Source organism: Diadema antillarum, unplaced genomic scaffold (assembly GCF_040938485.1).
Source record: "Diadema antillarum isolate AM-2024a unplaced genomic scaffold, OU_Dant_1.0 seq00001554_RagTag, whole genome shotgun sequence".
NCBI classification, from domain to species: Eukaryota; Metazoa; Echinodermata; class Echinoidea; order Diadematoida; family Diadematidae; genus Diadema; species Diadema antillarum.
This window is the reverse complement of record NW_027272283.1, coordinates 257,200-310,742: the sequence shown is the minus strand read 5'-3', so window position 1 is coordinate 310,742 and position 53,543 is coordinate 257,200. Positions and strand designations below refer to the sequence as shown.

The following is a 53,543-nucleotide window of genomic DNA, read 5'->3' as shown; positions in this document are numbered from 1 at the left end:
GACTTGGCAAGATACCTTATCTCACCACGACAACATGTAACTTTTTAGATGTGACTTGGCAAGATATGTTATGTTGCCATGACGACATTTAAATTTTTAGAAATCGACTTGACATGATAATTTTTGTCTCCATGTCAACTTATAAAGTTGATAAGTCGACATGATAGAGCTATTATGTTGACTTGACAAGATAAATTATCTCGCCAAGTCTCCAAGTCGAATGGCACTTTAAAGCTTCCGTACAAAACAGGCCCAAAATGATGCATTTTGACATATTTTGAAGAAAAAAAATGGAGAGCTTTGCCTAAAATTCTGAAGTCATTGTAAGTTGTTTAAGGTTAAGTTAACTAGGCCTAATATGCCACATCAGATTTTGTAGAAATGTGAACATCTATTTTTTGTTTGTTTCTTTGTTTCTTTGTTTGTTTGTGCAGGATGCTGATAGCGGGCAATTTTGAAAAGCGAACCCTTATTAAAACAACTTCTAAATCATGCATGAGTGGCCATACATTTTAAAGAAGTAGCCACTTTCAAAAAAATCACGAATGTCATTTTTGTTTCTAGTGTGTGTGTGTGTATGGGGGGGGGGGGGTCTGTGAAGCACTCTGTTCCTGGTGTGTTTTTAAGTGCTGTTGCAGTTTTATCATCCATCGTTGGAGCCCCTCACATTAGCTTCTTCTGACTCTTTCATACTTTTTTTTTTCTATTACGTGTGGAAAATATCTATGTTCAACTCTCCTAAAACTGCATAATCCATTAATTTTTGGAAAAATTGTTACCAATATGTAACAGCACATGCGTGAATATAAGAGACACTCGTTGTGTCATGATTGAGTGAGCGCACTGTAAAGATGGAGCAAGAAAATGCAAAAAAAAAACAATAACAAAAACAAAACAAAAACTGTTAAAATGGCTGGGGGGGGGGGGGGAGAGAACTCGATGATAAAACACAAACACACGCAAACATCCACCAGCAGCAAAATGCAATAAGTGTAGCATAGGAATAGTACTGCCAAATCATTTTGCTCAAAACTTTTCCGTTAAAAAAGTTATAGGCCGATTCGATTAACTAAGTGGGTGTACTTTTTTAAGTGCGTATAAACGTTTATGATATTCCTGATTTATTCTGTGTTATATTTTGTTGGAAAATGAGATTTAAGATAAATGAATTGAATTAAACACACACACACACACACACACACACACACACATATATATATATATATATATATAGATAGATAATATATGTGTGTGTGTGCATAGGCGCCGGAAGTGGGGGGGCAGGGGGGGCGGCCGCCCCCCCAATCCAAAAAGTGGGGGGGCAAAACGCATTTTTGCCCTCCCAAAAAGCCCCCCCCCCAAAAAAAAAAATGATAATAATAATAAAAATAAATGAATAAACAAAGAAAATGAAATAAATATGTATATATATGAATAAAAGGGGAAAAATATGGCTACAAACGGCAGCTTTTGGACTGTAAAATGTCAAAATTTTCAAGCTCGCTCGCTTCGCTCGCTCGCATCCAGCAGTTGAGCCCGGTGAGCCTCCCCCTTAATTTCTAAAGCGAAAAACATAGCTACGACGGCAGTTGTTGGACTCTAGAATGTCAAAATTTTCAAGCTAGCTCGCTTCGCTCGCTCGCATTGAATCGTTATACCATTCTCCTAATGTTGCTGACAGTAATTGCCAGTAGTTGCGCCCGATGCCCCCACCCCTTAATTTCCAAAGCGAAAGATGAATATAGCTACAAACGGGAGTTTTGGGACTGTGAAATGTCAAAATTTTCAAGCTCGCTCGCTTCGCTCGCTCGTATGGCAAGCCATATTACTTTTAAAAAAGATTTTCTGATATCACGAATTCCCTTTCGTGATATCAAAAATTCGAATTTCTGATATCACAAATTCAATTTTTGATATCACAAATACCCATTGGTTTATCACGTAAAACCAATTTTTGATATCACGAAATCGAATTAGTGATATCACAAATTCAATTCGTGATATCACGAATTCAATTAGAGATATCACGAATTCACATTCTTGATATCAAGAAATACATTTTGTGATATCACTAATTCCAATTTGTGATATCATTAATTTACATGGAATTTCAGCACATATCTTTCGCAAAGAAATAATCTGATTTCGAGCATTAGTTTTGCGCTGAAATTCAACCGTAAATTCTAGCGTTAGTTGAGGGCAGAAATACACAGGGAATTCGAGCTTTAGTTCAGTGCAGAAAACCAACTTGAATTTGAGCGTTAGTTGAGCGCAGAAATACAAAGTGAATTCGAGCATTAGTTTTGCGCTGAAATTCAACTGTGAATTCGAGCGTTAGTTGAGCGCAGAAATACACAGGGAATTCGAGCATTAGTTTTGCGCTGAAATTCAGCTGTGAATTCGAGCGTTAGTTGAGCGCAGAAACACACAGGGAATTCGAGCATTAGTTTTGCGCTGAAATTCAGCTGTGAATTCGAGCGTTAGTTGAGCGCAGAAACACACAGCGAATTCGAGCATTAGTGTTGCGCTGAAATTCAACTGTGAATTCGAGCGTTAGTTGAGCGCAGAAATACACAGCGAATTCGAGCATTAGTTTTGCGCTGAAATCCAACTGTGAATTCGAGCGTTAGTTGAGCGCAGAAATACACAAGGAATTCGAGCATTAGTTTTGCGCTGACATTCAACTGTGAATTCGGGCGTTAGTTGAGCGCAGAAATACACTGTGAATTCGAGCATTAGTTTAGCGCAGATATTCCTGTGGAATTTCAGGTGTTATCTTTAAATAGTATATAACGATAGTTACAAAAAACCCTAAATGAAGAGTTTTGGCAACTCGTCTTCATTTAAAGTGATTAGGAATTGGTTTTAAAAGAATCGATGAAAATAAATCGTTTAGCAACATATCTAAAATGCCATTATTGATATGTTGTCAATTACTTCAAAGTCATTATTATATTCTTATTTTTCTCCATTTCTCGCCACTGATTTGGCAGAGACTGGTTGACTTACAACTTTTGTTTGCGTTTCTCTTTACTCTGTCATGTGAAAGATACTCTCTCCCGACCTCCCCCTGTTACTCCTCCGAGTTAATAAGAGAGATTTCTCATTGCGCAGATTAACAAAATTGAAGTCCTTCGTACCACTGCTTTTTTCTTACTACAAATTCTAACTGTTTGTTTGCCATGCAAACTGCTGCATAAAATCCTCATAAGATCTGGATATCTTCACTCTTCTTGATCTGGTCTGAAGACTTTTGGGCTTGTGCATTCCAGTTTTGTTCTCCCCGGTTTTGGTTCTTGAATAAACTTGCCTATATAATTACACTTTAAATTATTTTGTAAAATCATAAACATATTGGGGCAGGCAAACTGTACACCCAACACTATTGGTCTTAATGGATACACCCCTTTGTTCTGGAGGACTGATTTTGAGGAGTGAGAAAATGTCTTTAGGAGAAACACGTTGCTTTATGTGACCACCAGCCGACACCAGTGGTGGACATTTGACAAGTTTACGACTCCCTCTCGCACCCTGCATGACTCACAGTCTCTCTATCTTATTCTCCGCTGCTGACATACACAGACCAGAGGGGTGATTGCCCTCGGTCGGTCCTCCGCAATACAAACACATGGTATGCTTTTATAACACACATACACATACAACCACACATAATTATCATCGATTTGGTGGAAGAGTCTTACTGTATATAAAGGGGATTACCACATGAAAAATGGGGGGGGGGATGTATAATGATTAACAATAATGTAGTAATAGATGACAATTTGAGGACCAAAACGATGAATTAAATGTAGGCCCTAAGTGAACATAGTATCATTGAATTCATGATAACATGTTGCAAAACAATAATTGATTTGTATCAATAATTCAGCGAATATACCTTGATGATCATTTAGGGAATGATGGATGTGTAAATCTCTCATATATAGTTTGTATTTTGAACATTGTTCTAAAAAAAAGTTAGCAGTATAATATACCTTCCATCTGAATATCAGCTCAAAAGTAATGTTCCAATTCCCTGTGTATTCTGCGCTAAAAAAGAAAAAAAAAACCGCTCGAATTCACAGTTGAATTCCAGGGCAAAACTAACTATCGAATTCCCTTTGTATTTCTGCGCTAAACGAATGCTCGAATTCACAGCGATTTTCTGCACTGAACTGACGCTCGAACTCCCTGTGTATTTCAGCGCTCAACTAACGCTCGAATTAACAGGTGAATTTCAGCGCAAAACTAACGTTCGAATTCACTTTGTATTTCTGCGCTAAACTAATGCTCGAATTCACAGCGATTTTCTGCGCTGAACTAACGCTCGAAATCCCTGTGTATTTCTGCGCTCAACTAACGCTCGAATTCACAGTTGAATTTCAGCGCAAAACTAACGCTCGAATTCACTTTGTATTTCTGCGCTCAACTAACGCTCGAATTCACAGGGATTTACTGCACTGAACTAACGCTCGAAATCCCTGTGTATTTCTGCGCTCAACTAACGCTCGAATTCACAGTTGAATTTCAACGCAAAACTAACGCTCGAATTCACTTTGTGTTTCTGCGCTCAACTAACGCTCGAATTCACAGTTGATTTTCAGCGCAAAACTAACGCTCGAATTCACTTTGTATTTCTGCGCTCAACTAACGCTCGAATTCACAGGGATTTACTGCACTGAACTAACGCTCGAATTCCCCGTGTATTTCTGCGCTAAACTAACGCTCGAATTCACAGTTGAATTTCAGCGCAAAACTAACGCTCGAATTCCCTGTGAATTACTGATATCACAAATTCGATTTTGTGATATCAATAATTCAATTCGTGATATCACAAAATAGAATTTGTGATATCAGAAATTCGCATTCGTGATATCACAAATAAGAATTGCTGATATCACAAATTCAAATTAGTGATATCACAAATTTATTTCGTGATATCACAAATTCGAATTTGTGATATCAAAAAATTATTTTGTGATATCACGAATCACCATTGGTTTTTCACGTGAAACCTATTTTTGATATCAAGAATTCGAATTTCTGATATCACAAATTCATTTAGTGATATCTCAAATTGAATTTTAGATATCACTAATTCGAATTTCTGATATCACAAATTGAATTTGTGATATCAAGAATGGATTTTGTGATATCACAAATTCGATTTCTTGATATCACAAATTAAGTTCATGTGCTACACTTACGGGAATTTGTGATATCACAAATTTGATTCTTGATATCATAAATTGAATTCTTGATATCAAAAATTTGATTTTATGATATCACAAAATGGAATTTGTGATATCAGAAATTAACTTTAAATGTAAAAAAGGCTTGCCATACGCTCGCATTGAATCGTTATGCCACTCTCCTAATGTTGCTGCCAGTAATTGCCAGCAGTTGCGTCCGATGCCCCCCCCCCCCTTAATTTCCAAAGCGAAAGATATAGCTACAAACGGGAGTTTTTGGACTGTAAAATGTCAAAATTCTCAAGCTCGCTCGCTTTGCTCGCTCGCATTGAATCGTTATGCCATTCTCCTAATGTTGCTGCCAATAATTGCCAGCATTTGCACCCGATGCGCCCCCGTTTATTTCAAAGCGAAATATGTAGCTACAATAATAAAAACTCCAGTTTTGGAACTGTAGAATATCAAAATTTTCAAGCTCGCTCGCTTCGCTCGCTCGCATTTTATTGTTATGCCATTCACCTTATGTTGCTGACAGTATATAATTTGTCGATCGCTTCACACCGTCATTCCATAATCCATGTAAGGAAAACTTACAATGTTCCTCAATGACTGCGTTGTTTAATGTATCACATTCCGTAATGTATTGTAGTCCCATTATTGCTCACGCACACACGCACAAGCATACAGACCGTCAAAATTACTTTATGGTTCCCCCCATGTTTCGACCCACCGTACGCCACTTTACATATATATATATATATATATATATATATATGTATGTATATGTATATGTATACATATATATATAAATAATAGATGTGTGTGTGTGTGTGTGTGTGTGTGTGTGTGTATGTGTATATTGTGTAACATATGCATGGTCTAATCTTGAGCCCTCTCCAATGTTTGCCCCCCCAATCCAAAACTGCTTCCGGCGCGCCTGTGTGTGTGTGTGTGTGTGTGTGTGTGTGCAAACCGGATACAGTCAGTGCACACGACATAGCAAAGGGTTTGCATATGGCACAATCAAGAAGCGGGAACAATAGCAAGGCTCCCATAATCCAGCGAAGAATATTGTCGCAGAATTTCCGTAGTTAACAATTGACCTGTGAAAATAAAGTTGGAAGATGCAGCACAAATCATAAACTAAAACACAGCCTTTCTCAAAACGACGGCAACTTCTGTTTTTGTTCTTGTTTTTTGTTGTTTTTGTTCTTTCAGAAAACAAACATACCTAGACAGGGCATGATCAATAAAAGTGCTAAATCGCCAAAACCGAAAGGCAATACATGTTTTGGTTATTTATAGAAATGCTCTTACTTCCTATTCAAAATTATATCCTTGCCATTTAAGGTGATTAAATTATTCTTTTCTTTTTGCAGGTATCATTAAGACGTGAAAAGACCCTTATTTACAGCGTTTACACCCAAATGTAAGAGCATGGAGGTATCATTGGTACGAAAGAATTCTTATGCCATTATGTATATCAAAAGAGGGCGCTTTAGCGCATTATCACTTGCCAGATGGAGACCTGTCGATCTGTATTTTGTAAACATGTTCACACTGGCCTACGCTTTCCCAGATTGCAGACTGGGAAATGATGAGCTAAGAAGAAACACTTTTGTTTTGATAATCAAAATGCAATCGAAAGCACCTCCAAATTGAGAATCACACTTAATATCACGCATTTTACGAATACCATGGAAGGTCATCAACCCAACAAATCTTTCTTTATATCGAAAATGCACTTGATTTTTTTTTTTTTGTCATCTTGGGATTTCAAGAAAAAGAAACTCTCAAAAACTCGGCGCTTTTTCATGACATATGAAAATGGACAATTTCCCTTTGTTTACGAAGATATACAAACTTCCATCACGTCATACTCAATGTTACAAGCTTAGTTTATTCACTCAAAATAGACCCGGTAGTGATTAATTTTCCAGCTTTTAACAGTGGTTACTCATCTTCCCAATTTGTGTAGTGCATGTTTAATACTCATTACCACAAAATTTATAGTAATCTATTCGTTTGTAAATCATCATCCACTGAGACCCCGTAACCGCCAATATATTATCAACTAACAAGCAAATGCGTCTAACGACTGTGATCATGACGAGATAAATTGTTACATTTAAACTCACAGTTTGTGAAATTAAAAACAAACAAACCAACACATTACCAACCGTTTCGCTTCTTTAATTCTCATTAAAAGTACAAAGTACCCTGCTTTTCGATTACTTTAATATTGGAATCTCTTTTTCTTCATTCACATTATACGTATGTGCTGTTAATTATATGTTGGAAATTGAGAAAAAACAATGAACTTGAACTTTCTATTCAAAACTGTAACATTTAACCAAGACGAGCCAAGGGAACAAGGAAAATATCCTATGTGTCAGCCAATGTATAGTCCATTAAGTATGAAACTGAATTGACTACGAAAGAGACACAGCAAAAAAAAATAAAGATTACATTTAATACAGTACAGCAATAGCCTGATACAAATACGCATGATACTATATGATAAGAAGAAAGTGTTGAAGGAAATCATCGGTAATCATCAAGTAATTAGACTCTCGTATGTATGAAAAAACTGTTCAAGAGTAACCTCGAAAACACAATTTTATGTCTGAAACCTATTAGGCCTACGTCAAAAAACAAATCAAAACAAAACAAAACAAAAACAAACCCAGCAAAAACAATGATGAAAATATTGATACAGTCTCTTAAAATCAATCTGAGATCCACCTAGAGTAATTCCTAGGAATCACAACTGAATTAAGTTTAACTTGGAATGATTATGGTCACAATTAGTCACACCGATGTCTCAAGAACAGTTGTCGTCTTATAGCGACAGAAACTTTCTTCTCCCAAACATTCCCTACCACTTGCCTACTATTCTATATAATGCTATAATCTTGCTGTATTACATACTGCAGTATTATTTGGGAAATGGTGGCTGCACCAAATAAATCCAATTCTTACTCTCCAAAAATATGATATGAGATTAATTACTACTGGCCGTCATTTTTCCCCTTCAAGATCCCGCTTACTCTATACACAATGTGCTTGTCGTTGTCACTACGTCTGTTATCATTACAATTATGTTTCCCACATCACACCGACATACATGATACGTACTTCTACAGATCAAGATTGTATCTCAGAACACACACTTTGCTTTGCCCTACGCCCTCTACCGACAGCCGTCCACTCAGTGAGTGGTAAGATTTATATAATGTACTTAATATCATATTAAGATATGTTTCCTAAATCACACCGACATACATACTACGCAGGGGCGGCGCAGCCGTGGGGGCAAAAACATCGGTGTTAGATTCAACACCGATCAAGTGTCAATAGAGGACCACACCAAGAAGTATAAAAAGTATGTTGTGATGGTGTTGAAAAGTGTTTCACCTGGCACTTCGTAGTGACACTGCGCTGGTGCTAATTCAACAATGACACCGCATGGTGTTGATTTGATGTTGTTGGTGTTAATGTCAATGGTATAATAACCGCCCAGTGTCAATAGGAGACCACACCAACTGGTGTTACTGTGGTGTAAATGTGTTCACATCATTTTTTTTTAATCAAGCAATTTATTGGAAAGTTCTTAATCGTCTTGTTGAAGTTCAAAATCAACGGAAGAACAGTAACTAAGTAATTATTTCAAAAAAGTTTTATATTTTGAAGTGACATCCGGGGTGCTAGGTAAGTTTAATCTAACACCAAAAATGAGCACTGGAAATTAAACACCAGCTCAGTGTTTCATATCTAACACCGGACTTTTTGCAGTGTACTTTATAATAGTTCATTTCAAGATGCGATATCATATCTCGGGCCATCTTCCTGGTCAAGGATTGTCTATCTCCTGCATTTCATATTATTTCATTGAAATTTTACTTTGAGTGTTTTCTATCCTGGTGTAGATGCAGTATCATTTATATGTTTACTTTATTACTTTATTCGTATGTATGAAATATCGATTTTAAATGATCATCCAACACTGTAGTAAACATTTCTTACATGATTTATAATGGAATGCAAAAATAAACTTGTATATAGGAGAGTATTAGGTTTTGATCGCAGGAATCAAACAACTTCAGTTTGTTTGAGTTCCACATGATATAACATTACATAATATGGCATATTTTTATCTTACTTGTATGAAAAAAAAGGTATGACAAAATAATTACATAAGTACTGTAAAAGTGCTCTTTGCTGCTTATCTCTAGGAATTGAAGTCCAATAATGAAAACCAGCTTGGATTATTTACTTATCGTAATCCAAATTGTTCACTCATGGTCGAAACGCGACCGATCAAAAATCTAAACAGGTGAGTATTTATAGGAGATTCAACATTTAGACTTGAATCGCTCAAAGGTGTAAAGAAAAAAATCGACCTAGGAACAAACACAATCCATTTGCAGTTGTCCTTTGGCGTAAAAATTGTAGTAAGACATCAGCTATCAGTAGGATTAGTGAAAATATTACGTCACGTGTGTGACATTCATAATGTGTGTTAAGCAGCTTTTGATAATACCTATACCCACAATAAAATTAGCTCTAAATGTTATATCATCTTGTTTCATTCATTTCAATAGTTCATTAACGAAAAAAAAAATGATGAGACTAATTTATTCATTACATTGAATGAATTCACTGACAGACGGTACAAGTTGACACTTATGACACACTACTGTGAGGGGAACCAGAGGAAACAAGAAACATGATGTAGCCGACATGAAAACAAGCTTGTTTATTGCTAATACCTTTCAATCGTTAGTAATAAAAGATAACATAGATTCAATTAACAAGCAGTGACCAAACAATCACTCAAAGAAATGACCCTTCAAAAGACAGAAAATAATAGTAAATGTGAAGATGAAAGAGGGATGTCTATGTTGTCGTTTTATTCTATTGCTGCATGAAAGTGGTTTAGAGGGTACCAGTAGCAAGAGTTGGATCTAGAACCTTTAGTACCGAGCCAACCAAGTATGTGCTGCCAGTTACCAAGATCTGAAGGTGATCTGCCGATTGAGGAGCTCCTCGCTCAGCGAACGGTGATATTTCCTGGTTCTGTGTTACCCCGCCGTTGAGTGGGCAGTATTTATCATCCAGCGGTCCCACTGCCCACTGGAGCGCTTCGGTGGCGGACGGTGCTACCCGAATGATGGGAGTCCCACCGTTATCTTTGTTGGTGCTTGGAGGATCCGACTCGCTCTTCATCTTCTTGTGCAAATCTCGATATGCATCCGATAGTGTAGCCAGCTTCTTCAGTAGAGCAGGCAGCTTCAGTGGTGACTGTTTGAAGTCTTATCATAATACCATAGAATGAGAGACAGCAGGACGAGATATGATGGGTTCTACAACAACACACTATCATTAGTAGTATTTTGTCGCATAACTTTAATCATTATTCCAACAAGTTTAGATAAAAGCAATGAATTAACATTTTGTGGAAAACTAACGATTTCAAACATGGGGAGAGGAATCGGGACTCTACCCCCCCCTCCCCTCCCCCCCCCCCAAAAAAAAAGGGGGGGGGAAACACACCCATACATTAAAAAAAAAAAAGTTCCTTGGCTCCTAGCTGATAAGAAGACAGTCAAATTTACATGACACATGGAGAAATCTCATTAGGCTTAGTTCTAGACGGGTATATTTATTGTCCTCTTTTCGGTCGTTTAGATAATCTTCTCTGGAGTCTGGCTGCAGCATGCAGGCATTTCATGAAGTTGGGCCACGCACTGCGGCGGCTCATAAGACAATTAAACACCCAGTGGTATCTGCAAATGAAATTCGACGGTATTTTCTACGACCAGAAGAGTTTATGACACTGAAGAACCTATCTCTAGATAACCATGTCTAAACTTGACTTCCGCCCTCTTGTGACAGTGGTGCCTTTAAAAATACAGTACATGTACCATTTTTCATTTCTTTTTCTTTCTTTTTTTTTCATTCATGCTTTCAGAATTTCACATTTAAAGTAACACCAGTGAAAAAAAATTTGGTTTCCTTTATGGACTTCCTTGAACATTCACGTGAGTTCAGGGAATGCAGAACGATCACTGAAATAGTACAATTTTGAGCGAATTTTTGAGGACAGGTCTGTTCAAAGTTATAACCTTTGTGGTAACCTTGCATGCCGCCCTCTGTAGTTAGGAACTCTGCATCAATTTGTCAGAAAATAAAGAAAATGTACAGGGAGAACCTAGAATTATATGTTTCTGAAACAGCAACATAACTATTTGATTCAAAGGCATACAAAAGAATATTTGCCTTAACAAACAACCAAAATTGGTGCAATTTACTTCTTCTTTTTTCATAGATTATTCGATAGTCCTTAAGCTTTTTCTGAGGTTTCACTAATCTTTCTGCATTCTCTGAATTTACCTACCTTCGAGGAAACTTTCCTTTTTAAGCGTACTATGCCTATGCCTGTTGTGATATTCCCAGAACTTTTCTCCTTAGACTATTCCAGTTCCATTCATCTTTTGACACGGTCCGAACACATGGTAGGTGCACTTGGCGTTATAATAAAATAGATTATTTGAACGGAAACGCAATGTACCTCCTCAAAACAAACCAGGCGGTTATTCAATCCTCTCTATTTTGTCTTCGTTTTGAATTGATAAACATTGCCATACTTTTGTTTTAATAACAACAACCTCCATGAAATCCTTAAATCTTAGCAATTCAAATTAAAATCTTAGGAAAGCAATATTCTTACCTCTGACTTCATTTTCTTTGTCAGATACGCTCCGACTTCCGCAAATGACCACAGCATCGAAGTTACGTTCCTATGACAGTCAGGAAGACGAAAAGATAACTAACACTGCAGAAGATAGGCGAGGAAAGTAATTAAATTACAACGTACAAGAAATATAAGATTATATCATTGTACTTCCTCAAGTTTGTGATGCTTTACATTATTTTGTCATCGTCGTCATGGTTTGAATTCAGGCATATATCTTGGGGTTATTAATAATCTATTCCTTTTTTGGGTCTCTTGATTTTGACGCGACGAATCGAGTGGTGGCGCTATGCAAGTATCCGACGTGAGGACACAACTTTCTTTATAATTGAGCAGACTCTATCATATGATATTGGTTCCCCAAAAGCTTACCACAAAAGGGGCCATAATGTCATGCACTTGTCTATCTCCACCGAGGTAGAACATCAGCACTCGCTTGACGACCCCTCCCATGACCTCCGCGTCACGCTCTGCCACTTCAGCGAACCAGTCTCTACACATGAACGCACTGTGGGTGGTGTGTGCGTTGTCAAGGTAGTATGTTACATGGCTGCCTTTGACCACTTGGTTTCGCCCAGGCCAGTGACAGGACGCCAGTGCTAACCGAAAAAAAAAAATATATATATATATACGTAAGTAGAGTGTGAACTGCAAAATGGTTGACAGTGCTCAACTATATGTGAGCTCAAGCAAGCAAACAAAAGATACAAAAGATACTTGCACGTGGCTACTTAACAACACAATAAAGTTGATAATGACACTACCCTGGGCTTGAGTGCACCAGAGCTGAATGTCTTACATCGTACTTTAACAAGAAACTGTTACTAAGTTGATTTAGTTGATGACGAAGCTTCCGCCGAAACAGACTGTCCAGCTAGAGTCACTCATAAAGCAACGCCTTCCATCCTAATATATATTGTACTATGAATAAATAAATAAATAAATAAATATATATATATATATATATATATATATATATATATATATACATATATATACATAATTATTAGAAGAAAGAGTCTCAAATACGCCATGGATCCAACGATTACAAAAATTTTTATTACAAAATTTTCGGTCTGCCTCAGACCTTCGTCAGTGCAAAGACAATGATGGACAATCATGATTGTCCATCATTGCCTTTGCACTGACGAAGGTCTGAGGCAGACCGAAAATTTTGTAATAAAAATTTTTGTAATCGTTGGATCCATAGCGTACTTGAGACTCTTTCTTCTAATAATTACAACATTCGAAGTCCAACACGTGGAAAATTCCAAGATATATATATATATATATTGTTCTTACCCTTGTTTTGTTTTTATGGGCTACCGAGATTTGTCACGTGCGTTCATTCTTACGGTGAGGTCAGCATTACTACCGTGAATAAATAATCATTCAAAAGTAAGAGTATAATCGGGCAATATTCTTTTGATCATGTTATTGTTATGTTCTTGTTCCTCTAAAACTGTTCTTGTTCTTGTTCTTGCACTTGTTATTGTTCTTATCCTTATCCTTGTTTTGTTGTTTGGGGCTACCGAGATTTGTCACGTGCTTTCATTCTTTCGTTGAGGTCAGCATCACAAAAATTGAATAAATTCAGAAAAGTACAGGGCAATGTCCTTCCGATCATGACAAGTTGTTGTTATATTTTTCTTCTTCTTTTTCTTCTTCTTGCTCTAGTTGTTGTTCTTGGTCTTGTTCTTATTCTTGTATTGTTGTTATGGGCTACCGAGATTTGTCTGGTGTTTTTATTCTTTCGTTGAGTTCAGCTTTACCTACCTCGAGTGAACTCTGAAGGAAGAGTAAATGGCATTGCCCTTTCGAGCTCTCCGTATGTCAACTGTTGTTCACCAGTGGGGTCAATGAGTCCCGTGACAGAGTCTGGATCCACGGGGTGCTCCGGAACTGAGAGAAGATCGAAAGGACAAAAAACACAGAAAAACGTGTACAAATCTAGAGCTTTCCCTTACACCCCCTTCCCCTCATACATTTCGACCTAATAATGATATGTAGACTTTTTGTTGTTTTTCCATAATCTTTTATTGATACCATATTCAATTCAAATACATGGCAAATCAAAGTACATATAAAACTGTATATACCAAAATCAACACAAATCAACAATACATATAGTTATAATCGATCAAATCAAATCAAGCTGTACTATTAGCAAACAATATACATTCAAAAAAAATCTCAAACAAAACACATGGGATCTATTCCCAATAAGCCAGCTCGTAGTTCTACTTTGCGCATGGGCAGAAAAAGATCATTCGTACCAAAACGCATGATGGTTTTTTAATTCACTGAGATAAGCATCTGTCATACAATGATTATTCATGCAATGCTTGTAAATGGTACCTGCCAATACATCCACCTGACAGGAAGCCTGGATTTGGCAATACGACTGATAACATGTCTTAATACATTCAATATAAAACGACGAAACCCTCGAGGGTTGTTGAAGGACCATTTTGGTCACCTGGTCTCGCTATGCAAGATCAGTTTTTCTTAAACACGAATTCCATAAATTGTTGCGCCGGGAAAGCTTACCGGTACGCATTATGTTGGTTTGAAAAACGAGTGAAGTGCCTAACCAACTGAGAAAAAAAGAAAGACCATTTAAGTACCAACGTGCCCATGAGCTAATTACGAACTGACTTGTTTCCCCTCCCAGTAATTAAAATTCAATGTCCCCACTATTCTCTCTACCTCTTCTACCCCCACCTCCCTCCCTGTGGACATCCGGGTCCGGGTACTTCCATACTAACTTTATATCTCAAGATTTTCCTAAAATGAATATTTATTATTTGATGCTAATTTCCCTTTCTCTAATCTATCTTCTAAAATATCATTTTTATTTCATTAAATGAAAGCGGCTGTTTATATCCTCTGCTTTTAAAATCCAATATTGAACAAGAATTAAAATTTGATTTAACAGTTGTCGTTTTCCTTATTGCATTCTTTCATCCCGAACACAATTTGTTCCCAATTACAGTTTCGTAAATCAACATCAACAACAACATGCGTATTAAACTCGCAGGTATAAGATAGATATATTATGCTTCTTCTGCTTTTTTCCTATAAAACAAGAAAGAACATAAATTACTTGAAATTAAACTAAACTGGAGGAGATAATGATTTGTTTGTACAATATCATACACCAGTTTGAACTGAAACTCTCGTAATCGGCTGTTTAAAGTTCATTTCCAGGGAAAACACATAGTTTTGCTTCGTTCTATAACTCTTTTAAACAAATGAGTGAACAAGTTCGAGTGAATTTTTAGTGAAAATGTTTAATGTTGATCACTCAAAGATATTTTTGTTTTCAATCGTTTTTGTTGTTGCTGCTGTTTTAAGAGTATCTTAACCGGTACTACACGTTTTCTTCCTATAAGGAATGGCAAATATATTTGTTTTGATCCTAAATTACTTATATTACTGTTTTCAAGCTATAATGAAGCAATTTTCCAAAATGGCCAGTTCTTCTTCTCTAACATTTCTCCTCCAAACCATCGGTATATCTTAAAGATATATTTTAATGCTCAAATGTATTTTACTTCTAAACCCAATTCTTTAACTGTAGACTTTGTACTAATATCGATCGGTAAGTCACTATAGATGTACTAACGCTGAAATGTATTTTACTCCTAAACCCAATTCTCTATAACTGTAGACTGTGTACTGATATCGAACACAATGGCAATTTCTCTTTAAATCTTCCACATATTTTCATTTCCCACCTTGAAAGTCGAATCTTCCTGGGTCCTTCTCCTCGAGCCAAGCTTTAGCCATCTGCACTGCCAGAGTTGCGTTGATAAGTTGATGCTTTCCAACGAGACCAACTTTGAGCGGGTTGCCCCGGAAGTCGTTGTGTTCGATTGGCAAACACACCCGAAGAGTTGCCTGATCGTGCAAATATGATACGTTTAGTCTATGAATAATGACATGCGCTGATGAAAATTCATTTTGTTTGTTTGTTTGTTTGTTTGTTTGATTTATTTTTCTTCCAACACAATTTCATACATAAATCAAAATTATTTTCAGTAATATCACATGAAATATCAGTAAGCAGATTACAAGTACATTATTCAAAGAAGGAAAATCGATGTGTAAATTAATTTCATTAACAAATTATAAATCGTATTACCAATTTTCCAAATAATAAATCGTATTACCAATTTTCCAAATAATTATCTGAGAAATTATGCGGAAGAAGGACTGCCACTATAAGCAAAGGCTTGAGCACGTGGCAACCCAGGGACCTATCAACATCAAAAAATTATATTGTTTACGGAATGGAGAAATACTACAAAATATAAAACACTGTAAATACATTATCTTTTTTATATTCCTAGTGCATAGATACGAATAAGAGTAACGTGAAATATGATGATGATGATGATGATGATGATGTATGATGATGTTGACAGGGTAATGATGAAGAAAACTGTGATAATGAAGATGAAAGTGATAGTGGTGATGCTGAAGATAATGGGAATGAAATGAAATGATAGACACAGAAACATTGCGTATATTTATTGTAGTTTTAAATCCAATTTACAATTTGTGATCAAACAAAACAAAATATATATTCAAATGCTATATTCATAGATTGTAATCTGACAGTAATGTAGTTTTCAATCTAGCCTTGAAAGAATATAAAGTTTTACATGATTTAACATAATCTGGGAGTATATTCCAAAGATTTGGTCCATTGTGTCTTATAGATTTTTGTGCAATTAATAATCTGGAATTTACTAAATGAAAATTTTGCGAATTACGAGTGGGATATGTCAAAACGCAAATGGTATTTGACAATGGTCGTACTAATTCCAAGTCATAACTCAAGGGTGGGAGTGACAAATGTTCAGTAATACTGAGTACTCAAATGGCGTAATCAAAACTAAAATGAGTCTTAAATCAAAAATTACTATTATAGCGTTATGATGAAGGAAAGACATCCAATACATATATATATATATGTACATATATTATTATTATTATTATTATTATTACTATTACTATTATCATCATTATTATTTTATTATTTGATTGTTATTACATATATATATATATATATATCATACCTACCTATACACATACCCAACATCACAGCCACGTCTCTGCGCAATTGCTGCCAATACATACATACATACATACATACATACAACACATACTGTATATACATTTTTTGTATGATATATCTATTTTTCATTTATGTATTTTTGTTTTCAAGGACTTCTCCTTAACTCAGATGAATACTAAATCCATACCCCTTTTTCAGCAGCTCTGCGGACCAGTACTTGCATTGCCCCACTGTCCTGGGCAACTGTGAAAGCAGGTCGCCCATTCTATGTGAAAATGATATAAAACAATATTACTATCATCTCAAATTGTAAGTCGTTACAGATGACTCTGTAAAGATGACTCTGTGTCGCCCCGCCTTCTGAAGGAGGTAGGTCACGATTGCTCTTATTATGCTTGGAAAATGCAAATGTGAAAAATTCCTATAAGTGTTTTTGTTACATATCTCAAAAAGCTCTTTGTCTATCAATTCAAACTTGCACCATATAGGGCCTATGTATCATGTCCGAAGGACGAAAGATCTAATGTTTCAATGTGATTAGTCAACCGTGACGTCACTATGACGTCATTATCTCAAATCTCATTCTCATTCATATCTTACTTAATTGACACTTGGCTTCGATGTAACGTCATATTGTTTAATACACAGAGCCTATGGTGGATGAAATAGCTCAGTGGATAGCGCAGTGGACTTTTAGCCTATTAAAGGTCGTGTGTTCGATGCTCGCCCTTGCCATTTTTACTTTTGCTTTTTTTTTTTTTTACTTTTGCATTTTTGCTTTTTTCTTAAGTTGGTCTCGTTCTCCTTTCCTAACTTTATCTATTTCTGATCCTTTTATTCTTCTCCTTGGAAATTTCTATATAATACGCTATTTCATTATATTTTTTCTTTCTCTCTTCTTCTTTCTGACCAATAGATCAAGAACAACAGTTCTATCAACCCCATATTTTGCACATGTTTAGTTCATGTCAAGAACATCTTTTCATGAAAATATCAACTATTTTTATCGGACACCATCTTGGGTAGGTAAATTAGGGTCGAATATAAAAAAATGTGTAATCCTGTATCTTGGTGTATACATGTCCAATCTTCCCCACATTTTGGACATGTAAGGACCAGGGCCGGCGCAGTGTTTTCAAAAGTGTGGGGGCCACTTCCGGGTTTCATGACCTAACAAGCAAAAATAAAAAAGGTCCTCAGCTCATCTCTCCCCGTCCCCGTCCACTTCCGGGTTTCTTCAGCTGACAAGCAAAAAAAGTGTGGGGGCCCGAGCCCCCACGACCCCCACGGCTGCGCCGCCCCTGAGGACCATGTTGCAAGAATCATTTCACAACATGACATCTTTTAGCTCAGATGCCATCTTGGCTGTGTAAAGTGGGGTCAGAGGTCAAATATTTATACTTCATTCTGTATCTTCATTATTGATGGTAATCACCGCCATATTTTGCACACACATGGACCTCGACAAAATGGATCATTTAGCGAGAAAACGACGCTTTGGTCACACGTTAATTAGGTTGTGCAAATGAGTTTCAAATGCCAAATATTCTTTGTTTTGTATCTTGCTTGCTAAATGCGCAATCGGGGCAGGTTTTGTACATATATGGACCATGTTACCTGTATTATTTCATAAACAACGACTTTTGACTCAGACACCATCTTGGCTATGCGAGGTAGGGTCAAGGGTCAAGACTACTTTGTCCTGTATATCTTGGTAATTACACGCCCGATCACTCCCATTATTTTGCACGCATTAAGCCCACGTCATATGGATTGTTTCACAAATTGATAACTTTTTAATCAGATGCCATCTTGGCTGTCTAAAGTAGGGTCAAGGATCAAACAAATTGGTAAATACATGGTATATTGCCCTAATATTTTGTACAGCTATATAGACCTTGTCAAAAGGATCATTTCTTAAGATAACGTCTATTTCCTCAGACGCCATCTTGTATAGAAAAGTGAGGTACAGAGATACAAAATGCTTGTTTTTTCTTTCTGTTAGCATAATTATGCCCTTTCCATTTTAAATCTGAAGGCATGGCAGGTTTGATTCCCTTTTCTTTGACGAGAAACTAAAAAAAAAAAAAATCATATGGCCTTTCGCCCTTAATCGCAGATGGAACAGATAGGGTTGTGTAAAGCGTGGTCGGGGCTCAAAAAACTTCATTTTCCGGACACATCGGATCACATAATTTGTCAGGCTTGACAAATTCCTGTTTTTTATTTGTTTGTTTGTTTTGCTTGTTTGCTCATGAAATCCGGAAGTGCCCCCCCCCCCCCACACACACACACACACTCTTTTGAAAACGTGGCGCCGGCGGTGCACATGAAAGATTGTTTTCTCGCCCAATGACTTGTCATGCGATTAGCGTAAAATACAATAGAGATATAGACCTCGCTCTTTAACAAAATAGTTCTAAAAGCAACAGTAGGCCTACGATGTATATCTTCAAGACTTTGAGGATAGAAGTGGATACAAAGCTGACGGGTCATGTGGAACATAATCGACACTGGCTCTAACCTTGAAGATACCGGATTTGTGCCAGGCAATTTCTTCAATTGTATGTCCAAGGTAGTTCACGTGGTCGATGCCGAGTGACGTCACACCAGCCACCGTTGGAGACCTGACAATGAAAATACTCATCACGAAACTGGTGTTGTGCATTCCAGGCGAAAAAAGAAATGGTCGATGCAACAAACCGTTTGGAAAACAACACATTGGTTTTTTTTTTGTTCATATGTTCCTATTTAGGAAATTATATAGATACAGTAGAAATGACAGAACTAATACTAGTATGTTGCAGATATTATGACATGATATTCATAAATGGGACGGTGATTTCCTGGCTCGATTATAGTCCATCTCTAAAGACACATGAGGTAAACATTATAGGCCTACAGGCCCTTGCCTTGGTCTTAACGACTGGCTTGAAGCTAATGGTGGAAAGTCTATGTCTAGGCATGCAAAAGTATGACATCATGTTATTGTTATGTCATGCACATTATCATTAGCAACAAATCACTAACATTTGTTTTGTTTACTGTTTCATTCGTTCTATTCCCAGATCGAAGCTTCCTATCTCCATTTATGGCTGGGCTGAAACTCGGGTTCCATTCTTCAACTATTCATTGCATTCGCTTTCTGTGGCGGGACTAAACCTTGACGTGCAGTGAGCCTTATTCTGGTCAGGAGAAAGAGCGAATCAGCGTTCGCATTCCGTGACAGGACCAGTGCTGGCGGTGAGTATAGCTAACTGACCAATGGCACATTTCGTAAACGCGCGAAAACGTGACGGATCAGAAACTTTCACTTTTGCGCATGCCACCTGTCAAATGTAAAAAAAAAAACCCACAAAAAACCCCCCAAAACAACAACAACAACAACAACAACAACAACATCAACAACTCAGACACAAATTTTACAGGCCAGGAGAAACCTCAATGCAGGCATAACAATCTAAAATGTTTTGAAATTCACACGTCGCTAGTAATTCATTACACTTATTTACGTAATATCAGGGTAGTTAGACTGACATCTCGCATTCTTTTTACGTTCTGTTGCACTCTTCTTTGACGTTCCCGCATAACTATATCTTATCTATGGAATCCTTGCATGACGCAATGCCCCCAAAATATTAGATCGATTACCTTCACTTCAAATGAAAGTCATTGTGTATAAATTGGTGTAAGAATGTCACTGGCAAAAATGGCAGAAATACAAGTGTCAAAAGTAAAAATGTCAGAGGTGAAAATTTCAGAGGCAAAAGTGTCAGACGTACGAATGTCAGAGTTGAAAAATGTAAGGGGTAAAAAACTGTCAGAGGTAAAAATGTCAGCGGTAATCACCTGGTAATAACAGCAGAGACAAAAATGTAAGAGGTAATATTATCATGTAATCGTGCACGAGCACTGCTGCGCTGCGGACGTAAATATTTAAGTTTAAAACTTATTGAAATTTGCGCATTGAAGCAATGAATCTGATTTCCTAGCCTCGAAACCATAGTAGACGGCAAGTTGTCACAATATTGGGGTGTTCTTAAAATTTTCTGTAGATTTTGATTTTTTATGCTATTTCCCCTATTTTGGGGGTGCTGAACACGAATCCACTTGTTGCCATTTTTCTAACCGACGTCTTCACCCGTTGCCATGGCAACGCATTATTTTCCTTAAAAGAACATGTATTCTTCATTAAAAATCATAAAAACATCATGTAAACACCAAAATATGTCCTTATAAATCCTTTTTAATTAGACTTAAGAAAGAATACAATTTTCATAATGTCATGGTTACCTTTATAGCAATGACGGTTACGATGGCAACAACTATTTATACAGAAAAATCATATTTTTCATAAAAAAGCAAGAAGACATGACAAGATTGAGTGGAATATTTATCATAAATTACTATCTAGATTATCAGCTTATTTTTCCACTATGTTAATTTCACATCATTTTCGCTGCTATAGCAACAACATGACAAAAGCTGCCTTTTAAAGAAAAATAAGCATTGCGATTGAAAGAAAAGCAAGAATACATCCATAGATGATAAATTTCTGTATAGTGAGTTTTTTAGCTATTTCCTTTATTTTGTCGGTGCCAAACACGAATCGACTTGTTGCCATATTTCTAAATGACATCTTTAGCCGTTGCCATGGCAACAAATTATTTTCTTTGAAATAACATGTATTCTTCATTAAACATCACAAACGCATGCTAAAAACACCAAAATAAGTCAATATAAACGTATCACGCTTCAATTAAATCAAAAATCACAATTTCCGACTGTCACAGCAACCTCATAGCAATAAGGGTAGCCATGGCAACAGCTATTTTTAAAAGAAAATGATTTTCTATCAAAAAGCATGAAAAGATGAACAGTTTTAGTAGCATACTCATTACAAATTGCTATCGGATAATTATCAGCTTTTTCACTACGTTCATGCCACATTATTATCGTTGCTATGGCAACATCTTTTTTCCCGAGAAAGGAGAAGTATCCCATTAAAAGAAAAACTAGATAAATAAATGATCAATTTTTGTTTATTATAATTATGTTATAATTTCTTATTATTACCTTTAAAAGAACGTGTATTCTTTATTGAAAACATCATAAATCATGCAGTAAACACCGAAATAAGTCAATCTAAACATCTCTTTAATCAAATTAAAAATTACAATTCTTATAACGCCATGGTTACCTCATAGCAAAGATGGTTGCCATGGTAACAACTATTTTGAAGAAAGTAGTGATACTTTTATGAAAAAAACAAGAAAACGTGACAAGATCGGGTGGAATATTGATTACTAAATACTATCATGACTATCACCTCTTCGCCATTATGTTAATTTCACTTCCTTTTCGTTGCTTTGGCAACAACATGACAAAAACTGCCTTTTAAAGAAGAAAAATAGGTACTATATTTCAATTAACAGGAAAGTAAGAATGAAGTAAATCCGTAGATAATACATTTCTGTAAGAGTTAGAATTTTTGTTTTTTCCCTTATTTTGGGAGTGCCGTACACGAATCCACCTGTTGCCATATTTCTAATTGACATCTTTAGCCGTTGCCATGGCAACAAATTATTTTCTTTAAAGGAACATGTATTCCTCATTAAACATTATAAAAACTTACTGTAATTTCCAACAGATGTCAATATGAACATATTTCTCTGATTTAATTAAATATCACAATTTCCGAATATCACAGTTACCTCATAGTGATGACGGTCACCATGGTAACAGCTATTTTTTAAAGGAAAATAATGATTTTTTTTAATCAAAAAGCATGAAATCATTAAAAGATTGATTGAAAAAGTTATTTCATAACCAGTTAGAGTCTAACTATGATTGTCAGCTTTTTTTTACTATGCTAATCTCACATTATTATCGTTGCTATAGCAAAAACATGAGGAAAACTTTCTTTCATAGAAAGAAGAACCGTTTCATTAAAAAGGAAAGAAAGAATAAAATAAACAAGTGATTTTTTTCATCTCTTTTGGGGATGGTGAACAGGAATGCACCTGTGCGTGGTCATTTTTTAAAATGATGTCTTGAGCCGTTGCCATGGCAACAAATGTTCTTTAAAAGAACATGTGTTCTTTAAACATTGTGAAAACATGCTGTTAACACCTAAATGTGTCAAGATAAACATGTCTCTTTAATTTAGTAAAACATCACGATTTTTCAATTTCATGGTTACCTCATAGCAATGACATTTGTCATGGTAATAACAATTTATTATGAAAAACATAAAAAATGACAAGATTGAGTAACATATTCATAACAAATTACTGTCAGTTCTTTTTTTTTCACTATAGTCATCCCACATCGTTCTTGGTGCTTTAGAATTAACATGAGAAAACCGCTTTTTAAAGAAAAAAATAACGTTACTAATTAGATATGGAAGGAAAGAATACACTAAACAAAAAACACTAGTAAAAACACAAATATTTAGTCAGCTTCCCGAATTTCTGATTACATTGCACCTTTAAAACCTTAAATATCCGAAATAATGGTTAATATTCAACATGGTTGCCATGGAAATGCATCAATTTTTGTAGAAAAAAAATCTTCAAGAAAAAAATGTGAAATTATGGCCTAACTTTTGAAGTATTACAAATGAGCAAGACTATTAGCCATATATAATTATGTTCACATCATTTCTGTTCCTATATCGCAACATGTTAAGGAATAGATTTGTTTTAAACTATAGATATACCCAGGAAACATAAAATACAAATAGTAAGCAATACAAATGTCTAAAAACCTCCCCAAAAGTTCCAATTTTCTCGTCATGATGTACTCTGTTTCATCATTAATGTCTCCAAGACATTTGATAACCTTAAATGACTATGATACCTCCTCTATAGTAATTTCCAACAGATTGCTATAGAACTTTAATCCTTACAAATCATTTTTCTCATGTTATTGCTATGGCAACAGAAATGATGTGGAATGAACATTGTGAAAAAAAAGCCGATAGTAATTTGTAATAAATATGGTACTCAATCTCGTCATTTTTTCAATTTTTTTCATTAAGATATCAATATTTTCTTTTTAAGAATTGTTACTATGGTAACTGTCATTGCTAGGAGATATCAATGTAATTGAAAAAAAAAAGATTGTTTTTATTACTTGAGGAAAATATATATGACATATTTTGGCCTTAACAACATGTTTTTATGTTAATGAAAAACCCATGTTCTTTTAAAGAAAATAATTTGTTGCCATGGTAACGGCTGAAGACATCATTTAGAAAAGTGGCCATGGGTGGATTCCTTTTCAGCATTCCCGAAAAAGTAAAAAAAAAGTGCCAACAAAATTAAATTCTACAAAATTAATAATTTATTTATCTAGTTTTTCTTTTACTGGGTACTTCTCCTTTCTAGGGAAAAAAAGTTGTTGCCATAGCAACGATAATAATGTGGCATGAACGTAGTGAAAAAAGCTGATAATTATCATAGCAATTTGTAATGAGTATGCTACTCAAACTTTTCATCTTGTCATGCTTTTTGATAAACAAAATCATTTTCTTTTAAAAAAATAGCTGTTACCATGGCAACCGTTATCGCTATGTGGTTGCTGTGACAGTCGGAAATTGTGAGTTTTAATTTGATTGAAGCGTGATATGTTTATATTGACTTATTTTGGTGTTTTCAGCATGCGTTTGTGATGTTCAATGAAGAATACATGTTATTTCAAAGAAAATAATTTGTTGCCATGGCAACGGCTAAAGATGTCATTTAAAAATATGGCAATAAGTCAATTTTTGTTTGGCACCGACAAAATAAAGGAAATAGCTCAAAAAAATCTCAATATACAGAAATTTATCATCTGTGGACGAATTCTTGCTTTTCTTTCAATCGCAATGCTTATTTTTCTTTAAAAGGCAGCTTTTGTCATGTTGTTGCTATAGCAACGAAAATGATGTGAAATTAACATAGTGGAAAAATAAGCTGATAATCTAGATAGTAATTTATGATAAATATTCCACTCAATCTTGTTTTCTTGCTTTTTCATAAAAAATATGATTTTCTCTCTATAAATAGTTGTTGCCATGGTAATCGTCATTGCTATAAGGTAACCATGACATTATGAAAATTGTATTCTTTCTCAAGTCTGATTAAAAAGGATTTATAATGACATATTTTGGTGTTTACATCATGTTTTTATGATGTTTAATGAAGAATACATGTTCTTTCAAGGAAAATAATGTGTTGCCATGGCAACGGGTGAAGACGTCGGTTAGAAAAATGGCAACAAGTGGATTCGTGTTCAGCACCCCCAAAATAGGGGAAATAGCATAAAAAATCAAAATCTACAGAAAGAACATTTTAAGAACATTACAACTCGCCGTCTACTACCATTCCAACATAGGATCACATTAAGTTAATACATTGTATCTCACTTTCCGATTTGTCATAGTTTGACGCCCTTTTGGCAATACGCGGGTTCCGCGCCACGCACATACTGAACAAGGCAAGTGCCATAATGCGTCTCGCCCATTCGCGTACAAGAAATTGTACGCGAATGGGATATAACATATTAAAAAAAAAAGATATAACAGATAAAAAGAGATATAAAGGGGTAAACATTTATGGCAAAAAGAAATGCGCCATAAAAACTTAACATTGGGCCCTTAGAGTTCGTTGACCCCTGCCTGTGACCTTTGACCTTGTGGTGACCAAAATCTCTTCTTCGTTCAATAAATAGGAAAAATAGGTTATATTATAAATTCAAAATGAAAAAAAAACTGAGAAGTTAAAATATAAAAAACACTTCGTATAAAAATATTTTAACGAAGATTATACGGTTGGAAAAGAGAAAATATTATATGATTCAGTTAGAAAAATATAAATATGATATGAAAAATACATGGGAGGTGTTGAAGCAGGCTATGAATATATCAAAAAAGAAATCAGAAATTATAAAAATAAGACATGATAATAAAGTTTTTGAAGATCCTAGTGATATAGTCAATATTTTTAACTCTTATTTTTCAATGATTGGAGAGAATTTGGCAGAAAAAATACCGCAGTCAAATATACATTTTCTGAATTTTTAGGTCAATCCAATTCCAGTTCTATTTTTTTTTTTGTTCCAACAACAAAATATGAAATAATAGATATTGTTACCGCAATGAATAACAAGCGAAGTGCCGGTTATGACGATATCAGTAATTTTATTTTAAAGGGGATTTTATCTTCAATTGCTGACCCACTTTCATATATTTTCAATAAATCCTTATTAAGTGGTGTTTTTCCTGATTTTATGAAAATAGCTAAGGTTTTCCCTTTATCTAAAAAAGGAGATGATTCTGATATATGTAATTATAGACCTATTTCTTTGCTTTCATCTTTATCTAAAATATTGGAAAAATTGATATTTACAAGAACAATTAATTTTTTGAATTTGCATAATGTTTTTACAAATTCTAAATTTGGGTTCCGTCAGAAACATAGCACCATTCATGCTCTTTTAAAGTTTATTGACCACGCTGCGCACACTATTGATAATCATTCTCATCTTATTGGTATCTTCCTGGACTTCTCCAAGGCCTTCGATACAATTAATCATGAAATATTACTTTATAAACTGTCTCATTATGGAATACGCGGGAAGGCCTTGGAGTGGTTCAGGAGTTACCTACAAAACCGAAAACAATATGTATCTCTGAACGAGTACAGCTCGAGTTTAGAATTCATTAAATGTGGCGTCCCACAGGGTAGTTTATTAGGACCTTTACTTTTTATCATTTATATTAATGACTTTTGTAGATCATCTGACATACTCTCATTTATACTTTTTGCTGACGATTCAAATATTTTCTTTTCTCACCAAAATCCAGATACTCTTGTACGCATAGTTAATTCCGAATTGAAAAAAGTAACTCAGTGGATAAGAGCTAATAAATTATCTCTTAATCTTCAGAAAACTAAGTATATGCTTTTAAGTAATTCTTTAGAAGATTTAGACTCAGGTATTGTTCTTGATAACACTTTGTTAGAACGACTTCCTCATATAAAATTCCTTGGTATCACAGTGGATGATAAACTTTCGTGGAGGCCGCATATTACTAACATTAGTACAATAATTTCACGTAATATTGGTATTATTAATAGACTCAAGTTTCATATTCCATTGTCCTCTTTGTTGACGTTGTATTTTTCTCTAATTTTACCTTATTTTAATTACGGACTCCTAGCGTGGGGTAGTGCCCATCAAAACTTACTAGATAAATTACTTTTGTTACAAAAAAAAGGTTATTCGTATTATTTGTGGCGTCCCGCCACGTTCCCATACAGAGCCATTATTTATTAAACATGAGATTTTGAAAATTAAAGATTTGTATTTTTTTCAACTTGGTCAGTTTATGTTTAATTACAATGTAAATGCACTTCCCAGTATTTTTAATTCAATTTTCCCACGGAACCAGTCTTTTCATGATTATCCCACTAGACAATCTAATGAGTTTCATTTACCCCTCCTGAGAACTTTATTGGCTCAGAATACATTTGTATACACTGGCCCTAGATTTTGGAACTCACTGAGCTGTGAAATAAAAATTTCCCCATCTTTGTATTCTTTTAAGCGCAAGTTGAAACTTTTTTTATTAAATCCTCCCTGATATGTTTTTTTTTCCATTAACAGCTATAGTTTTTGTTAACCTCAGAGTTCATCATCCACCCACCAATCATTCAAACACTGAATTTATTATTACGTAAAGAAGTAGCCATTACAATTCTTGCTCAGCTGCATGCAGCACCAACTCTATGAAGCACATTCTCTACCATCCTCTGATCCATTTCCCTTATTCAGCGTGTAGGTATTCTCTCATTCTCTCTTTTTTCTTTCTTTCCTTCCATACTTGTCATCTATTCTGGCAAGTTGTGTCATGTTGTTGCGTTTCTTCTGTTTTGTCCCGTCCTGTCGTATATTATATTCGTCACAAGTGTTTGTAAATAAGTAATTCATAGGTTTTATGAGTGGTTCATAATCTACAAGCTTTGCTTTTTAGTGGACCTCTCTATTCTTTCTCCTTTTTTTTTCAACTGAAGCATGACTTTGTATTATTATTTTTTTTTTTTGCCAGTATGCGTTCCTATGTTTATTGATACCATTTATTAATTAAGACAAATGTTCTTTGTTTATGATGTAAAACCTGATTGATCTTGTGTTATGTTTTTGTTGAAAAAGAAAAGAGAAGAAGAATGAAAATAAATGAATTGAATTGAATTGACCAATCACTCCCCAAGGGTCATCTACCACCCAAGTTTGGTCACAAACGGACCTATGGATCAAAAGTTATGACCCATAATAGAAACGCGCCATAAAAAACTTAACATTGGCCTCGAAAAGTTTGTTGACCCATGCTTGTGACCTTTGACCTTGTGGTGATCATCTACTCCTCAAGGGACATCTACCATCCAAGTTTAGTCACAAATGGAGTTATATGGATCAAGAGTTATGACCCAAAATAGAAACGCGCCATAAAAACTTAACATTGGGCTCTAAAAGTTCGTTGACCCCTGCTTGTGACCTTTGACCTTGTGGTGACCATCCACTCCCCAAGGGACATGTACCATCCAAGTTTAGTCACAAATGGTGTTATGGATCAAAAGTTATGACCCACAATAGAAACGCGCCATAAAAAACTTAACATTGGCCTCGAAAAGTTTGTTGACCCATGCTTGTGACCATTGACCTTGTGGTGACCATCCACTCCCCAAGGGACATCTACCATCCAAGTTTAGTCACAAATAGAGTTATGGATCAAGAATTATGACCCATAATAGAAACGCGCCATAAAAACTTAACATTGGGCCCTTAAGTTCATTGACCCCTGTCTGTGAGCTTTGACCTTGAGGTGACCTTCATATATGGTAAAATGTGAAACTTTGTATGACCCCTCTTCCTTCGAATTTTCATTGCAATTAAAGCCCAAAGTAAAGAGGTATTGAAGTTTTTGTAGAGTTCCGGACAGACGACGGACGGACGGACGGACGACAGACGGACAGACGCCGCAGGCGCTCCCTTCTCCCCTCACCTCCGGTGGGCTCGACAAAAACACACCCCTTTCACCATGTTCACGAGTTTCTTTTCATGCAGATACGGTGCACGTTTAAGCGGCAGTTCCCCCTGAAAGGGGTTTCTCTCATATCTTAAATCACATGATATTGTTCACTTCATTTCTCAGGATGTATGCACATTAATACCCAATAAACTGAAGCACATGACAACTCCGGGTACCAGCGATCAGAAACAGACAGGCCGCAAAGGGGCGGTCTTTTTGTTGGCGGTCGATTTTATTTATGACTGAGAAAAACGAAAGAAATATTTCGAGAAGGAATGTAGTTTTGATTTTTGACCATTTTTACATTTTACTTTGTACCCCATTTGCAGTATTCAAGAGATGAAGTTCACATATCAATGGGCAGCCTAGAAATTCTTGACTATTATGTCCGCTGCAAGCGAAATCGACTCTGCCAATCGTGGAATCAAATTGTCAAAATGTTAAAATCAAAAGTAATTGTCACTTCGTTTACTTATAAATGCCTGTAAATAGATATAAGAAAGCTTGAATTATGGATTTACTGATACTAGGTGAGCATACCCAAAAAAAAAAGAAGGAAAAATGAGATGTGGGAATCTAGCAGAGTTAAATAATGATCTCTGACGAATCAATTTCGGGAGCTGCTGTACCGACGAATTCCGACAGGAGAAACCTCAATGCAGGTACGTGTTTAACAATCTAAATTATCTTGGAAGTCACACATTGTTAGTAATTTGTTATACTTATTTACGTAATATCGGCGTAGTTGATAGACTGTACTCTTCTTTGACGTTTCCATATATCGTAACTATTGAATCCTTGACGCAATGCACATACAATCATAATAGATAGATTACCTACACTTAAAATGAAAGTCACTGTGAACAAATCGGTGCAAGAATGTCTGTGGCAAAAATGTCAGAACTAAAAAAGTCAGAAGAAAAAAAAAATCAGAGGCAAAAATGTCAGGCATACGAATGTCAGAGTAAAAAAAAAATATAAGTGTTAAAAATATTGCCAGAGGTAAAAATGTCAGCGCTAATCACTTGGCAATAATATCAGAGACAAAAATGTCAGAGGTAATATTGTTATGACAATCGTAAGCACTGCTGCGCTGCGGACGTAAACATTTAAGTTTTAAACTTATTGAAATTTGTCCATTGATTGCAAGGGATCTGATTTCCCAGGCTTGCTACCATTTCAATATACATGAAGTTAATAAATTGTATCTCACTTTCCCATTTGTCATAGTTTGACGCCCTTTTTGCAGTACGCGGGATTCCGCGCCACGCACTTACTGATAAACACACCCTCTTTCACGAGTTTCCTTTCATGCAGATACGGTGCACGTTTAAACGGCAGTTCCCCCTGAAAGGGGTTTCTTTCATATCTTAAATCACATGATATTGTTCACTTCATTTCTCAGGATGTATACACAATAATACCCAATAAACTGAAGCACATGACAACTCCGGACCAGCGATCAGAAACAGACAGGCCGCAAAGGGGTGTTTTTTTTTATTGTTGGCGATCGATTTTATTCATAATTGAGAAAAACGAGAGATATATTTTGCAAGTCGTGAAGGAATGTAGTTTTTGATTTTTGACTATTTTTACATTGTACTTTGTACCCCATTTGCAGTATTCAAGAGATAAAGTTTACATATCACTGGACAGTCTAAAAATTCTCGACTATCATGTCCGCTGCAAGCGAAATCAACTCTGCCAATCGTGGATTCAAATTGCCAAAATGTTAATATCAAAAGTAATTGTCACTTCGTTTACTAATAAATGCCTGTAAGTGAATATAAGAATGCTTGAATCATGGAATCTTGTAGAGTTAAATTGATCTCTGACGAATTAATATCGGGAGCTGCTGTACCGACGAATTCCGCCAGGAGAAACCTCAATGCAGGTATAACAGCCTAAATTGTCTTGGAAGTCATACATCGCTTGTAATTTATTACACTTATTTACGTAATATCGGCGTAGGTGATAGACTGAAATTTTGCATTCTTTTTACATTCTACTGTACTCTTCTTTGACTTTCCCATATATCTTAACTATGGAATCCTTGCATGACGCAATGCACATAAAATCCTACGAGATATATTAGCTTCACTTCAAATGAAAGTCACGGTGTATAAATCAGTCTAAGAATGTTCATGATGTTAGTGGCAAAAATGGCAGAAGTAAAAGTGTCAAAAGTAAAAATGTCAGAGGTGAAAATTTCAAAGGCAAAAATGTCAGATGTACGAATGTCAGAGTTAAAGAATATCAGGGGTAAAAAAATTGTCAGAGGTAAAATTGTCAGCGCTAATCACATGGTAAAAATATCAGAAACAAAAATGTCAGAGGCAACAGTGTTATGACAATCCTATTTAAGCACTGGTGCGCTGCGGACGTAAACATTTAAGTTTAAAACTTATTGAAATTTGCCCATTGATTGCAAGGGATCTGATTTCCTAGCCTTGCTACCATTTCAACATACATGAAGTTAATACATTGTATCTCACTTTCCCATTTGTCATAGTTTGACACCTTTTTTGCAGTACGCGGGGTTCCGCGTCACGCACTTACTGATAAACACACCCTCTTTCACGAGTTTCCTTTCATGCAGATACGGTGCACGTTTAAACGGCAGTTCCCCCTGAAAGGGGTTTCTTTCATATCTTAAATCACATGATATTGTTCACTTCATTTCTCAGGATGTATACACAATAATACCCAATAAACTGAAGCACATGACAACTCCGGGTACCAGCGATCAGAAACAGACAGGCCGCAAAGGGGTGGGGTTTTTTATTGTTGGCGATCGATTTTATTCATAATTGAGAAAAACGAGAGATATATTTTGCAAGTCGTGAAGGAATGTAGTTTTTGATTTTTGACTATTTTTACATTGTACTTTGTACCCCATTTGCAGTATTCAAGAGATAAAGTTTACATATCACTGGACAGTCTAAAAATTCTCGACTATCATGTACGCTGCAAGCGAAATCAACTCTGCCAATCGTGGATTCAAATTGCCAAAATGTTAATATCAAAAGTAATTGTCACTTCGTTTACTAATAAATGCCTGTAAGTGAATATAAGAATGCTTGAATCATGGAATCTTGTAGAGTTAAATTGATCTCTGACGAATTAATATCGGGAGCTGCTGTACCGACAAATTCCGCCAGGAGAAACCTCAATGCAGGTATAACAACCTAAATTGTCTTGGAAGTCACACATCGCTTGTAATTTATTACACTTATTTACGTAATATCGGCGTAGGTGATAGACTGAAATTTTGCATTCTTTTTACATTCTACTGTACTCTTCTTTGACTTTCCCATATATCTTAACTATGAAATCCTTGCATGACGCAATGCACATAAAAATATCAGAAACAAAAATGTCAGAGGCAACAGTGTTATGACAATCCTATTTAAGCACTGGTGCGCTGCGGACGTAAACATTTAAGTTTAAAACTTATTGAAATTTGCCCATTGATTGCAAGGGATCTGATTTCCCAGCCTTGATATCATTTCAACATACATGAAGTTAATACATTGTATCTCACTTTCCGATTTGTCATAGTTGACGCCCTTTTTGCAATACGCGGGTTCCGCGCCACGCACTTACTGATAAACACACCCTCTTTCACGAGTTTCCTTTCATGCAGATACGGTACACGTTTAAACGGCAGTTCCCCCTGAAAGGGGTTTCTTTCATATATTTTAAATCACATGACAGTATTTACTAAATTTCTAAGAATGTATACACAATAATACCCAATAAACTGAAGCACATGACAACTCCGGGGACCAGCGATCAGAAACAGACAGGCCGCAAAGGGGTGTTTTTTTTTATTGTTGGCGATCGATTTTATTCATAATTGAGAAAAACGAGAGATATATTTCGCAAGTCGAGAAGGAATGTAGTTTTGATTTTTGACTATTTTTACATTGTACTTTGTACCCCATTTGCAGTATTCAAGAGATAAAGTTTACATATCACTGGGGCAGTCTAAAAATTCTCGATTATCATGTCCGCTGCAAGCGAAATCGACTCTGCCATATCGTGGAATCAAATTGCCAAAATGTTAAAATCAAAAGTAATTGTCACTTCGTTTACTTATAAATGCCTGTAAGTGAATATAAGAATGCTTGAATCATGGATTGACTGATACCAGGTGAGCATAGCCAAAGAAATGAGATGTGGGAATCTAGTAGAGTTCAACTGATCTCTGACAAATTCATTTCGGGAGCTGCTGTACCGACAAATTCCGCCAGGAGAAACCTCAATCATGTCAATGCAGGTATAGAACAACCTAAATTGTCTTGGAAGTCACACATCGCTTGTAATTTATTACACTTATTTACGTAATATCGGCGTAGTTGATAGACTGAAATTTTGCATTCTTTTTACATTCTACTGTACTCCTCTTTGACGTTCCCATATATCTTAACTATGGAATCCTTGCATGACGCAATGCACATAAAATCCTGCTAGATAGATTAGCTTCACTTCAAATGAAAGTCACTGTGTATAAATCGGTGTAAGAATGTTATTGGCAAAAATGGCAGAAGTAAAAGTGTCAAAAGTAAAAATGTCAGAGGTGAAAATTTCAGAGGCAAAAATTTCAGACGTACGAATGTCAGAGGTCAAAAATATCAGGGGTAAAAGTTTGTCAGAGGTAGTCACATGGTAATGATATCAGAGATACTTATTGTTACAAATAAAGACAGAATAAACTGACCAGAAAGAATATAAATTATTAGTGGAAAAGTGAGCAAAGAAAATGGGATTCCATTGGGAGTCGAACCCGAGACCTCCGGATTGCGAGACCGGTGCTCTACCGACTGAGCTATAGAAAGCCCTAGTACTGTGTTCGTCCCAGAAACCCTCAATTCTCAATGCTCGGGTGGTCAGAAGCTATAGCAGTGTGCTTGTGTGTGGCATAAACCCAAAGGATAATTCAACTTGGGGATAAATGCGAGGGATCACCGAAGTGATGCAGCTTTTTGAGTTTGTTACAAATAAAGACAGAATAAACTGACCAGAAAGAATATGAATTATTAGTGGAAAAGTGAGCAAAGAAAATGGGATTCCATCGGGAGTCGAACCCGAGACCTCCGGATTGCTAGACCGGTGCTCTACCGACTAGGTAATAATATGACAATCGTAAGCACTGCTGCGCTGCGGACGTAAACATTTAAGTTTAAAACTTATTGAAATTTGCGCATTGATTGCAACGGATCTGATTTCCTAGATTTGATACTATTTCAACATAGGATCACATGAGCTTAGTACCTTATTTTCCAATTTTTCATTGTTTGACACCCTTTTTGCAATACGCGCGTTCCGCGCCACGCCCACACTGATAAACACAACCTCTATCACGAGTTTCTTTTCATGCAGATATGGTGCACATTTCGACAGCAGTGCCTCCCTTAAAGGGGTTTCTCTCATATCTTAAATCACATGATAGTGTTCACTACATTTCTCAAGAAGTATGCACATTAATACCCAATAATCTGATGCTCATGACTGTTCCGGGGACCAGCGATCAGAATCAGACAGGCCGCAAAGGGGCGGTCTTTTTGTTGGCGGTCGATTTTATTCATAACTGAGAAAAACGAGAGATGTATTTCGCAAGTCGTGAAGGAATGTAGTTTTCATTTGTGACCATTTTTACATTTTACTTTGTACCCCATTTGCAGTATTCAAGAGATAAAGTTCACATATCACTTGGCAGTCTAGAAATTCTTGACTATCATGTCCGCTGCAAGCGAAATCGACTCTGCCAATCGTGGATTCAAATTGTCAAAATGTTAAAATCAAAAGTAATTGTCACTTCGTTTACTAATAAATGCCTGTAAGTGAATATAAGAATGCTTGAATCATGGAATCTTGTAGAGTTAAATTGATCTCAGACGAATTAATTTCGGGAGCTGCTGTACCGACGAATTCCGCCAGGAGAAACCTCAATGCAGGTATAACAACCTAAATTGTCTTGGAAGTCACACATCGCTTGTAATTTATTACACTTATTTACGTAATATCGGCGTAGTTGAATAGGCTGAATTTTTGCATTCTTTTTACATTCTACTGTACTCTTCTTTGACGTTCCCATAATAGCTTAACAGACGCATTGCACATAAAATCCTACGAGATAGATTAGCTTCACCTCAAATGAAAGTCACTGTGTATAAATCGGTGTAAAAATGTTAGTGGCAAAAATGGCAGAAGTAAAAGTGTCAAAAGTAAAAATGTCAGAGGTGAAAATTTCAGAGGCAAAAATGTCAGACGTACGAATGTCAGAGTTAAAGAATATCAGGGGTAAAAAAATTGTCAGAGGTAAAATTGTCAGCGCTAATCACATGGTAAAAATATCAGAAACAAAAATGTCAGAGGCAACAGTGTTATGACAATCCTATTTAAGCACTGGTGCGCTGCGGACGTAAACATTTAAGTTTAAAACTTATTGAAATTTGCCCATTGATTGCAAGGGATCTGATTTCCCAGCCTTGATATCATTTCAACATACATGAAGTTAATACATTGTATCTCACTTTCCGATTTGTCATAGTTGACGCCCTTTTTGCAATACGCGGGTTCCGCGCCACGCACTTACTGATAAACATACCCTCTTTCACGAGTTTCCTTTCATGCAGACACGGTGCACGTGTCAACGGCAGTTCCCCCTGAAAGGGGTTTCTTTCATATTTTAAATCACATGACAGTGTTTACTAAATTTCTAAGAATGTATGCACAATAATACCCAATAAACTGAAGCACATGACAACTCCGGGGACCAGCGAGCAGAAACAGACAGGCCGCAAAGGGGTGGGTTTTTTTATTGGTGCGATCGATTTTATTCATAATTGAGAAAAAAAAAGACACATCTCAATGCTTATGATAGGAGAATTGAAACAACGAAAGACAGACTAAACAAGAAGGCAAAAATTAAATATGGCAGAAATTGATAACGCTGGGTAATATAAAAGCAATACACTTGTCATTTTCCAAATGAATCTAAAAGCACATGCACTCCAAAATATCACGATTTTACTTCATCAAATAATTTCAAGCTTTTTCATTTCATTTGTTGATATTTTGGTGACATTTGGTGACAGTGACATCTTTACATCTGACATGGCAATCGCTGTCATTATTCACGTATATTTCCTCTGACTTATTACGTAACTGCATGTGATCCTATGTTGAAAAGGGTATGAAGATTAGAATATCAGATCCGTTGGAATCAATACGCAAATTTCAATAAATTTTAAACCGAAATGTTTGTGTCCGCAGCGCAGTGGGTTGGGTTTACACGCATGTTCCTTTGACATTTTTGTACCTAACATTATTACCAGGTGATTACCGCCAACATTTTTTTTTTACCTCTGGCATATTTTACCTCTGATATTTTTTACCTCTGACATTTTTATCTCTGACCTTTTTTTACCTCTGATATGATTTTTACCTCTGGAATGTTTGTCTCTGACATTATTACCTCTGACGTTTTTATTTCTGACATGTTTACCAGGCACCATTATTTTTCAGTACTGCGCTGCACGTTCTAAAACAAACAAAGTAAATGTTCCTTCAAAACAAAACCATGGAAATCGAACACTTACATTCATTTCAGCGAGGCCAATCTTATGTACAATTACAATGATAACTCTCTTTCTCTCTCTCGCTCTCTTCCCTCCAAATGCTTTTGATATGATATTGAAAAAAAAATCGATAGTTCCACAATTTGTAATCCTATCAGACTAAAAAAAAAAAATCATCTTCCCCTCCTGAAAACATATTTTCATGTACACATGGTCCCCGAGTCAGGAACTGTCTCGACAGTGATATAAAATATATATTTCATTTTCTTTAACGTACCCTTCATTGTTATGGCAAGCATATCCTTGGGATTTTGAAGAATGTTACGTCATTTGAATGCATTGTATCATTATTTCACTTGCGTACCTTGTTAATTTGCATTTCGTTGAAAATGAATAAATCCTGAATTGAAATGAGTTAACTACCTGTGAAACGAACCAGAGACCACAAACACGTTGACTTCCTTTGTGTGTGTGTGTGTGTGTGTGTGTGTTTGTTTGTGTGTGTGTGTGTGTGTGATTGTGTGTTTAAAAAATGGTTGTTTATAAAAAAATCTCTTACCAAATAACGTTAGTCGTGTCGTACTCGCCTCCCATACCCACTTCGATGACAGCAACGTCCACCTTTATAAGACAAATTCATCAGGGCGAAGTGACAGACAATACGATGCAATTAATTACAGATCAATAAGATTGTGCAAGCTTTGTTTCATTTCAAAACCTACCCATACTTATTTCTTAGGGGCAAAAGTTACCGTCTTGGTATTTAGATATATAGACACTAAGTTGTACCTATATATAACGTACGAATGTGAATGTACTGTTCTAGTTTCTTGGGCCATTTCACACACACACACACACACCCACACACATACATACCCACACATACATTTATAGATTCTGATCAAAATCTGTTATACCTCTCGTCTTTTTTTTTCCAGATTTGCTTTTGTGACATAGTTTAGTCACAGTATCTTTACATCACTATATACGTAGTTTATCGGCGGCCATCCAAGTAAGGCTCTACTTATGCATATAATTTCCTAAACATACAGTTTTCACCATCCTAAAAGCAATAAGCTTCTCTGTTACATTTCATACTTTACAGCAAAGTAATCAATAACATCTTATCTCATACATTAGAGGCGCACAAATATCTTACATCTGAAAGAGCGTATTGATCAATGCGGTGGTTCGAAGGCGTTTATTGTTTTTTTTAAGGAAGTATATAGGTTTCTGTGTCAATCTTCTTATTACCTCCGCCAAGGGAGGAGGTTATGTTTTTGTTACCGTTGGTTTGTTCGTTAGTTAGTTCGTTCGTTAGTTAGTTAGTTTGTCCGTGTGCAAAATAACTAAAAAAGTAGCTAACGTATTGGGATGAAACTTGCAGAAAAGGTTGAGAATGACACAAGTACCAAACGATTAACTTTTGGTAGTGATCCGAAAATTTTGGGGAAATTTATGAAGGATTTTTGACATTTTGGCAGGTAGGGTCAATGAACTTGGGAGTTCAGGCTGCGCGTATTTGAGGTTTGCCTGCGCGCATTTGAGGTTTGCCTGCGCGCACTAAAGTGCGTGCTCTAGTTTCTGCTGGGGTGAGGCGCGCCGTGCAGCTGAGTGTTTATGACGTAACAAAGGCTTCTATATTGGGAAATCTGGCAACTATCAGCACACAATGCTATAACAGTACGTATGGGTGGAAATCACTGATATCTCTACGGAAGAACAAGATCAGTGGTGAAAATGATTTGCATGCTTGGCGGAGGTCTGCGCTCTCAGAGTGCTTTTCTAGTTATCATTCAATCACGATGACACTTCGCAGCCAGAAATTATAAGATGTAAGCGATATACTTTATATATATATATATATATATATATATATATGAAGAGTTTGTTCGCTAAACACGATAAGTCCATTTTTGAAGATTTTGAAGTACAGTCTCTCTCATAAAGTACAAAATGATATCTTTTAATTGATATACTGGTCACTACATAAAAAGGTACATTTTTGAAGTTATGGTCAAAAGAAGCAAAACTTTTCTTATTATTCTCTTTATTTTTCTTGACCTTTAATCGCAAATATCTCCATTTGGCAAATATGGACTTATCGGTTTTTGCAAACAAACTCTTCATATATATATATAATATATGCATATATAAATATATATGTAGTATCTATATTATATATATATATAATATATATATTATATGTATATATATATATATATATATATATATATTGGTAAATGTAAATGTATTGGACATACTAAAGTATAAGTATGAATTGTGAGTCTTTGCGATACACATAGATTCGGAATTTCTGTGCGTCCTCACTCTGGTATCTATGATGCAATGTATTGCACGATAAAATTATCCTGATTCCTACCTGTCGATGCATCATCAGTCCTGTTGTTTGTTGTGTCACTAATTTCAGTGTGTACTAATAAATTCATTCAAGGCTTTCCAAACCCAAGCCTTGGTAAGTTATTAGTACTATTCTAAAAGTATACTAACTAGTTGTGACGTTCTGATTACATTAGTATGTGATTTGGCAATTCTTACTTTCATTTGAGAAAAGCAATGCAATGGAAAGAAGGACAACCAACAAACCTTCTCTTGCAGAAAAACGTAAAATGTCAAAAGCGTTAACAATTGGTAGGGTCCGATTTCATTGGCAAATACTGGGTCCTTCTCATTTATATGAGCATTCGTCTGGATCATGTTGAGGAAGTCGATCCCGTAACGAGCAAACTTTGCCCGGGGGAGCGCTGCACCGCCAACGCGGATTCGTTCCCTCACTTCAACCAGTGGTGGTGAACTAAAAAAGAAAGAATGGAATGTTTAACATAATTAAATAAATAAATAAATAAATAAATATATATATATATATATATATATATATATATATAAACATACTTATTATTCCATCACATTTGAGTGTGTGTGTACATGTGTAATTCTCAGAATTCAAAATCCATTTGCAATAATTTTATCTCTGATAAGCTGCGTAGTATCCATAGTGAAATCATGATTGTTCATGTGAGTAGTTTCCATCGGGGAAAAAAAAGGGGCCTGAACATGTTTTGAGCCAGACCTATCAAGTCGACCCCGTTTGGACTGGTCGAAGACTGGCGCGAGCGATGCAAAAGCTGTGCATTTCGACAAGTCTTTAAAGGGGAAATCCAGTCCAATCATAAGTTAGTCTGATAAGAAGGAGTAAGATATTACGAGTTCAATGGTCACAATCATGTTGATCGAAATCGGATAAAAAATAAAGAAGTTATGAAAATTGATTTTGAAAATGGAAAATTATATGAGGTCATGGCATGGGTAGCTCACTCATAACCATATTCATATCCACTGCAAAAGAACTGTTTTGCAGAAATTACCAAAACTTCAAAGTGTCGTAACCTCCTTATTTTTCATCCGATTTCAGTCAAATTGTTACAGTTGAACTTTTAAGTAGATTTGAGATTAGATTTGAGAGCAGATTTTACTCTTTCTTATCAGGTTAACTTATGTTTGGTCTGGATTTCCCCCTTAACACTAAAAATGTGAGTATAACTAGTGTACCAGCGAATAACTCTATGCCCCCGACAACCTTTTTCTTTTAATAATAAAAAAAAACAGAGGGATGAAGCATTATGAAGTTTATCATAAAAGAAAACAAAAGAGGATAGACATTTGAACGCATATAAGGGAGAGATGATTGAAGAAAAAATAACATGAAAGTTCGATTGGTTTTTCAAGGAGAGGGGGCGGGGAATTTCTATTTCTGGTGCCACTTCCGGGGTAAAAAAAAAAAAAAGGTTCAGGGCAGAGGGTTATAGACCCTCTATGTATTCCTATTCATTACTTGCGCCGGCCCTGAGAGAGAGAGAGAGAGAGAGAGAGAAGACGAAAAATTACTGCTTAGGGAATAATAGAATGTAAAGATAATAGCTACTAGTATCAGTTTCTTGAAAAAAAAGAAATAAAAAACAAAGTATTGATTAAAAAAAAATTAATACATTGATACATCATACATGGTTTTCAGTGTTGACATCAAAAGTAACGAAACACCAGAATACATAAGGTGACCACAGAGAGGAAAAATGTATCCTTACGTCAGAAGTCCAGTTTTGTATCCACAGGTCCTGAGAATACGTTCTGTCAAAGCACAGGTTGACCCCTTGCCCTTGGTCCCAGCTACGTGAATGCAGGACAGTGTGTTCAACACCTCCTTCTGCATAAAATCAATCGTACATTGATTTCCTGTTTGATAAACCGTTCCATCTCTGGTTGCCTTGAATAACACATAGCCGGACGTGAACAACCAATTACATGTAGTTGGTTACAAATTTTAAATTAGTCATGAAATAGATTCAGATGAGATCAACAATTTAGCACATCACTAAAATCCCAACTATATCGAGTTCTTTAATCACTCCTTTCTTCCGAATTGCCTTCTGTGTATTAAAATAACATTTACATCTTCCATTGTAGCAAGAGTTTCTCAAAGACACTTTCAGTTGATTGTGGCAGTATGGCATAGGCCTACCGTCAGCAAGATTTGCCATACATGTATAAATTTCAACATAGTGATGGAGGTTCAGCAATAGGAGATAATGATGTTAAAGATAATATAAAGTTTTGGTACCTCAAAAGTTTCCCTGATGAGTTTCCTTGTCTTAGTTTGTATTGTTACGACCAAAATCACTCTGAGAATGATCGCACAAAAGAAACAATCAACTGATGTTCAGGCGGTTTATTAACAGTGATATTGTTGGTACAGACTGGTAATCGGCGTCACATCAGTACAATGATCAATAGAAACAGTTATAAATCGGTAGTGGAATCACTTACACGTATTAAGTAATCCTTTGAAAGTGTCCAGATACGATGCTTGATGCACAAATGAATGATCCGTGATGCACCGATAAATGATTCCTTCGACGTAAATCCAGAGGCACAGGTTACAATAGTCCGCGTTATAAATCCAGGGTATATGTCCACAATAGATCCACAGTATAATGTTCACAGCGAAATGTGCAGAATCCAACGACCACGTCCAGTCGATGCATTGAATGATGATTCACTTTATAGTGTCCAGCGAGGAATCCAGCCCGTCACAGCTTTGCCGTAGCAATGTCCATTGACATTAAAATATGGAGTCCAATGAAGGCACATTAATTCTCTGCAGGCAAAATGTCTCCCAGGCCTTATCTCCACAAACATAACAGGTCAGCAGGTAACACAGGACTGACTATAACAAGTCGCTTCAGAGCCAGAAGTGACGTAACACTCAGAGCAGATGTGTTGGGTACTCTGCCTACTGCAGAATTTCTCTGGCTTATATACTATCCATTCAACCCCTTCTAGCACATTCTATAACTCTCTCCAACCTACTAGCCAGTCCAAGTTCCAGGAAACCTGGATGACTCACTGCCTAACTATGTACAAAACATCATTACCAAGAATAACTACCAATCACATTGGGCTACAGGGACAGTGCCTCACTCAGCCAAATATGTTAGCACTTCCCAGAACATTCTGGAATGGGTGAAATCAATCTAAATTGAGTGAGCTATAATGTATTTCCTGCTACATGCATGTACTGTATAGCTACATTGCATACCACCTAGAAAATTCTCCACTGATCTGGTCAGCCTGTATGTACTATATCTATACCACATAGAATGTTCTCCATAAATCTGGTCAACCTGTGTACATACACATTAAAACAACCATGCATACAGTACATCATACATGTACATAATTACTAGTGTGTACATTTGTGACACCATCCCCCATGGGAAAAAGAAAGCCTTGCCGTAGCAAGGGTTTCTTTTACCTTCACAATTTTTCATTATTATTTACAATGAATGTGAGGTAAAATCCAAGTCAAGCTACAATAATCACATACTATCACATGCCTTTTGGATAGCTGTATTAATTCCATGTTATCTTTTCATGGATACCATTTACAATAATATTGCTTGGATTCTCAGAGCTTATACAATCATATCAAACTGTTTTGCACACATTAATGAATATGCTAAACACATACACTGGAAATGATATACGGTGAAAACTTTTCACCTTTGATACTCTCTTCATGTTACACTCTTGACAGAGCGTCGGCAATTACATTGTTCTTGCCTGCCACATGTTTGATTTTGAGTGCATATGGCTGCGTCATCATGCTCCATCTGAACAACCTGTTGTTCTTCATTTTGAACCGGTCTAAAAAGACCAAGGGGTTGTGGTCAGTATAGACCATGATCTCCCCTTTGCTATTTGTCAAGTACACTTCGTATTGCTGGAGGGCAAGGATGAGACTGAGAGCCTCCTTCTCAATTGTGGAGTACTTCTTCTGGTATGTGTTCAATTTTTTGGAGAAGTAGCTAACTGGTCGTTCAGTGCCTTCTTCATCTTCTTGGAGCAAAACCGCTCCCACTCCTACATCGCTAGCATCTATTGCCACCTTGAATGGCTTTGCGAAGTCAGGAGCTGCCAAAACAGGCTCATTAGCAAGGACTGCCTTTAGTTTCTCGAAGGCTCTTTGACACTCATCAGTCCAGGTGTACTTTGCCTTGCCCTTCAGCAGGTTTGTTAGGGGGGTGACTACAGTGCTGAAATTCGGTACAAATTTCCTGTAGAAACCAGCCATGCCCAGAAATCTGAGCAACTCCTTCTTGGATTGGGGGATGGGAAAGCCTAGTATAGCCTCTACCTTGGCTTCTCTTGGCAATACTTGTCCCTGACCGACCACATACCCGAGATACACCACTTTGGCCTTTGCAAATTCACTCTTTGCCAGATTAATCACCAATCCAGCCTCCCTGAGTCGATCAAAAAGTTGCCGCAAGTGTGTAATGTGCTCCTCCCACGTGTCACTGTACACTAGGATGTCATCAATGTATACTACACAATTGTCAAGTCCGGCAATGATTTGGTTCGTCAGCCGTTGGAAGGTGGCTGGAGCATTTTTCATGCCGAATGGCATTACTTTGCATTGGAACAAGCCATCTGGTGTAGCAAAAGCAGAAATCTCTCTGGCTTTGTCGGTCAAGGGCACTTGCCAGTATCCCTTTAGAAGGTCTATCTTACTGACATATGCAGAATTTCCGACCCTGTCAATGCAATCTTCTAGTCTGGGAATGGGGAAAGAGTCTGTTTTCGTCACGGCATTCACCTTTCTGTAATCTATACAGAATCTTTGAGACCCATCCGGTTTGGGCACCATGACGATTGGGGAGCTCCAACTGCTTTTACTCGGTTCTATTATGTCATTGTCTAGCATGTACTGAACCTCTTCCCTTACTTTTTGCAATTTGCTCGGGTTTAACCTGTAAGGGTTTTGCTTGATAGGGTCAGCATCTCCTACATCAACATCATGTACAGCAAGAGGGGTGCAGCCTGGTTTGTCCTTACACAATTCTTCGTACTCATGTAACAGACTAGTCACATCTTTCCTCTGATTTTCAGGTAGGTAGTTCAGTGCCTCATCTACTTTCCCTAACATCTCTGAGTTAGACAACCTGGCACTAGAGGGCTCACTTCCATTCTCATCTTGAGCTTCTCCCTCTTCATCTACTTCTTCTTCTACCACCTGGGTTACACCTACCGGCTGACTAGCCTTTCTCTCATAGTACTCTTTCAGCATGTTTACGTGACACACCCTCTGATCTTTGCGTCTGTCTGGCGTACTGATCACATAGTTCACATGATCATTGAATTTCTTTTTGACACAGTATGGGCCACTGAACTTGGCTTTCAGTGGTTCACCTTGTATGGGCAGCAGTACAAGAACTTTGTCACCTGATTTGAAGGTTCGAGCTTTGGCATTTTTGTCTGCCTTTCTCTTCATTGAGTCTTGTGACACTTTCAAGTGTTCCCTAGCTACCTCACAAGCCTTTGAAAGCCTTTCACGAAACTTTGACACATAGTCAAGTAGGTGGACCTCATCATCCTCAGTCATGAATTTCTCTTTAATGAGCTTCAGTGGGCCCCTAACTTCATGACCGTACACCAACTCAAATGGGCTGAAACCCGTCGACTCATGTGGGGAGTCCCTTGTTGCAAATAGCAGGAAAGGGATGCCCTTATCCCAATCCTCGGGATACTCCTCACAGAACGCCCTAATCATTGTCTTTAGGGTCTGGTGGTAGCGCTCCAACGCACCTTGGGATTGGGGATGATAAGCTGACGAATTCAGCTGCTTCACACCCAAACGATACATCACCTCTTGAAATATGCCTGACATGAAATTTGACCCTTGGTCAGACTGCACTTCTTTGGGCAACCCATACCTAGTGAAAAACTGCACTAGAGCATCTACCACAGTCTTAGCAGTGATATTTCGCAATGGGATAGCCTCTGGAAACCGTGTAGACATATCCATGATTGTCAAGAGGTACTTGTGACCTGACCTAGTCCTAGGCAAAGGTCCAACACAGTCAACTAGAACCCGACTGAATGGTTCTTCAAACGCAGGTATCGGAATCAATGGCGCCGGCTTCACTGAATGCTGTGGTTTACCAGCCACCTGACATGTGTGACAAGTCTTACAAAACTCAGCCACATCCACATTCAACCCTGGCCAATAAAAATGCCTCATGATCCGATCCTTTGTCTTTCTGACGCCTAAATGGCCGCCAACAGGTAACTCGTGAGCAATCCTCAAGATCTCACCGCGGTAACTAGGAGGGACAACAACTTGACGGACCACCGTCCAATCCTCATCAGCTGGCCTATTGGGGAGGTCTCCACTTCCTCATCAAAATGCCATCTTTGACATAATAGCACTCAGGGACCTTTTCAGCCTCAGCCCTCGAGAACACGCCGTCTGAGACAAGCCTTTCAACTCAGAGTCTGCCTGCTGTGCTTCAACCAAGGAAGACTTGCTAAACAGCCCATCACTGTTAGCCTTGGAGCCTAATACAGCAACCCCATCATTCAAATCCTTGAAAAAGGTTTCTGCCAACCAAACACCGGAATTCTCCTCCACATCAACAAAATCCGCATCATCTTGAACAGCTCTACGAGCCTGAGACCTAGTCACAACACAATCTGGGAAAATCCCAGGAAACTCCTCCTGCAACTGCTCAGAAACAACTGGAGACGACAACCACCTTGTCCCCAGCCAAGTCATTCCCCAACAGGAAGTCAATGCCTGCCATAGGCAACTCAGGAACAACTCCAACAGTCACAGGACCAGAAACTAGGTCACACTTCAAATCCACTCTATACAGTGGCACTGACATATAACTGCCATCAACAGTCTGAATCAAGACTTTTGCATTCACTGCACTATCTGGTGGAAAAGTCATACCACCATCCACCATCAACGACTGAGAGGCCCCCGTATCCCTCAGGATGACCACTGGCCTTACCTGCCTCACCAGAAGTACATGGGGTCACCTCACCATCAAACAAAAAGCTACGATAGCTCTCATCCACCTGCTTCATCCTATCTTTGACATTTGGGAGATTGACTTTCAACGGCCTGTGTTTCACTGAACGGGACACTGTTTTCGGGTAGGACACTTTTTGACATGACAAATCCCAAGTCCTTCTTTGTTTTGTTTTGCAACTTCCAACACTGTGACAAGGCTGCTTTATGCAAACTTGTCACTTTGTGATCATCCAAATGTGACCTCACACTGAAAGCAACACTCTTTTTGAATTCTTCCAAGAGAACAACCTCACGTAGGTTATCAAAGTCCTGATCCACTTTCAGGGACCTGTACCACCTATCAAACATCATTTCTTTTTCACGAGCAAACTCAACATGTGTCTGGCCTGGTTTACGGTACGAATTTCTGAACTTATGTCTGTACGCCTCTGGCACCAACTCATAAGCATTCAACACTGCTTTCTTGACTGTAGCATAGTCACGTGATTGCTCTTCAGAGAGAGATGAGTACACATCGGCTGCTTTGCCGACAAACACACTTTGCAGGAGCAAGGGCCAAAATTCCTGTGGCCAGTTCAAACTGTTAGCCACCTTCTCAAATGACACAAAATATGCATCAACTCTGTTTTCTTCAAACTTTGGCACCAATCGAATGTTCTTGGCCAAATCAAATTCAGAGGGAGCCCTTTTACGATTTCCAACAGTCTGTGCATGAGTCAATTCCATCTCACGCAATTTCAGTTGTTGCTCCATTTTCTTCTCTTCAATTTCAAGTTTCCTCATTTCAATTTCTCTTTCTCTTTCCTTCATTTCCATTTCTTTCTCCTTCAGTTGCAATTTAGCAAGCTCAAGTCGTGTTTGATCTGAAATTTGAGCTCGATCTGGAGTGTCAATTTCTTCTTTGAGCTCCATGTGACCAGCTACCAAGTCAAGAATCTCTGCCTTTCTTACACCTTGTGGAACATCTACACTTAAATGCTGTGCAACAGCAGTCAAATCACATTTGCGTAACCTTTGCAAATCTTTGAGGGACAAATCTGTCCTCTGAACAAATGCCTGAACATCCATTGTACTGATTGACATTGTCACAATGTATTACACACAATATACAATTGAACAATCAACTCAACTGGTATTTTGTCTGTACCAATATTCTGGCTTCCGGAACGTTCCAAATTATAAGTTTTGGCTTTAAATTCACTTCTCGGACACAAGCCCCCAATTTTGTTACGACCAAAATCACTCTGAGAATGATCGCACAAAAGAAACAATCAACTGATGTTCAGGCGGTTTATTAACAGTGATATTGTTGGTACAGACTGGTAATCGGCGTCACATCAGTACAATGATCAATAGAAACAGTTATAAATCGGTAGTGGAATCACTTACACGTATTAAGTAATCCTTTGAAAGTGTCCAGATACGATGCTTGATGCACAAATGAATGATCCGTGATGCACCGATAAATGATTCCTTCGACGTAAATCCAGAGGCACAGGTTACAATAGTCCGCGTTATAAATCCAGGGTATATGTCCACAATAGATCCACAGTATAATGTTCACAGCGAAATGTGCAGAATCCAACGACCACGTCCAGTCGATGCATTGAATGATGATTCACTTTATAGTGTCCAGCGAGGAATCCAGCCCGTCACAGCTTTGCCGTAGCAATGTCCATTGACATTAAAATATGGAGTCCAATGAAGGCACATTAATTCTCTGCAGGCAAAATGTCTCCCAGGCCTTATCTCCACAAACATAACAGGTCAGCAGGTAACACAGGACTGACTATAACAAGTCGCTTCAGAGCCAGAAGTGACGTAACACTCAGAGCAGAGGTGTTGGGTACTCTGCCTACTGCAGAATTTCTCTGGCTTATATACTATCCATTCAACCCCTTCTAGCACATTCTATAACTCTCTCCAACCTACTAGCCAGTCCAAGTTCCAGGAAACCTGGATGACTCACTGCCTAACTATGTACAAAACATCATTACCAAGAATAACTACCAATCACATTGGGCTACAGGGACAGTGCCTCACTCAGCCAAATATGTTAGCACTTCCCAGAACATTCTGGAATGGGTGAAATCAATCTAAATTGAGTGAGCTATAATGTATTTCCTGCTACATGCATGTACTGTATAGCTACATTGCATACCACCTAGAAAATTCTCCACTGATCTGGTCAGCCTGTATGTACTATATCTATACCACATAGAATGTTCTCCATAAATCTGGTCAACCTGTGTACATACACATTAAAACAACCATGCATACAGTACATCATACATGTACATAATTACTAGTGTGTACATTTGTGACAGTATTTCAGGTTAAAGTACCTTTCATATAACTAACACTGTGAGAATTACTCGCCCCAAAGTGCTCTCATGTCTTAGTAATCATGCAATAAAATTTTCGTACCAGAGCAGAGCGGGCTCTGAAAAATTCGAACGAGCCGTTGTTTGACTCGACGCGGTACCACGACAATCAATATACACGTATTGTACGAAACCATTATTGCATGAATACTAAGACATGAGAGCACTTTGGGGCGAGTAAGTCTCACAGTGTTAGTTACATGAAAGGTACTTTAACCTGAAATACAAACTAAGACAAGGAAACTCAGGGAAACTTTTGAGGTACCAAAACTTTATATTATCTTTAAGCGATATGTCGCGTTCACTATGACAACAGAATTGTGCATGATATGTGTGCAACAATACATTCTTCAGACGTAAAAGAAAACTAGTGATGATGATTTCCTTGAAAGACTGTTGTAACTACCGTTATGCCGGCTCTTTCCAGGAACTTTCTCCCGTCAGATATCTTGTCATGTCTTCTGTCGGGAAGGTAAGTACCTGTAAAACAGATCAGCTTCCCAAGACTCTCCAAGAAAGTCTGGAATGCAAAATGTAACCCCCAAAAAAGACAAAGACGAGGGTAATCATTGTGAGAATAAATGTAATTCGTACAGTAGTACGTCCATTAGGTTACAGCTCGCTATTGCAGAAGTTCGCTATTCCAAAGGTTTGTCAATTCGAAAATGAAATGAGGTTCGTTATTCTGACGGTTCGGGTAATTCCGATGGTTCCTTAATGCGAAAATGGAAATATATATATATATCGTCACTCGGAGGGTTCGTTAATCCAAAAACGAAATAAAGCTCGTGTAAGACTTCCGTTGGTTAACTAACAATATTTAATTTCCCCATTTAACGAACATTATAGGTGTAGGGCTTAATATTTGTCTGTTTTGGAAAAACGAACCTTCGGAATAACGAACCCTGAATTATTTTCGGATTAAAGAATCTTCGCAATAACGAACATCACCAGTTCATTGCTACCCGCTGATTACATCTAAAAAGGGACCATCGGACAAAACCTTACATCACGTGACTATGCTTATACTGTCGCAGGCCTCAAAGCCCTGAAAACTGCCAGCCAAAACATCAACATTCGTAGAGACATTATTATTGTTTTTTTTTTTGGGGGGGGGGGGGGAGTGGGAGGGGTAATGCTTCTATTTCCACAATACTGCAGGAAGCAAGATATCAGAAGTGAGTAGAAGAACTCTGGAACAAGAGGCTTGTATGGGGTTTTATTGTTTCAATGATTCATAGAACTTCTTCGAAATTACATTCTTGGAGATGGTATGGGAACTTGGTCAATGTAAGCCTGTCTCTTCAGACTTGATAAGTATTCCTATATGTGGGTGGTACGTTGCACATAAGTTGCACATTTTTTTAAAGAGATCCTTTAGATTACTGGGATTTATTTATCCACAGAGGACTCATGGTAAGACCATCCAGAAAACCCCAACTAACATTAAATTCATTTCAAGCAAATTCTTGCTTCATGAAATCTAAAGTGACTAAGGACTACAATGAAGTAGTGTTCATCAACGAGTTCTCGGTGACTGCATTCCAATATTTCAATTTACTTACTATTTCAAGTATAGATTAAACATTAAACAAAAAGATATAGACAATTAGGCAACATGAAATACAGGGAATGTGCTATAATGGATTTCATTTTAATGCTTACAGAAATGATCTCCCCTCCCTCACCAAAAAAAAAATGATGGAAACGATGATAATAAGAATAATAGTGATAAACATTGGTAACCAGGTAACGGTGTGACTGCTGGTAATCTGTGTTACTGACATTACCTAACGAAAAAGCATGAGGCTGTACATGCTCCGAATTTAGACTGGATTCAGACTACTCCCATGCGAGCTATTATGTTATTGCTCATGTACATACATTTGTACTATGTTGCAGTTTGGGACTCGGTTATAACTGAAATTTAAACGCAAAGTGAATAAATCCAAAGGAAAACTTTCCGTCTAATCATCGGTCCGCTGTATTCTAATACCAGCTATTATTTGGAAGATGCGTATCTCCTTACCCTGTAGATAAGAGACATGAAAAGCTGACAATCATATTGGGTACAGAGTCTACCAAAATACAATCACTTCTACCATTCGTTCCCTTCCACACGAACTGAAATAAATTGTCAATCTTTACCATGTTTATATACGTAATGGCCACGTCTATAAAGAAGTGTTTTATAAAATTATTGAGCGACACAGGACTAGCGATCTTCCTCACCTCGTATAACGCTACTAAAGTTATGAAGCCGTGTCAGGTTTAGCTGATAGAATTATCTTTAATTGTATCTTTCAGTCAGAGTTCGTTATTCCCAAGGTTTGTATAATTTCGAAAACGAAACAAGGTTCGTTATTCCGAAGGTTCATTGATCCGAAAAATAAAGACAAAGTTTGTTACAAGTTTTCCTTTCTATCATTTCTATCTTTCTATCATTCACAAAACCAAACTTTAAGAGATGTTCTTTAGTGTATATCACCCCATGTGATAACTTGTACCGAAATTTCCTGTTTACTAAGTAATGTCATGTTCTTGGTCTAATAGACAGCATTCTAATATCTTTATCAGCAGAAATCTTAATTCCTTTCACCATGTTTTATTTTCAAACTATACATTTCTTATAACTGTGTAAGAAAATACCCATGAATTATCTTTGCTTTAATATTCAGAAAATTAGATATCATTCCAGAATCCCCAACTGTAATGAATATCAATAATTATGCTTTAAATCTTATGTTCCCCTTTGGGCTCTTTCCAGTTCTCTGAAAAAAAAAAGCATTAGAAATATCATTCATCTTAGATATACACCATTTCCCTTAAACCTAGATTCTGAAAATGCACAACCGGTTTATTAAAACCTCTTTGTAAGATGTGATGTACGTCATAAATACCCCTTTCTTATAAATCACAAAAAAAATACTCTTCCCCTTTATACAAACATATATATTATTAAATATCAATGGGTTTATTACTTCATTTTCAAAATTCCTACATTTATCCATTTCCTGTCATACTTTGACCATTTCCATATAAAAAAGATGGGAGTGGATTTGCTATCGTCAATCTAGACCACTCATAATCGCATGAAAAAATACATCTTCCTCCTATACTGATCGTAAGCAAGTTATTATCTAAATATATTTTCCATTCTGATTTCTTCTCACCGTACGATAAACATTTCAACCACACAATACGTTAGGTTTTTACATAAAACTTAAATTTATCATTCGTAGTTCCCCTTCACCATAATCTTGATAAGTAATCTACCTATTACACCGTCTTTATCATTAAAAAAAATCTTATCCAATTCTGAAAATATCCACTGAGGAGCCACTATAAATGATAAAACATAATTTCATCTTGATAATGCATACGTTTTCAACAGACTTCTTAACTGAAATTAGAGTCCACGATTTTTTAATTGAATTTAATGGGGTGCTTGGTGCAATAGGACTTTACGCATGGTTTTCTTCCTGAGTCATAAAGCAACATTGCAATTCACATATCCCCATGTAAACATGGTAACCTGTATTTTTTCTATTTCATTCAACAAAAGATGTAATATCTTGCAGAGGCAGTTGCCATTCATTGCGTGAAGAATGAAGTGAGAAATATTTTTTTTTTCTCTCGAGGTAATGTTTCAGTAGTTTCAGTAAGTTTTATTTCTCAACTTCTAGAGAACAAAAATAGGTATGACAATATCAAACATATTCTCAAATCATGGGCATATAAACAGGAGTTCTCAGTACATAATCATATAAATTATACAAATCTTTAAATATACAGGTGGAGGAGACCGTTTGTCAATAAGCAAATATCGCTTGACTTGGACAACGACCATTACGGCTTGGAACAATTTTATTATTATTTTTTTAACTGGAGGAATAGAACACATACACATATAAGATAAATAACGTAAAACTTTCGAGTATTTTGAATGTCATTTGACCAAAAAGGACAACACAAGGTGGCATAACAAAAAAGGACGCACACACACACAAAAACGAGAATAAGGGACAAGAATAAGAGGGTACCCGAAAAGGAAAAGTACAGAGAAGAGAAGAAAAGTAACGGTGAAGAAAAGTGATCGTATGCAGTGTTCAGGAGGTGGGAACTAATGAGGGCATATTTCCAATTATAGTGATACATTGCGAGAATAACCTTTTTTATAGCATGATTTAAAACATTGTAGATAAGATCATCAGTCAATAAGTTCCATATATCTGGCCCGTGATGCCTTATGCACTTTTGAGCTATAATAAGTTTGGGATTTTCTAAATGATATTTTTTTTGCATGACGGGTAGGATATGAATGGATACTAAAATAAATTTGAAATGTACATATCTTTAAACATTTCAGAGAGCTGATTGTTAGTATATTCATCCATAAATATTGCTGTTTGCCATGTATGTGTATCGGAAATTTGTTAATTACAGGCCCTACGTCTGGAACAATGTAATATTGCACCCTTACAAAAAAAACAAAACAAAAAACAAAAAAAAAACAAAAAAAAAGAACCCATCAACTTGAATGGCCATCATTTGATTTGTAAGTAACGATTACCTGATAAATGCTCTCATCTTCATCTCCTTGAAAATCCTGTTTGGGATGATCTGATGCAAGAATATCCATACCAGCAGCGCTCGATTGCCAACAGTCCTGAAAGTTTTTGAAGTGGTTGTTAAGGTTTCGGGGGAAAAACAAGGTAACTGAAGACGAACGTTCTTGAATTTGTCCCCTCTTTTGCTCGCAGATTTGTTTTTATTATCTGATTTTATCAAATTCGGTGAAGAGCCTCTACAATTTCGTGTCGCCAGATGATCTGTTAGATAACTATTTTGCTTCTGTGAAGCAAGTACGTATTTTATATATTATACTCATTACACACAGCGCAGTGCCACTTGAATGCAGCTGCACGGCAGATAGCAAAGTACGCCAGTAAGGAAGGACACAATCAAATTTCACTGCAGTTCTTGCAGGAACTATACGTGAAATAACTCACACCTAGCAAAACAGACAGCATCTCATAAAACAAGAGGGCGACACAACCAATGG

The 53,543-nt window shown here is 36.8% G+C and overlaps 1 protein-coding gene across 1 annotated transcript; it reads right to left on the bottom strand.

Annotated features, from left to right (window-relative positions):
• Window positions 1-10,130: 10,130 nt before the first annotated feature.
• Window positions 10,131-50,525, bottom strand: LOC139710700 (folylpolyglutamate synthase, mitochondrial-like). Its single transcript, XM_071622620.1, has 12 exons — window positions 50,508-50,525; window positions 48,885-48,998; window positions 40,801-40,919; window positions 39,305-39,512; window positions 37,257-37,318; window positions 19,560-19,662; window positions 17,223-17,300; window positions 15,690-15,852; window positions 13,726-13,851; window positions 12,322-12,548; window positions 11,926-11,995; window positions 10,131-10,507 (listed from the first exon to the last, which is right to left on the bottom strand). The coding sequence occupies exons 1-12, from the start codon at window positions 50,523-50,525 to the stop codon at window positions 10,131-10,133; spliced, it is 1,665 nt and encodes a 554-aa protein (XP_071478721.1).
• Between the last annotated feature and the right edge of the window lie 3,018 nt (window positions 50,526-53,543).

Excerpts from the sequence above, each read along its gene's own strand:
- LOC139710700 (XM_071622620.1), bottom strand. Across the intron at positions 37,319-39,304 it reads ACGTTTTTCTGCAAGAGAAG|GTGGACGTTGCTGTCATCGA; the intron begins GTTTGTTGGTTG and ends TGTCTTATAAAG. Across the intron at positions 11,996-12,321 it reads ACATTATGGCCCCTTTTGTG|GAACGTAACTTCGATGCTGT; the intron begins GTAAGCTTTTGG and ends TGACTGTCATAG.